At 44.6% G+C, this 50,928-nt stretch overlaps 4 protein-coding genes across 18 annotated transcripts; all 4 read left to right on the top strand.

Moving 5' to 3' along the window:
* The first annotated feature begins 1,208 nt into the window (after positions 1–1,208).
* LOC134395905 (cholinesterase-like) lies at positions 1,209–7,757 on the top strand. 4 transcript variants are annotated; one of them, XM_063122140.1, is made up of 4 exons: positions 1,209–1,265; positions 4,485–5,952; positions 7,030–7,193; positions 7,507–7,757. In XM_063122140.1, exons 2-4 carry the CDS (start codon positions 4,496–4,498, stop codon positions 7,530–7,532), a joined length of 1,647 nt encoding a protein of 548 aa, XP_062978210.1. In that variant the 5' UTR covers positions 1,209–1,265; positions 4,485–4,495; the 3' UTR covers positions 7,533–7,757. The 4 variants fall into 4 exon arrangements, with proteins under 4 accessions (XP_062978210.1, XP_062978211.1, XP_062978207.1 ...); XM_063122141.1 differs by lacking the exon at positions 1,209–1,265 and adding an exon at positions 1,283–1,415; XM_063122137.1 differs by lacking the exon at positions 1,209–1,265 and adding an exon at positions 1,283–1,394 and having other exon boundaries at positions 7,507–7,756.
* Positions 7,758–9,568: 1,811 nt separating this feature from the next.
* On the top strand, positions 9,569–20,953 carry LOC134395922 (cholinesterase-like). Of its 4 annotated transcripts, XM_063122183.1 has the most exons (5): positions 9,569–9,617; positions 9,947–11,153; positions 15,029–16,496; positions 18,653–18,816; positions 20,570–20,953. In XM_063122183.1, the coding sequence occupies exons 3-5, from the start codon at positions 15,040–15,042 to the stop codon at positions 20,605–20,607; spliced, it is 1,659 nt and encodes a 552-aa protein (XP_062978253.1). In that variant the 5' UTR covers positions 9,569–9,617; positions 9,947–11,153; positions 15,029–15,039; the 3' UTR covers positions 20,608–20,953. The 4 variants fall into 4 exon arrangements, with proteins under 4 accessions (XP_062978253.1, XP_062978252.1, XP_062978254.1 ...); XM_063122182.1 differs by lacking the exons at positions 9,569–9,617; positions 9,947–11,153 and adding an exon at positions 11,164–12,047; XM_063122184.1 differs by lacking the exons at positions 9,569–9,617; positions 9,947–11,153 and adding an exon at positions 11,164–12,057.
* Positions 20,954–22,309: 1,356 nt separating this feature from the next.
* Positions 22,310–34,726, top strand: LOC134395926 (cholinesterase-like). 2 transcript variants are annotated; one of them, XM_063122199.1, is made up of 4 exons: positions 22,310–22,435; positions 27,489–28,294; positions 30,166–30,329; positions 33,316–34,726. In XM_063122199.1, exons 2-3 carry the CDS (start codon positions 27,500–27,502, stop codon positions 30,289–30,291), a joined length of 921 nt encoding a protein of 306 aa, XP_062978269.1. In that variant the 5' UTR covers positions 22,310–22,435; positions 27,489–27,499; the 3' UTR covers positions 30,292–30,329; positions 33,316–34,726. The 2 variants fall into 2 exon arrangements, with proteins under 2 accessions (XP_062978269.1, XP_062978268.1); XM_063122198.1 differs by having other exon boundaries at positions 22,311–22,435; positions 27,489–28,956.
* Positions 34,727–38,893: 4,167 nt separating this feature from the next.
* LOC134395925 (cholinesterase-like) lies at positions 38,894–47,824 on the top strand. Of its 8 annotated transcripts, none has more exons than XM_063122195.1 (6): positions 38,906–38,972; positions 39,337–39,473; positions 41,749–41,818; positions 43,045–44,518; positions 45,006–45,169; positions 47,419–47,824. In XM_063122195.1, the coding sequence occupies exons 4-6, from the start codon at positions 43,056–43,058 to the stop codon at positions 47,484–47,486; spliced, it is 1,695 nt and encodes a 564-aa protein (XP_062978265.1). In that variant the 5' UTR covers positions 38,906–38,972; positions 39,337–39,473; positions 41,749–41,818; positions 43,045–43,055; the 3' UTR covers positions 47,487–47,824. The 8 variants fall into 8 exon arrangements, with proteins under 8 accessions (XP_062978261.1, XP_062978266.1, XP_062978265.1 ...); XM_063122193.1 differs by having other exon boundaries at positions 41,749–41,965; XM_063122190.1 differs by having other exon boundaries at positions 41,749–41,980.
* The last annotated feature ends 3,104 nt before the right edge of the window (positions 47,825–50,928 follow it).

Raw genomic sequence — 50,928 nt, 5'->3', positions numbered from 1 at the left:
GATTTCCCATTGGTCAAATATTTGCCTTGTCTACAGCAGATCCCATGTTCAACAATCTGTTCTTGCAAGGTAGGGACAGAAACCTTGCCTGGGACCTTGTAGTGCTGCAGGAGTCAGTCAGGCAGAGTGTAAAAATGCCACTAATAGTCATATTATTCAATACGTCAAAGAAATCTTGAATGTTTTTGCTGATCAATTTGCTGTTACTAACACAGAGCATGAAACTGAGACGGATTTTGAACTATGCATTAAAGAAAAATGTACAAACACAGACAAAATGGTTCAAAAGCCTGCATACCACTTTGTATTATTGGTTGCTTGCTAAGATCACCCATCAAAATAAAGAGGGAAAAACACTATGTAAAACCAATGAAAAAGAGAGAACTACTCTAGTGTTGAAAAGTAGAAAAGTTTTTAATCTCTTTGTCCAAATGTCTCTAATGTTAAAAAAAAAATGTTTTTAAAAAAACTGTTTGAAAAGAGGGTCGATGTTTCGGATCTTGCTTTCCTTCCTCAGGAGCTGATTAAACAGAATAACATGAAAAATCAAAGAGTCAGAATGGAGCAGTAAAAAGACTTCTTTACATTTGCTGCAGAGACAACAGGCTAAAAGAACATAAAGAAATCTTTTTACTGCTCCATTTTGGTGAAATTTCCTCTACATCACTGTGCTGGTCTTGGACCATAATAAAGTGATTTGATTTGATTTGATTTCCTCTTCATCACAACATTTAAAGCTGCAGGAGCTATACTAGAGTGACCAGATTTAAACGAGGGCAGAGCACCTGCAGCTTTAACTGTGGTGATGAAGAGGGAATTTCACCAGGTTCTCCATATATACAAATGAGACCTGCTGAAATTCCCTCTTCAATACAACTGTTAAAGATACAGGAGCCCTGTCCTCCTTTTCATATGGTCAGCCTAGGTAAATTCTCCTTGGCTGGGTTCATACATAATGCTAACCCACTGTGCGTCATGTCTGGGAGCATCTCATGACAGGTTGGCATGTGATGTGGGGAGCTTTTCCCTATCCATGATCAGGAAGTTACCTACTCCAGGTACTTCCTTGTCTGTGCCAACCAAAGCAAGGTCTCTGGCCCCTCGCATATCTTCCTACCCTGCCAAGATGTCCCCACCTCTAGCAGAGTGGAAGGACAAGTGGTCATTGACCTTCATACCAGTGTGCATACAGTGGTGTAATGTTCTTTTACGATAAAGCGTGTCCCAGGACAACTGAATAGTATTTAAGTAATCAAGGTTTGGTGGTAAGTTATTCCTTATATGGAGAGTGTGCTGCAGCTTGCTTCGATGCCGTTCGAAGATGGAGAAATAAAGCCATTTTATTTGCTGTATCAGAGCCTCGGGTGTTTTGGATTCTTCTCCACAAGTCCCTTGTAAGATCCTGACATTACATGGTGACAGCAGTGGGATGGGTAGTATTGTTTTTTTTCTCTGCAGTTGGGAGTTTGTTTGTTTTAGTTGAATATATAGATTTGTTCTGGCGTCCGCCTCCACTTGCTTTGCAAGTAATTTGGCTGAGAACTGGAAGCGCTGGAAACAAGCCTTTCACTTATACTCTACTGCAGCTGGAATAGACGAGGTTTCCAAGAAACAGCAAGTAGCTATTTTGCTCCACTGTGTGGGAGAAGAAGCTTTAGCAGTAGATAATACTTTTGTTTTTCCTGAAGGACCAAGAGATATAGCAGAAGCTCTTGAAAAATTCAAAAAATACTGCACTCCTCGCAAGAAAGTGGTGTTTTAACGATATTCTTTTTGCAGCTATTTACAGAGACAAGGAGGCACCATGGAATAATTTGTTACTAATAGCTTTATCAACCATCGTTATACTGTGCAATCACTGTGAATTGCATGCAAAGGACTCTGAAGTTTTCCAGCTTATTATTATTATTATTATTATTATTATTATTATTTATTTATTTATTTATTTATATAGCACCATCAATGTACATGGTGCTGTACAGAGTAAAACAATAAAATAGCAAAACCGTGCCGCATTGGCTTACATTCTAATAAAATCATAATAAAACAATTAGAAGGGGAAGAGAATGCACCAAACAGGCACAGGGTGGAGTAAAACTTAACAGTATAAAAGTCAGATTAAAATCAAGTTTTAAAAGCTTTAGAAAAAAGAAAAGTTTTTAGCTGAGCTTTAAAATCTGCTTTGACTATGAAGTACTCCCATGCATCCTGCTTTAATTGTTCTATAAAGGCAAAAGACCTGACCTATTTTGCTACTAGTTTTGGAGCAAATCATTTGTTGTTTTCCGAGGGGCCACTGGGGGCTCAGGAGCAGGATTTGATACTTTTAGGCATTCAAATTAAACAAATTCTCGTCCATGACCGAAATAAACAAACTGAACTACTTACATCTGCGTAAGTTTTAAAGGTAAAGACATCAAAATTGGCACAGTAATAGATATTAAGGAGAGCTTTAAGCATACCAAATTTGAATTGGATTGGATCATCTGTTGATGTTTTATGATTTTTTTTACATTTCCCTCCTTAAAGCCTTTTCCTGGTGTGCAAAGGATCTTAGGAGCACTGCCACCCGGGGTGTGATTTAGCTAGCAACAAACAATGACAGCTTAGCTCTGTCGGGGATAATTCGAGGGAAACAGATACGTGGGATGAAGCTTTAAAACTGAAAGCTAGCAGCTGTTTATTTGGTAGTGCAGCTAATGACATGGTTAGAGATACAACTGCATTTAGTGTGAAAGAGGAGGGATTAAAAGAAAGACTTTTGAAAGAATTTAAACTTACTCTTGAGAAAGCAGTTGAAATATGCTGTGTGGCTGAGGTAACAAGAGCTCAGTTGCAGACTATATTAATACCCTCCAAAGAGCTGCATGATGTATGTGACTGATATAAATCATGAAGAGATTCCAGTTCAAGTTCTTGGAGCTTAAAAGCCACAATTTGAAAGAAGATCTGCCCAAGTGCTTCTATTGTGGTTTAGCACACAAACCTCGAAAATGTCCAGCATTTGGAAAGACCTGCAATAAACATGGCATGAAAAATCAATATGCCAGTTTATGTAACGCAACATTAAGGCTTGATAAAGGACAACAAAAACATCAGATTGATGAGTTTGATGTAAGACTAATGGTTTCAGTGCAAACCAAAGTACTGGATGGTATGTTGATATATCAGTAAAGGACTTTCAGTAAAGTTCAAATTAGATGCAGGAGCTGAGGCAAATGTCTTGCCATTCAATATATTTAGTGGGTTACCAGGTAAAAATGTACTAAATAAAGGGATGCAACTCTTGTGGCTTATGGTGGGAGACGGATACAGCCTTTGGGAACCACTATTCTTGAAGGCAATGCTCCAAAGGGAGTAGCTAGGTTATTGTTTTACGTAACAGATTGTTCGGCAATTCCATGATTGGGTAGGCCAACCTGTGAGGCTTTGGATTTGATTTGTTGAGTTGAAATTGTACATGTAGCTGGACTTTTGACAAAGGAACGGCTGCTTGATACGTCCTGCGATGTTTTCGAAGGTCTGGGTGAGTTTGAAGGTTCTCACCATATACACACTGACTCAACAGTCGTTCCTGTTATTCATGGATGTCGGAAAATGCCTTTTGTAATATTAGATAGATTGAAGGATACATTGGGCCAGATGTAGGAGTGATATCTACAGTTACAGGTCCCATGGATTGCGTGAGCAGCCCTGTCATTGCTGGGGGGAAGTTGCATATGTATGTCTTAAGCTTCGTGATTTTTCTCCTTCCAGTATAAAAATGACTCTCTGGCAATTGTAGCTACATTTCTCCTGGGCCATAGGTTGTCCACTCTTGCGCAAAAGGAATGAGGACTGTTTTGTGATTCATACACATGGGGGAGGATGGGAAATAAAGGACTGTTGGGTGAGGAGCTATCAGGGTCCTTTGTACACCAACCGGCTTCCTGCGAGATCCTCCCCCTGGATCCATACCCACATGTGACATCCCAGGAGGAAAGAGGGATGTCGTGCCCACTATTTCCTTTTTTTAAAATAAATAAATAGGGGAGAAGAGCACAATTGTGCTCAGAACAAAAAGCCTCATTTATCATTTTCCTGGAGATTCCCCAGGATCATCCCCGGTTGACCCCGGGATCCCCTGTGCGGCATTTGGATGCACAAGGATGACCCCAGGGCAAACCCAGGGGAAAACTATGGTGTATAATGGGCCTAAGAAATAACAAAAGAGATGCTGAAAGCAGAAATACAAGATATGGAAATGAATCTCTCGCCATTAGCAAGATGCAGAAAGAAGTCTCAATCAACAGTGTAGAGTGGTGGGTATGTTCAAACAGAGCCAACATTTGCAGGCTTCTATCATTAGTACTTAAACCCTAGCCACAAAAGTAACACTGTTTTACCTGTAACACTGTGAAATCCCTCACCTTCTTGAGTCTTCCTTTAAGGTACTTCATTTGGAAATAAACTGTACCTTCTGTAAAAATTCTTGTTTCTTTCAGCGACAGCTACTATGCCCGGCATCTTCTCTTCATTCATGGGTCCCTTCCTCTTCCTCCTCCTCTGCCTATTGGCTTCAAGGTCTGCCTCTGAAGATGACACTGTGGTGGTGACTAGCAGTGGCCCTGTTAAAGGCAAGCAAGTCCCGGCTGGCTCTGGCTCTGTGACGGCCTATCTGGGCATCCCCTATGCTGAGCCCCCTGTGGGGAAACTGCGTTTCCAGAAGCCCCGCCCACATAAGCCATGGAGCTATGTCTTGGAAGCCACCACCTATGGCAACTCTTGTCTCCAGGAATATAATTATAGCTTCCCTGATACTGCCATATGGGCTAGCAACATACCACATTCAGAGGACTGCCTCTTTCTCAACGTCTGGGTGCCCCATCCACGGCCCTCGATGCCAGTTCCCATTCTCGTTTGGATCCATGGTGGGGGGTTTATCTTTGGCTCAGCCTCATTAGATGTCTACAATGGAGCATTCTTAGCTGCTACAGAGAATGTCATCGTGGCCTCCATGAACTACCGCTTGGGGGTTCTGGGTTTTCTGTACTTTCCACCAGATGCTCCAGGAAATGCTGGCTTGTGGGACCAATGGCTGGCTCTGAAGTGGGTCAAGGAGAACGCAGCGGTCTTTGGCGGTGATCCAGCTTTGTTGACTCTCTTTGGCAACAGTGCTGGAGGAGCCTCGGTGGGTTACCATCTGCTGTCACCAGCAAGCCAACCCCTTTTTGCCCATGCTGTGCTCCAGAGTGGAGCTCCCAATGCCCACTGGGCTTGGAAGAATCCTGAAGATGCCAAGTCAATTGCCCTAAATATAGGCACCAAGTTGGGGTGTACTGAACAAAATCAGAGTTCCTTGGTGAGCTTCCTACAGGGGAACAATATTGAGGACAAGGAGTTGTACAGGCTGAATGCCCTCTTCTCAGTGACAACGGATGGAGAGTTCCTCCTCGATGAACCCTTGAAGCTTCTGCAGAGTGGAGCTGTTCAATCTAAGCCTGTTCTCACTGGTGTCACCCATGATGAAGGAACTGTCTTTGTGTTAGCGTCATTTCCTAAAACCAAATCAGATGATGTCATACTAACCTTGGATGATATTATTGTTGGGTTAAATTTAACACTTTGTGAAGACACTGTCAAGGCTATAGCTGTTAGGTATAGTGAGGGTGCACCTGCGCCGAAATCATACCGTCACATCGTGGCTCAATATTTTAAAGACATCTCATTTGTTTGTCCATGTACTCAATTTGCTTCCAAGATGGCCGAAGCTGGGAGTCCTGTGTATGTTTATTCCTTCAAGCTCTACACGCCTCGCGCTGAGTGGCCTAAGTGGATGGGGACAACCCATGGAGATGAGCTGCCTTACCTGTTTGGAACCCTGGCAACCGTGCTGGGAACAAACCAAACAGACGTTGATGTTGCACTGAGCCACAAAGTGATGAGATACTGGGCAGAGTTTGCCAGGAGTGGGTAAGGCATGAACTGTTCTTCGCATAACTGTTCTGTTCCCTGTTGTGGCGTTTCTGGTATTTGTGAGCTTTTAGATATGTTTTGTCCATTGGAGTAGGTCAATGCCATTTTCTTTTAAATGGCCACCATCCACTTTTATCTACTGGGTGGTAATTGGTGCCTTGAGTCTCCATACTTTGCATTTTATTGAAGATCTTACTAAGGACTTTGCTAGACCTTCCACATATTTCAGGATGGAGGAGCAGGGGTGATCTTGCATTGTGAATAACATGAGACCCCGCCCTTGTTTACACATCAGGCGAGGTGACCTCAACAGGAGAGCCGTCGTGCCCGCCTTTTTTTTTTAGTTTTAAAGGGCTGGCTGTGCAGGAGCGCACGAGCGATGACCTTGAGTTTTTTGGTTTTTTTAAAATTGATTTCCCCGCTCCCCCCACCATGCCCCGATCTCAATTTTTCACGACTACTTGATTTGCTCCAAGGTCACCATGGGGGCATATCTACACCATGTGTATATCCCAGGATTGTCCCTGGATCATGCATGTGCATCCAAATGACACCCAGGGGATCCTGGGAACAGTCAGGCACGGTCCCTCCATTTGCCTGGGATAACCCTTAGGTGTAGAAAGGGACCATGTCTTTTCTGTGCTTGGTGGCTTTGGTTTGGGTTATCCAAATCTGGGCATAGCTCAGGGTAATCATGAAAATTCAGGGCAGGGGATAGACTTGACGAACGGAATGGCCACTGGCACTGCAGGTTTTCTCAGCCTGATAGCCCACACTCCCTCCTGCTGTCTAGCTTTTTAGTCTTTATTATTTATTTATTGCATTTTTATACCTCACAATAGCTGAAGCTTCCTCAGCAGTTCACTGTCTTTACCTGGCAGCAGCGATGCTGCGGCGTATTGAGTGAATCACCTTCCAATGCGGTGGTGTATCGACACCCCCACTGACTGTAGGAACTCTTTGCTAAGCGTGGTGTCAATCATTCTACTTCCTATGCAGCATGCCCACCCCGCCCCATAAGGGTGTAGACTTTGGCAGTAATACAATAATGATTTCCCCCCATTTCCCCCACAGGAATCCCACTGGATCCCAACAGAAAGAGGAACAATGGCCACTCTACAATTCTACTGAGCAGAAACTCTTCCACATCAGTGCGGAGGCACCCCAGGTCAAACGGTTGTCATCCGACCCACCGTGTGATTTCTTGAGGACAATTAAATTCAATGCAAACTGCACAAGTGAGTTTAGGTCCTTTGAGTAAGAGAGAATGTGGAGATATTTGCTGCTAATGGGATCTTGATCAGAACCTGTACCACCAAGTGTGTAAAGAACCACACAGTCATCAGATCTGAATTAGAAATAGCCACGAGAGAGAATGTCATCAACACAAAGCATCTGCCCTCTCAAGGTCGAGGATGTTTTGCCACATTAATGCAATCCTCAGCGGATGTATTTCAATGAAAAACAGAAGTTAGGAAACCAATGTGATCTGCTGTTTGACGGGTTGATCTTTCCTAATCAGTTCTTTCCCCTTCCTTTCTTCCTTTGCAGAGGAATCCCAAAGATCTGAAGAATGAGAAGGATTTTAAGAAGTGGAATGCAATATATCTTACATAAAATGTGAAGTCATAATTACAATTATAGATATTTTTTTCGTCGTCTTTTTTTCCTTTGATTAGCTACCATCTCCTAGAAGTTGTATTAATCAACTTTTCTTCTTATCTTTTTATATTATACATATTTAGATAACTAATGGTTTGATAATAATTGTTAGGGGATTGTTTGTATTCATTATTTTTTGTTTATTTTCTTTTTTGTAACACTTTAAATTAAATAAAAAATAATAAATATAGTAAAGTCATAATCACATTTATTCAATTGTAAGATTCATCCTCCTCCTCCTCCTCCTCCTCCTCATCACACCAATAATAAAAATCATTATTGATCATGGGCTTTTTTCAGCCCCCTCCTCCTCCTCCTTCCTGTTTTTCTATCTTGTAGCTGATTTGAGTTTTTTGTAGCTTCTTTCCATCAGTACTTTACATACTTTAAATTTTTCATTGGGGGGGTCTACACTACTGCTTTAAAGCACTTTAGAACAGTTTTGACAATTGTTGGGGCCCAGGACACACTGGATATACAGTTTTCAAAACGTTTTCAAAATTCTTTAAAGCGCTTTAAAAGCAATAGTGTAGATCCCCCCATTGCCCCACTCATGGAGAGTTAATGTCTTTGTGCAAGTGGACAACTGATTTCTTATTGGATGTTTTCCCATTGGTCAAATATTTGCCTTGTTTACAGCAGATCCCATGTTCAACAATCTGTCCACTTCGTATTATTGGTTGCTTGCTAAGATCACCCGTCAAAATAATGAGGGAGAAACACTATGTAAAACCGATGAAAAAGAGAAATAGCCTCTAGTGCTGAAAAGTAGAAAAGTTTGCTGCAGAGACAACAGGTTAAAAGAACGTAAAGAAGTCTATTTACTGCTCCATTTAGACTTTGATTTTTCATGTTATTCTGTTTAATCAGCTCCTGAGGAAGGATCGCAAGATCCGAAACGTCGAGCCTCTTTTCAAACAGTTTTTTTAAAAACATATTTTTTAACATTAGAGACATTTGGACAAAGAGATTAAAAACTTTTCTACTTTTCAGCACCAGAGTCTATCTCTCTTTTTCATCTGCTAAGATCACCCCCAACTACAACCACGCCAGTGGGAAAAGATATAAATTAACGCATTTTGAATTACAAAATGTTTAAAAGTGTGTTGATTTTAGTCAGTTCTAGTTATACATTCAAGAACTGCAACATGCTGGATTTGTCTTGCGAGTCAATGTTGAATTTTGGCAGCATCATTACGCATATTTGGCCCGGGATGAGAATTTCTGCCCCCCTATTTCCACCACAACCACTTTGCCAGCGTGGCTTCATATCTTCGGTGCTGTTTGACATAAGAGGCATCTTCTTCATTGCAAACATGTCAGTGCTGCTACATCTTAAGAGAGCCAGTGTAGCGTAGTGGCTAGAGTGTTGGACTGGGAGTCTGGAGATCCGGGTTCTAGTCCCCACTCAGCCATGGAAACCCACTGGGTGACTATGGGCCAGTCACAGACTCTCAGCCCAACCCACCTCACAGGGTTGTTGTTGTGAGGATAAAGTGGAGAGGAGGATTATGTATGCTGCCTTGGAGGAAAAAAGGTGGGGTATAAAATAATAATAATAATAATAATAATAATAATAATAATAATAATAATAATAATTCTCTCTGCTTCTGAAGTGCCCCTTGTGGCTTCTCCATCTCCATCAATCATCACCACCAATGCCAAATATTACTAAAAGGGCTGAAAATATAAGAGTACCGTTACAGTTAGTTAGTTGGTGCTTGGGAATTTTGGGGCACAGCTAGCCTTAGGATCTCTAGAGCCTACAGTGTGGTTCTTTCTTCCTGTTCCTCCCCTGGACCTGCCTGCATTACTGGGACCACATGGCTCGCTCACTCTTGCTTGAGCAAAGGAACACAACATGGACAGAACAAAGACCTTTTGACTCCCTACACGGCACATGAATTTATTTGTAAGACTACTTCTGAGTAAGGTTGTTTTCTTTCTTCACTAAAGAAAGATGTGGACTTTTTTTTTAGGATTGTGAGCATGTGGGACTGGTAAATGTAGGGTGACCATATTAAAAGGAGGACAGGGCTCCTGTATCTTTAACAGTTCCATTAGAAAAGGGAATTTCAGCAGGTGTCATTTGTATATATGGAGAACCTGGTGAAATTCCCTCTTCATCACAACAGTTAAAGCTGCAGGAGCTATACTAGAGTGACCAGATTTAAACGAGGGCAGAGCACCTGCAGCTTTAACTGTGGTGATGAAGAGGGAATTTCACCAGGTTCTCCATATATACAAATGAGACCTGCTGAAATTCCCTCTTCAATACAACTGTTAAAGATACAGGAGCCCTGTCCTCCTTTTCATATGGTCAGCCTAGGTAAATTCTCATTGGCTGGGTTCATACGTAATGCTAACCCACTGTGCGTCATGTCCGGGAGCATCCCATGAGGGGTTGGCATGTCATGTGGGGAGCTTTTCCCTATCCGTGATCAGGAAGTTACCTACCCCAGGTACCTATGCTCTGTAGTGGGGGTAAGGGCCCCCACAGTGGCGTACTGTGGAGTGTGGCAGGAGCTCCGTGGGTAAATCCGGCCATTCTGCAGAGAAATACTGACGACCATCTAGAGCAGCCAGAACCTCTGGTGACAACCTAGCCAGCGTGGGCAATCTCTATGATAGAGATCACTTAGCGATGGCTGGAGTGGCCAGTGCAACCCGTTCCCACTGTGGTGGCTGCTGGAATATGTGGCTGCAGTGGCAGGAGGATGACGAGGGATCCATGCAGCAGGGATGAGTAAGAGAACCATGCTGTCCTGTGTAGTTCCACAGTCTTGAGGGGGGCACACACATTGTGATTCTCTTACCTCTCCCTGCAGCATAGATCTGCTACTCTGTGATCATGTGAATAGGGCCATACTGTTCTGCCTTTTCTCTATCTCTGCTAACTGCCCTTCTAGCCTGAGGCAGCAATCCCATACAATCCCATCAGGTCTGACTGCCAAGCTGTCAGGTGCACTTCTCTAGAGAGGGCCCCATAAAATAGATGCCCTGTAAAACAGTGAATGAAGAAGGAGTAGCCGTTTCAGAATAAATGCCTAGTGTGGACCCTTCCTTGTCTTCTCCAGTATGGTTTTGTTGTGGGTTTCTATAATGTATTCCTGATTCATTCCACCAAGGCTGACCTTTCTTCATCATTTCCCTTCTCTGTAATATATCTTAAGGGATCAGTGCTACAAAGTTGTGATAACCCTGGCACCACTTCCTTGTCTGTGCCAACCAAAGCAAGGTCCCTCGCATATCTTCCTACCCTGCCAAGATGTCCCCACCTCTAACAGAGTGGAAGAACAAGTGGTGATTGACCTTCATGCCTGTGTGCATACAGTGGTGTAATGTTCTTTTATGATAAAGTGTGTCCCAGGACAACTGAATAGTATTTAAGTAATCAAGGTTTGGTGGTGAGTTATTCCTTGTATGGAGAGTGTGCTGCAGCTTGCTTCGATGCCATTCTAAGATGGCGAAATAAAGCCATTTTGTTTCCTGTATCAGAGCCTCGGGTGTTTTGGATTCTTCTCCACAAGTCCCTTGTAAGATCCTGACATTACATGGGGTCAGAAGTGGGATGGGTTGTGTTGCTTTTTCTCTTTGCAGTTGGGAGTTTGTTTTAGTTGAAGATATAGATTTGTTCTGGTCTACGCCTCCACTTGCCTTGCAAAGTAATTTGGCTGAGAAGTGTAAGTACTGGAAACAAGCCTTTCAGTTATATTCTACTGCAGCTGGAATAGACGAGGTTTCCAAGTAACAGCAAGTAGCTATTTTGCTCTACTGTGTGGGAGAGGCTTTAGCAGTAGATAATACTTTTGTTTTTCCTGAAAGACCAAGAGATATAGCAGAAGCTCTTGAAAAATTCAAAAAATACTGCACTCCTCGCAAGAAAGTGGTGTTAGAATGATATACTTTTTGGAGCTATTCACAGAAACAAGGAGACACCATAGAACAATTTGTTACGAAAACTGAAAGCTAGCAGCTGTGAATTTTGTAGTGCAGCTAATGACATGGTGAGAGATACAACTGCATTTAATGTGAAGGAGTAAGGATTAAAAGAAAGACTTTTGAAAGAATCTAAACTTACTCTTGAGAAAGCAGTTGAAATATGCTGTGTGACGGAGGTAACAAGAGCTCAGTTGCAGACTATGTTAATTCCCTCCAAGGAGCTGCATGATGTATGTTACTGATATAAATCATGAAGAGATTCCAGTTCATGTTCTTGGAGCTTAAAAGCCACAATTTGAAAGCAGATCTGCCCAAGTGCTTCTATTGTGGTTTAGCACACAAACCTCGAAAATGTCCAGCATTTGGAAAGACCTGCAATAAACATGGCATGAAAAATCAATATGCCAGTTTATGTAACGCAACATCAAGGCTTGATAAAGGACGACAACGAACTGGAAGATTCAAGGGGAATATTGTATCGAAGAATGGTATAAAGAAGTATGGGATTTAGCTATTAATGATAAACTGACTTGTAATATTAAATTGAGAAGAGGTATGGCTAAAACAAATGATTTTGAAGGAATTTGGAAACAGTTCCTAATATCTGTGTGTTTTTTAAGGGAAGTGGGAAGCCACCAGCAGAAGAAAGTATGAGATTTTGGAATCAGGAATGAGATCCCGAGGTGTGGGGGGGTGCACTTATATATTATGTTTGATTATGTTATATAGATATTATATCATGGTTATTTAACATTTATTCAACATTTATGTAGTATGTTGTTTCTTTAACTGTATTGGTGTATGTTTAAGTATTGTAGAAAAATAAAAAATTCAAATGAGAAAAAAAAGATAAAGGATGACAACAACATCAGATTGATGAGTTTGATGTAAGCAGTTTGTTGATAGGGAAATTATTTCAAGAGACTAATGGTTTAAGTGCAAACCAAAGTACTGGATGGTATGTTGATATATCAGTAAAGGACTTTCAGTAAAGTTCAAATTAGATACAGGAGTTGAGGCAAATGTCTTGCCATTCAATATATTTAGTGGGTTACCAGTTAAAAAATGTACTAAATAAAGGGATGGTGGGACACGGATACAGCCTTTTGCAACTACTATTCTTGAAGGCTCCAAAGGGAGTAGCTAGATTATTGTTTTATGTAACAGTTTGTTTGGCAATTCCATAATTGAGTAGGCCAACCTGTGAGGCTTTGGATTTGATTCGTTGAGTTGAAATTGTACATGTAGCTGGAGTTTTGACAAAGGAACGGCTGCTTGATACGTCCTGTGATGTTTTCGAAGGTCTGGGTGAGTTTGAAGGTTCTCAGTCACCATATACACATTGACTCAACAGTCGTTCCTGTTATTCATGGATGTTGGAAAATGCCTTTTGTAATACTAGATAGATTGAAGGATACATTGGGCCAGATGTAGGAGTGATATCTCAAGTTACAGATCTCATGGATTGCGTGAGCAGCCTTGTCATTGCTGGGGGGGAAAGGGAAGTTGCATATGTATGTATAGAGCTTCGTGATTTTCCTCCTTCCAGTTGAGCTGCAAAAGACAGGTGAGAGACGAAACTTCACTGGGAGGAAGGGAGGTGAGTTTGTAACCTTTCAACAACAACAACAAAAAATGTGTGTGTGGGGGAAAGAGTTGCTTGGGAAAGGGTTGAAAATGGGTTGAAGATGGCAAAAGAAGAAAAGTCAGGAACTGTGATTCTATGTTTTCTTATCCAGGTTCTAAAAATTGCTTGGAGATACAGAGGTTAAGTCCCATTGCCCAGAGTACATGAGATCCCACATCTGGTGAATCTACAAGGATACAAGCCAGTGTGAGCAAACAGGATACCTCAGTGGTACTGATGAGCCTTCCCAGTTTGTGGGAGTGATAGAAATGGATTGTGGCATCCATTGTATCAGGGTTGGGGGCCATAAATGAAGAAAAAACAAAACAAGGAAATGTCTAAGGCCAGAGTCTGTGCAAGTGAGCCATCACGGTATGTTTGTGGAAGGAATCCAAGGTTGGTAGCAGAGCCATCCACTTTGAGCTGTTGAGTGGAGCAGAGTTTTATTTTGGCATGCTGTAATCAGGGGCAGGAAGGGAGCCCCATTCTCCAGATCTGTGGCTAAGCAGAAAGGGTGAAGCTCAAAGGTAAATGCATGCTTTGTGTGCAGAAGCAACTGGGTTCAATCCCCGGCTTCTCCAGATAGGGCTGGAACAACTCCTAGCTGAAACCGCTGGGCTAGACGGACCCACAATCTGACTGAATATAAGGCAGTTTCCTATGTCCCTCTTTGGGAAAAACAATGAAGGGCTAAACTAGGTATAATATTAAATGTTTGAGTACATTTAATGTGTGATATTTAAAACTTCCAAAATTACAATGGTGTGGTAAGTGAGGATTAGGTCCACTGTGTGCAGGGTTGTGGTCTCATGTACAACTCATTCTAGTAGTCAATCCCATATATTACCCGAGTGTGGATTACTGCATCCAGACAAGAGACCTCAGCTGGTGCATCAGGGCTAGTTGACAAAAAAATACTGGTTTTATTAGGATAGATGTCTTATTGGGCATCCATGTCTTTTCTCCTGCAATGACCCTGTAAAGAATGGCTAACATTCTTAACATGTCCGAACTTGCGTTTTCTCTCTGATTCAAATAGCTGTTAGGTACAGAGGAAAAAAGTGAGGGAAATAAAAATACTTTTTTTAATAAAATAACTCTCTGGCAATTGTAGCCACATTTCTCCTGGCCCCAAGAAAGTTATGTAGATGAAAAAGACAACAATTGGGTCATAGGCTGTCCAGTCTTGCGCTAAAGAAATCAAGACTATTTTGTGATTCATACACATGGGGGAGGATGGGAAATAAAGGACTATTGGGTGAGGATCTATCAGGGTCCTTTATACACCTCCCAGCCTCCTGCGAGATCCTCCCCCTGGATCCATACTCACACGTGACATCCCGGGAGGAAAGAGGGATGTTGTGCCCACTATTTCCTTTTTTTTAAAAAAAATAAATAAATAGGGGAGACGAGCACAATTGTGCTCCTAACAAAAAGCCTCATTTTCCATTTTCCTGGAGATTCCCCAGGATCATCCCCGGTTGACCCCGGGATTTCCTGTGCGGCATTTGGATGCACAACAATGACCCCAGGGCAAACCCAGGGGAAAACTATGGTGTATAATGAGCATAAGAGATAGCAAAAGAGATGCTGAAAGCAGAAAGACAAGATATGGAAATCAATCTCTCGCCATTAGCAAGATGCAGAAAGAAGTCTCAATCAACAGTGTAGAGTGGTGGGTATGTTCACACAGAGCCAACATTTGCAGGCCTCTATCATTAGTACTTAAACCCTAGCCACAAAAGTAACACTGTTTTACCTGTAACACTGTGACATTCCTCACCTTCTTGAGTCTTCCTTTAAGGTACTTCATCTTCTGTGAAAAATTCTTGTTTCTTTCAGCGACAGCTACTATGCCTGGCATGCTCTCTTCATTCATGGGTCCCTTCTTCTTCCTCCTCCTCTGCCTATTGGCTTCAAGGTCTGCCTCTGAAGATGACACTGTGGTGGTGACTAGCAGTGGCCCTGTTAAAGGCAAGCAAGTCCCGGCTGGCTCTGGCTCTGTGACGGCCTATCTGGGCATCCCCTATGCTGAGCCCCCTGTGGGGAAACTGCGTCTCCAGAAGCCCCGTCCACATCAGCCATGGAACCATGTCTTGGAGGCCACCTCCTATGGCAACTCTTGTCTCCAGGAATATAATTTTAGCTACCCTGATACTGCCATATGGGCTAGCAACATACCACATTCAGAGGACTGCCTCTTTCTCAACGTCTGGGTGCCCCATCCACGACCCTCGATGCCTGTTCCTGTCATGGTTTGGATCCATGGTGGGGGGTTTATCTCTGGTTCAGCCTCATTAGATGTCTACAATGGAGCATTCTTAGCTGCTACAGAGAATGTCATCGTGGCCTCCATGAACTACCGCTTGGGGATTCTGGGTTTTCTGTACTTTCCACCAGATGCTCCAGGAAACGTTGGCTTGTGGGACCAATGGCTGGCTCTGAAGTGGGTCAAGGAGAACGCAGCGGTCTTTGGCGGTGATCCAGCTTTGTTGACTCTCTTTGGCAACAGTGCTGGAGGAGCCTCGGTGGGTTACCATCTGCTGTCACCAGCAAGCCAACCCCTTTTTGCCCATGCTGTGCTCCAGAGTGGAGCTCCCAATGCCCACTATGCTTGGAAGAATCCTGAAGATGCCAAGTCGGATGCCCTAATTATAGGCACCAAGTTGGGGTGTACTGAACAAAATCAGAGTTCTTTGGTGAGCTGCCTACAGGGGAACAATATTGGGGACAAGGCGTTGTACAGGCTGAGTACCCTCTTCTCAGTGACAACGGATGGAGAGTTCCTCCTCGATGAACCCTTGAAGCTTCTGCAGAGTGGAGCTGTTCAATCTAAGCCTGTTCTCACTGGTGTCACCCATGATGAAGGAACTGTCTTTGTGTTAGCGTCATTTCCTAAAACCAAATCAGATGATGTCATACTAACCTTGCATGATATTATCGTTGGGTTAAATTCAACAGTTTGTGAAGACACTGTCAAGGCTATAGCTGTTAGGTATAGTGAGGGTGGACCTGCGCCGAAATCATACCGTCACATCTTGGCTGAATATTTTAAAGATGTTACATTTGCTTGTCCATGTACTCAATTTGCTTCCAAGATGGCCGAAGCTGGGAGTCCTGTGTATGTTTATTCCTTCAAGCTCTACACGCCTCGTGCTGAGTGGCCTAAGTGGATGGGGACAACCCATGGAGATGAGCTGCCTTACCTGTTTGGAACCCTGGCAACCGTGCTGGGAACAAACCAAACAGACGTTGATGTTGCACTGAGCCACAAAGTGATGAGATACTGGGCAGAGTTTGCCAGGAGTGGGTAAGTTCTTCGCATAACTGTTCTGTTCCCTGTTGTAGTGTTTCTGGTATTTCTGAGCCATTTGAGTAGGTCAATGCCATTTTCTTTTAAATGGCCGCCATCCACTTTTATCTACTGGGTGGTAATTGGTGCCTTGAGTCTCCATACTTTGCATTTTATTGAAGCTCTAACGAAGGCCTTTGCTAGACCTACCACATATTCCAGGATGGAGGAGGGGTGATCTCGCATTGTGATTAACACAAGATCCCACCCTTGTTTACAAGTCAGGCGAGGTGACCTCAACAGGAGAGGCGTCATGCCCGCCATTTTTTTAGTTTTAAGGGGCCGGCTGTGCAGGAGCGCACGAGCGATGAACGGTGAGTTCTGTTTTTTTAAAAAAAGGATTTCCCCGCTCCCCCCACCATACCCCCGATGTGTGCAGTGCTCCTGGGGAGTGCTGCACCCCATGCGCGGCTCTCTGCTCTGCACGAGTAATTGTGTGGAGCTTGGAAAGCTGCGGAAATGGGCCACACTCTCGTGGTCTCGGGCTCAGCCCAAGACTGCGGGAAAAAGCAGGTCCAAAGGATAGGCCTATATCCTGGGGCCAGGGAGGGTTGATCACTGCCTGAGCCTGGGATCCTCTGTGCGTCATCTGGATACACTGGGATGATACTGGGTATCACCCCAGGATATAGGCTGGTCTAGCAAAGGCCTAAGTTGGTGAGTAAGTTTTATATTTGGTGTTGTGCATGCTTTCCTTTCCTTCGTGTTTTTTTAACAGTACTTTGATAATAAACTTCCATCCTTAATTAAGAGATTGATTAGTGATTTCAGACCAAGCTGAAGGGAGGGAGTTGTCTTTTTTTCTTCCCACATGGGCTGTGCATATCTGGGTTATGCACTACTGAATGAGGTAAGGAGGGAGAGAAGGCCAAGGGTTGGCTAGAGGAGATGAGGGGTAGGCTTGGCTGATTGTCCATCTCCCCCCATAACCCCCAAATAATCACAGACACACCTTCCCAACCCAGGGTGCATAATCACAAAAGCCAGTCTCGTTGTTTTGGTACCTTAGACACAACATTCCAACGTTCCTTCCTTCACAGTCAAAATAGTATAATAATAAATTAAAGAAGTATTGTTTTACTGCCTTTTCCTGACACCCCAAACGAGCTTCCTGGGCCAGTTGGTCCACTCTGGCTAATGGTAGGGCTGGCCCTGACTCTCTGAGGGTCTTGTTAGCAGCTGTGAGTGTGTTTAGAGTAGAACATTCTGTGACAGCCATTTTGACCAAGGACAATTTGATGTCCAGAAATGGTTGCCATTCAGGGATATATTGGCTTCTCATCCACTGGGAAAAAATAGAGAGAGAGCATACTCAATAATATGCAAACATTATTCAATATATGCACATCTAGATGTTTCCATTGAAAATTTGATGAGACCTCCAAAAAACAAAAACTCTTCCTCTTTGAAAATGGTCTGGTAGGAACCTGATGGGAGGTGTCTATATGCTCTGTTAACCCTCGGGTGGTTGCACAATGGTGCTGCATTGTTTATACAAGGCAGCTGCGAACTCGCAGCCATATTGGGCCTTCCCCTCCCAAAACGGTATGATTTCCAAGTCTCAATTTTTCACGACTTTTCGATTCACTCCAAGGTCACCATGGGCATGTCTACACCATGTGTATATCCTGGGATTGTCCCTGGATCATCCTTGTGCATCCAAATGACACCCAGGGGATCCCGGGAGCAGGCAGGATTATCCATTTGCCTGGGATAATCCTTAGGTGTAGAAAGGGCCCATGTCGTTTCTGTGCTTGGTGGCTTTGGTTTGGGTTATCCAAAACTGAGCACAGCTCTGGGTAATCATGAAAATTCAGGGCAGGGGATAGACTTGACGAACGGAATGGCCACTGGCACTGCAGGTCTTCCTGGCCGGATAGCTGTCTAGCTTTTTAGTCTTTATTATTTATTTATTGCTCAATAGCCGAAGCTTCCTTTGCAGTTTACTGTCTTTACCTGCGGTGGTGTATCGACACCTTCACTGACTGTAGGAACTTTATGCTAAGCATGGTGTCAATCATTCTACTTCCTATACAGCATTCCCACCCTGCCCCATAAGGGTATAGACTTTGGCAGTAATACAATAATGATTTTTTCTCCATTTTCCCCCACAGGAATCCCACTGGATCCCAACAGAAAGAGGAACAATGGCCACTCTACAATTCAACCAAGCAGAAATTCTTCCACATCAGTGCGGAGGCACCCCAGGTCAAACGGTTATCACCCGCCCCAAAGTGTGATTTCTTGAGGACAATTACATATAATACAAACTGCACAAGTGAGTTTAGGTCCTTTGAGTAAGAGAGAATGTGGAGATATTTGCGGCTAATGGGATCTTGATCAGAACCTGTACCACCAAGTGTGTAAAGAATCACAGTCATCGGATCGGAATTATTATTATTGTTATTATTATTATTATTATTATTATTATTATTATTATTATTATTATTTATCATACTGATACCCCGCTCCTCAGCCAAAAAAAAAAAAAAAAAAAGGCTCTCGGAGCGGCTTACAATTAGTTAGCAAAAAAGACAGTCCCTGCCCTCAGGCAGTCTAATAAAGACATGACAGACAAGGAAAAGGAGTTCAGGAGGGAAAATGGGAAAGAGAGAGAGAGATTAAGTGGACCCACAACAGGGCTGATGGGATGCTCCCGAAGGAGGGGAGTCCAACAGGAGCAGGCCCCGATGTTTCCTCGGCCTGCTCCTTGTCCCCTTGCTCTTTCTTCTCCCCCACAGGGCCAAGATGACAGTTCGCCCTGTGGGGGTGGGGGAAGAGTCCAATAGACATGAGAGAGAATGTCATCAACACAAAGCATCTGCCCTCTGAAGGTCGAGGAGCTTTCCCCATTTGGTGACCTCCAGGTGTTTGGGGACTATATGTTTCCTGACTATTATCCATTCTGACTGGGGTAGATAGGAGTTAAAGTCCAAACCCCAGATGGGGGAATGCTGACCTAGAAGATTTTTGATTTGTTTGTGTGCTCAGGATTTCAGGTGCCCATGTGAAAAAAGAGACATTGATTTGAAAGAAGGCTGCACAACTTCTTTGAGCTCAAGGTCCCAACTTCTTCCATTTCCAAGAAGCTCCCAGGAGCTACATTCTGCCTTGGAAGAGACATCTCACCTTTTAGAATGGAGAGAAAAAACTGCACAAAGGCCAGGAATCCATTGAATAATTGGTGGTTGGTGTCAGGTTTCCCAATCCCTCAAGACATGCACGCATTCTGGCAAACTGACAAGGGACACCCAAATCCATGAGATTTCTTTATTTCAGGAAATCTCACGGCATGGTGACACATTTCAGAAATCATATAGCTGATGGTCAGTAGCTATAGGCTCCAAGAAATTCCAGTCCAAACCATTCAAGACAGCTATCAAGACTGATCCCTTCCGGGAAGCCTATCCAGTTGAATTTTAGAATACTTTTAGGATGCTTTTAGGATGGTTTTAGGAAGTTTTTAACAGTGTATACTATGTTTTTGTCAGTATTTTATGTATTTTATGCTTGCTTTTGTTCCCTGCCTCGATCCAATCGGAGAGGCGAGTAAGAAATATTATTATTATTATTATTATTATTATTATTATTATTATTATTATTATTACTAAGATCTCCATCAATGTGGTTTTCTTGTTGCCATCTCCACGGTTCCAAACACAAAGAAAGGGTGAATCCATACATGGGCTCCAAACCCAGACAAGGGTGGGGAATGACTCCTGACATGATCCCTCAGGCAATCTAGGGGGCAGATTCTTGAAAGGCCTAACAAGCCACCCAAAGAGAGCTGGTCCAATCGCAGATCATACCAGGCAACATGGTCAAGGCCTAAACAAGCACAGCTAGTCCTGCCTGTTTGATGAGTGCCCTGTGTGGCCCATGTAGGTGCAAAAACTTGTTTTGCCGCTTTAATGCAATCCTCTGTGGGTGTATTTCAATGAAAAACAGAAGTTAGGAAACCAATGTGATCTGCTGTTTGAAAGGTTGATCTTTCCTAATCAGTTCTTTCCCCTTTCTTCCTTCCTTTGCAGAGGAATCCCAAGAAGTGTCTAAAAGATCGGAAGAATGAGAGAAGGATTTTAAGAAGTGGAATGCAATATATCTTACATAAAACGTGAAGTCATAATTACAATTATAGATATTTTCTTCTTTTTTTCTTTTCTTTTTATTAGCTACCTTCCCCTAGTAGTTGTATTAATCAACTTTTCTTCTTATCTTTTTATATTATACATATTTACATAACTAATGGTTTGATAATAATTGTTAGGGGATTGTTTGTATTCATTATTTTTTGTTTATTTACTTTTTTTGTAACATTTTAAATAAAAATAATAATACAGTAAAGTCATAATCACATTTATAGAATTGTAATATTCATAATAATAATAGTAGTAATAATAAAAATCATTACTGATCATGGCCTCTTTTTACTCCTCCTCCTCCTCCTCCTCCTCCTTCCTGTTTTTCTATCTCGCAACTGATTGGAATTTTTTGTAGCTTCTTTCCATAAGCACTTTTCATACCTTGAATTTTCCATTGTTCCATTCATGGAGAGGTAATGTCTTTGTGCACTGATTTCTTATTGGATGATTTCCCAGTTGTCAAATATTTGCCTTGTCTACAGCACAGCAGATCCAATTTTGGCCCAGGATGAGAATTTCTGCCCCCCCCCCCCAGTTCTGCCATAACCACTTTGCCAGTGTCGCTTCAAGAACTTTATCACATCAGCGTTATACTGTGCATTCACTGTGAATTGCATGAAAAGGAGTCAGAAGTTTTCCACCTTATAATCTGCTTTTATTGTGAAGTACTCCCAGGCATCCTGCCTTTATTGTGCAATAAAGCCAAAAGACTCGCCATATTTAGCCACTACTTTTTGAGCGTATCTTCCGAGCCGCCACTGGAGTGCAGGAATAGGATTTTAAAGAAATGCTTACATCTGCGTAAGTTTTAAAGATAAAGACACCAAAATTGGCACAGTAATAGATGTTAGGGAGAGCTTTAAGCATACCAAATTTGAATTGAATTGGGCCGTCCGTTGATTTTTTAATTTTTTTTTTACCTTTCCCCCCTTAAACTTACTTCCTGGTATGCAAAGGATCGCTTCTTCCCGGTAGCAAAAACAACAACAACAACCGCAAAAGCTTAGTGCTGCGAGGATAATCCGAGGGAAGCAGGTGCATGGGGTGACGGTCTAAGTGATGTCCATTAGCAAAGTACAGGGGATGGCAAAAGGCTCAGTCTAAAAGATCAAGGGATATTAGTTAATGGAGCTTGGGTAAACAAATGGCCCGACCAGCCCTTTGAGCTTCCAGTGTTGTTTGGCTGGCTGGGATTGGAAACTGAATGCTTAGATGGACCTTGGAGTGATTCAGCTAGTAAACAACAGAGCACAGAAACACAGTTAGGATGTAGGGAGAGGATGCCTGGAGAAATATATTCATCAGAATTCAGGTGACAAAAATCTCTTGAACAGTTATGCAGCAGAATGCTTGCAAATGGATGGGACTATCCAGAACAGTACAGACAGGGAGAGAAAGCTGGGATTTTGAACTGCTGCTATTATTCTATTAAACCCTGCAATTCCTTGTGTGCTTGAAAGCCATGTTGCTATTGACTATTTTCAGGCACACTTGTATGTTTCCTGTGCTGTAGGTTAGGAGAATTGGAATTCTTGTGTTCCCTTTTTTTCTTCAGTAGTTGCCAATATAATCAAAAGCAAAGTGCAGGCATAGCCCATGTGGTCATTGACCTTCACATACGTGGAGATGGGCTGGTGCCGTCTCCCTCGGGGTTAGTTGTCAGAGTGTCCATCCTCAGTATACCCAAATTCCCACTTTAGAGTGAGCTGCAAGCTGACCCTGAGAAGCAGCAAAATCCCATCAGGGAGAAAAGAGGTGAGTCCACCATGGATAGAAGGGTTAGGCGGGTTGGCTGTGAAAGTGAACTCTGAACATGCCAGACAACCAAAATGATGAGATCAGAAGACACAGTGTCTCTAAACATGTGTGAGAACGGGTGTGGGTCTGGGTGTTTTCTGGGAATAGGCAAGAGCGTTATCACAAAAACAGCAATCAGGAACTCTGAATTTTAGCACAGTGCAGTGGATGTGTTTCTTTAAATACGAGCAACAAAGACCTGAGACTCTACAGTCGTCTTCTTACATGTTAGGGCAAATGTGTTTGACTTATTGAAGTGGGATTAAACACACACTCTTGTGTGTGTTTATTAAGGCTCATTGGTTAAAAACAACAACACGTTCTACCATTCTAACATCTGTAAAATCAAAAATATTTCACCAATCTCCTTGAAATTTACATGTTTCAGAAAGAAGTGTTAGTTGTATGTGACGAGAAAATTTCATGAAGATTGGTGAAAGATTGAGGGAAGGATGTCAGTATGTCCCATTCCTGACCATGGTACTTACTGACTTGCAATGATGGGAGTTGTAGTCCAACACCTTTGGAGAGCACCAGGTTGGGGAAGGGCTGCTCTAAACAAAAAAAGAAGTAGGTGGGCCTAAATTGTCCGTCATCAGTTTTCCACAACCCCACAGTCACCTCTGCATCTTGTCCTCATGGTTTATCTGCTTTGGGAGAATGAGAATTTCACTGGCACTTTCTGCCTCCTTAGGGAGGCTGTAGCATTAAGGCTTGTAAGCCTTAACTCCCAATTTCCCTGCTTTTTGGTGCTTGGTTGAAAACTGTAGAACCTTAATGTAGTTTTGTAAACTGTACGTTTTTTCTTTAATGAATATAGAATATAAGATGCAATCCTATATTGACTTACCCTGGAGTAAGCCCCATGGAATTCTGTGACTTACTTCTATGTAGACTTGTAAACAATTGTGTGGATAGTACACGAGAGGAATTTCAAGCTAGGACCCAGGTTCTCTTCAATAAGAAGAGCCAAAGAGTGGGATCAATTCCCATTGCTCTAAGATACGTTGGTTGCTGGGGAACAGGAGTGTGTGGCTGCTGTTGCACTCATGTCCTACTTGTGGGCTTCCCAGAGGCAGCTGTTGGTTGGCCACTGTGTGAACAATATGGTGGACTACATGGACCCTTGGTTTGAGCCAGCAGGGCTCTTCTTATGTTCTGAACAGCAACAATTAGATAAGGAATAAAATCAAAGATGTTAAAAAAAAGCAGGTAAAATGAAGTACAAAGTAGCTTTATTAAAACAACTTAAAAAAGAAGAGAGATTTCTGAAAGAGTCAATAAAACATACTAACCTTCCTGCTGACTTGAACACCACTATTGATTCGGTGTCTGCTGAGATGTCCTGTGTGTCGTCTTCTCCTGTTTTGTGGGATCAATCTCAGCTTTTGGAGCCTGAGGATGTGGACAGGATGCTTGCCTCTGTTGGACCCACCACATGCTCTCTCGACCATTTGCCTGTCATGTCTTATTCGAGCTAGCCACCGGGGTGGGGGTGGGCTGACCAGAGGGATCAGGGGAGTGGTGAATGCATCTCTGCGGAACAGTGCTGTCCCCACTGCCTTGAAAAGAGGCAGTGGTATGACCACTCCTGAAAAAACTCTGCCTTGACCCAGAGATTTATGGCAACTATTGTCCAGTCGCCAGTATCCCATTTTTGAGTAAGGTGCTTGAGAGTCTGGCATCTCAGCGCTTGGATGAAACTGACTATCTGGATCCATTCCAGTCTGGCTTCAGGCCTGGATTTGGAATGGAATCGACCTTGGTCACCCTGATGGATGACCTTCTTCGACAGAGGGACAAAGCGAGCATGACCTTGTTATCACTTGATCTCTCAGTGGCTTTTGATACTGTTGCAATACAACAGGAGGCAGTGGTTGACAATGACCCGAAACAATAAGGGTGCTAAGGCACTCAACTGCGTGACCAACGCGGAAATTATAATGCATAAACAGTTGGTTTATAAAAGATTTTTCTATATTGTCATGAGTACATGTGCATTACATAAGATTCTGTATTTATAAAATGAAACAATATGCAATATATAGCAGAAAATGGAACAAAGGCACATGACAGAATTACATATGCGTTAAACCAAAAGGCTGAGCAGATGTGACCATATAGGTATTTAAACAAATAAAGACAGCACAGTAATTTACAATCCAGACTGGAGGCTATAACAATTAAAGCCCCCAAAACTGTCTAAACATACTTCAGCGCGTAGATCAGAGCTTTCTAAACTGTTAGTGTGTTAGTGTGTCAGCTGCAGTGTGTAGGTGTGTCACATGAACGTAATGAGAAACCTCTGAGTCTCTGTGAAATAAGCAATACCAAGGTGCATGCATTTTTACACAGCAAAGGTGCCGATTAGTATGGTGCACTAGTATATTCCCCTTCCATTGTATCTGTGTATGCACACCACGGTCGAGGAATCATACAGGTACTGCGCATGTGCAGTATGCATAATCGGGTCAAAACAGCTGATTCCATGTCACTTCCGGTGATGCGGCTGCACCTGGAATGACGCATTCGAGAAATTCCATGGGTTCAGTTTTTCTGATAGAACACCGTCTCAACTGCCGCTCGATTGCAGCTTGACAAAATTGGTTCAATGTGAAAAGTCTTGGAAATGTATGTTATTAACTTGCAAATCATATATTTTTAAAAACATAAATGAAAGTTTTTCATATGTTGTGTCCCCATACATTTCGTTATTACAATTTATGTATGTGTCCCTATCTCTTATAAGGGGTTAGTTTAACCTCTGGTTTGCTAGTTAAACTGAATTACTGTGTCGCGAAATGATGCATGTCTAAAAAGTGTGCCACCAACATGAAAAGTTTGGAAAGCTCTGGTGTAGATCATGAACATATTCGAGAACTTAAAGCTGTATGCAAACCCATAAATTTCTGCCTGGTTGTGATTGAAACCTGATACGGATCCACAGCTGCAGCATAAACAGAGCCGGCAGCTTCTACTTCTGTGATGGTGCACAAAGCAGCTTTAATAAACCAACTTTAAAAAGAAGAGAGATTTCTGCAAGAGTCAATAAAACATACTAACAAGGAACAATCAGCTACACTTTAAATGTGAGGAAAGCCAGACAATATACAAGAGGTTTAGATAATATACTCCTCATATTAAAAACTTCATATGAGAGCTTGTGTTCTCTTGTTTTGTGTGATCAATTTCAGCTTTTGGAGCCTGAGGATGTGGACGCTTGGTCTGACTGCCAAGCTGGCTTAAGTGAATTGCTTCACCGTTCACACCTGGCGCGTGGACATTTACATTCTCCAAGTGCATTGTTGTGCACTTGCTTAATTTGTCTAGATTCAATTCGTTCGGTCATTGGCCTTCATACCTGTGCAAACACAGTTGCCTGCAAATATGAACTTCTTGTGTGCAAGATTTGCAAGCAGTGCAGATTCTCTAGCTGGGCTTTCCCCCTTCTGACTGAGCTCCAAAAAGACAGCCGAGAAACCAGACTGCAACGGCAAGAAGAGTTTGTAACCGTTCAAGCGAGAGTTGCTTTTGTGAAAGGCCCACATGCTGGCACAAGAATGAAAGTTAGCATCCAGTTGCTGGCACCATTTTAAAAAAAATGCTTGGTAAGGCAGCGCTTAAGCACCAAGGCCATGCAATATCGTATCTAGTGGATTCTCTTTTAAAAAGAAAAGGAGTGGCACAGATGAGACACCCTTGCAATATAATATGAAAGAATCATTCCTAAAACCTGGAGAGCCATTGCTGCCACTCAGTGTTGACAAAATTGGGCCTCATGGACCAAGAGTCTAGCTCAGTATAAGACAGCACCCTCTGTTCCTAACCCATTTGTTGAGCTTACATGAAGAGAGGGTATCACTCTGATGTTGGCAGGGACAGAAGGCTGTGTCAGGGTGGGAGCTCCAAACCAAGAAAGATGGAACAAGGAAATGTTGAAAACCAATGTTGGATTTTTATCCTTCACAGGGAGTGCAACTCTAATTAGAACCGGAGGAACTATGCAAAGAACCACTACTGTATCTGGATAGTTGTCTGTTGGGCAACCATCTTTTTTTCTCACAGAATGACCCAAAGGAGGTTGGTGGCTCTGATTTTGGTGGGGCTCTGAATCCATTCTGGGTTTTAGTCAGAACCCTAAGAGTGCTATCCAAAGTGCTGCATCTATTTTAGGGACAGGCATCAGCACCCTGGATAGCTCCCATAGATTTCTGCCTGGTTCTGATTGAAACCTGGAATGGATCCACAGCCACAGAAATATTGGAACCAGCAGCCTTCGCCACTATGACTGCGTCGTGGACCCAGTTGTGTTTCGAGCTGTGCGCACCAGTTGCTGGGGAACATGGGTGGGAGGGTGCTGATGCACCATGCCCTGCCTTGTTGGTCCCTGGCCAATGGCTGGTTGGCCACTGTATGAACAGAGTGCTTGGTCTGATCCAGCAGGGCTCTTCTAATCTTCTTATTACTTGTAGTAAAACAAAGAGAAAGGGGGGGGAAAACGTTTTTAAAACTCCATCCCTCAAACAATTGTGTAAAATTGCAGCTACGTTTTCCCCAAGCCTCGTCCACCAAAGGATTTTTTGTGGATGAAAAAAACAATACTGAACCACCAATTTTCCATCCTTGTATGAAAAGAATAAGAAATATTTTGTGATATGCGTACCTGGAGGGGGATGGGAACGTAGCGATCGTTAGGTGAGAAGAGATTGAGAGATAACAAAACGGATTCCCAAAGTAGTGGCGCCATATGCAGATCATTCTCTTGGCATTCACAAGATGCAGTCAAAAGTTTCAATGGGCAGTGAAGAGCGGAGGGTAAGTTAAGACAATGCCATGTTTGCAAGCTCTTCCGGTAGTCTTTGAACTAGTGCCACAAAACTCGTGGACGTTTTTCCTGCAACACTCTGACATGCCTTTCCTTCTTCAGTCTTGTTTTTAGATAGTTGGATTGGAGCCGGCATCATTCAAGAAAATACACTGTATCTTCTGTAACAACTCTTGTTTCTTTCAGCCACAACTACAATGCCTGGTATCCTCCCTTCATTCATGTGTCCTTTCTTCTTCCTCCTCCTCTGCCTATTGGCCTCAAGTTCTGCCTCTGAAGATGACACTGTGGTGGTGACTAGCAGTGGCCCTGTTAAAGGCAAGCAAGTCCCGGCTGGCTCTGGCTCTGTGACGGCCTATCTGGGCATCCCCTATGCTGAGCCCCCTGTGGGGAAACTGCGTTTCCAGAAGCCCCGCCCACATCAGCCATGGAGCCATGTCTTGGAGGCCACCACCTATGGCAACTCTTGTCCCCAGGAAGATGATTCCAGCCGCCCTGACGCAGCCATATGGACTGCCAACACCCCACTTTCTGAGGACTGTCTCTTTCTCAACATCTGGGTGCCCCATCCACAGCCCTCGATGCCAGTTCCTGTCCTGGTTTGGATCTATGGTGGTGGGTTTATCACTGGCACAGCCTCACTAGATATCTACAATGGAGCATTCTTAGCTGCTACAGAGAATGTCATTGTGGCCTCCATGAACTACCGCTTGGGGGTTCTGGGTTTTCTGTACTTTCCACCAGATGCTCCAGGAAACGTTGGCTTGTGGGACCAATGGCTGGCTCTGAAGTGGGTCAAGGAGAACGCAGCGGTCTTTGGCGGTGATCCAGCTCTGTTGACTCTCTTCGGCAACAGTGCTGGAGGAGCCTCGGTGGGTTTCCATCTGCTGTCACCAGCAAGCCAACCCCTTTTTGCCCATGCTGTGCTCCAGAGTGGAGCTCCCAATGCTTTCTGGGCTTGGAAGGATCCTGAAGATGCCAAGTCAAATGCTGTAAGTGTAGGCACCCAGTTGGGTTGTACTGAACAAAATCATACTGCTTTGGTGAGCTGCTTACAAGGGAACAATATTGGGCACAAGGAGTTGTCCGGTCTGAATGCTCCTATCTTGGTGACAACAGATGGGGAGTTCCTCCTTGATGAACCCCGGAAGCTTCTGGAGAGTGGAGTTATTCAGGCTAAACCAGTTCTCACTGGTGTCACCCTTGATGAAGGGACTGAAATTGTGATGATTTTGTTTCCTAGTGGTGTTATGCTAACCTGGGAACAGTTTGTTCAAGGGTTAAGTGGAGATATACCAATTCTAATTGAGGAAGATGTTGCCAATGCTATTGCACTGAGGTACAATGCTAGTGACTATGGGCCAGAACGGTACCATTTAGTCTTGGCTCAGTATTTTACAGATATCTATTTTTTGTGTCCAATGACTGAACTTGCTTCCAAGATGGCAGAAGCTGGGAATCCTGTGTATGTTTATTCCTTCAAGCTCCACACACCTGGCGCTGGGTGGCCTGAGTGGTCAGGGACACCCCATGGAGCAGAGGTGCCTTACCTGTTTGGAACTTTGGCAACCGTGCTGGGAACAAACCAAACAGAGGTTGACATTGCACTGAGTCACAAAGTGATGAGATACTGGGCAGAGTTTGCCAGAACTGGGTAAGGCATGAACTGTTTTTCTTTTAATTGTTATTTCCCCACCTAATAGCTGTATTTAGCAACAATTAAAACCACAAAACATAACATACAGTGGCATCTAAATTTTAAAGTTTTAGAATTACAAAGTAAAAGTAAAGCCAAAATAAATCCTAGCAGCAATGAAGAGATTTAAAATACAAGAACAGATTTAAAACAACAGAATTTAAAGACTAATATGTCTGGAATATAAGGTCTTTATAGACCTGGCACCAAAAAGAGGCAACATAGATGCCAAGCAAGCCTCTCTGGGAAGTTCATTCCGCAACTGGGGTGCCACAGCAGAAAAGGCCTTCTTCTTGGTAGCAATCCACCTTGCTTCCTTTGGCAGGGTGTACCAGAGAAAGACCATTGAGGACGATCTTAGCATGTGAGCATGTATGGATGGGAGGAGCCGGTCCTTCAGATAATCTGGCCCCAAACTGTTTCAGGGGGTTGAATATTAATGTCAGCACTTTGAATTGGGCCAAGACATGGACTGGCTGCCAGTGAAGACAGAAAAGTAGTGGCGTAATATGATCCCGTTGGCCAGTCCCTATGAATAATCTTGCTGCCTTGTTTTGGAGCAGTTGTAGTTTACAGACAGTTTTCAAAGGCAGCCCCCTGTTTAACACATTGCAGTAATCTAAAAGAGAGGTTTTCAAAGCATGGAAAAGGCTACCTCTGTCCAGATAAGGATGTCCTTGGTATACATATCATCCCAAACTGATGAATCATGCTCTATGCTGTCAAATCCACCTGTGCCTTGAGTGACAGTTCTGGATCGAAAAACACCCCAAACCATGAAGTGACCTCTTCAGTGTGTGTGTGTGTGTGTGCAATCCCCTCCAGAACAGGTTAAACATCACGTAGCTGGTCAGATGAACCACCCACTAACAGTACCTCTCTCTTGTCTGGATTGAGTCTCTTTCTGGATGAAGTTCAGGAATAAATTGGTCTGTTTTTCACAGGGAAAAAACAGCAAACCATAATTAATCATATCCAAACATATGTAGATCTAAATGTAACCCATTGGTAAATCGATGAGTGGTCCAGAAAACCATAATATCTCAGCTTTGAAAATGGTTTCGTTGCACTTGTCGCTGAATGTGGTGTCAATAATTCTAGTTCCTGTGCGGCATGCCTCCCCAGGGAGTATAGTCTTTGACCAGGATTTCTTCATTTCATCCACAGGAATCCCACTGGTTCCAAACCCAAAGAGGAACAGTGGCCACTCTACAATTCTACCGAGCAGAAACTCTTCCACATCAGTGCGGAGGCACCCCAGGTCAAACGGTTATCACCCGACCCACCGTGTGATTTCTTGGCAACACATGTTTTCCATGCAAACCGCTCACGTGAGTTCAGGTCTTCTGAGTAAGAGAGTATGAGTAGATATTTGCAGCTAATGGGATCTTGATTGGAAACTGAACTCAGAGAGTGAAAAGATCCACATCACTGTCAGATCAAAAAGGGAGATGAGAAAGGATCTCATCAACATGAAGCTGTGAGAACCTAGAGTAGCTTTTCCTGATCTGCTGCCCTCCAGATATTTGGGGTTCTAACTCCTAGGATTCCTGACAATTCTCCACTCCGACTGGGGCTGATAGGAGTTGAAGTCCAAAAGCTGCACTTAGACTTCTTCCAGCTGTATCTTTCTGCTTCTTCCTCATGGTCTGGTCATTCCCTGGCTTTTTTCTGACTGGTTTTCTCACTCTTATATACTCTCTTTCCCTAAACCCAAAAGTACTCTTCCCATTTCTCCAGTTAAGCAATTAAAACTTAAGTAGAGAAATGAAAATTAACCAGGGAATGAATCTTAACTGGAGAAATCATAGAATCATAGAATAGCAGAGTTGGAAGGGGCCTACAAGGCCATCGCGTCCAACCCCCTGCTCAATGCAGGAATCCATCCTAAAGCATCCCTGACAGATGGTTGTCCAGCTGCCTCTTGAAGGCCTCTAGTGTGGGAGAGCCCACAACCTCCCTAGGTAACTGGTTCCATTGTCGTACTGCTCTAACAGTCAGGAAGTTTTTCCTGATGTCCTGGTGGAATCTGGTTTCCTTTAACTTGAGCCCGTTGTTCCGTGTCCTGCACTCTGGGAGGATCGAGAAGAGATCCTGGCCCTCCTCTGTGTGACAACCTTTTAAGTATTTGAAGAGTGCTTGTCTTCCCTCAATCTTCTCTTCTCCAGGCTCAACATGCCCAATTCTTTCAGTCTCGCTTCATAGGGCTTTGTTTCCAGACCTCTGATCATCCTGGTTGCCCTCCTCTGAACACTCTCCTGGGGGGGATCTACACTATTGCCTTTAAAGCGCTTTAAAGCCCTTTGAAAACGTTTTGAAAACTGTATATGCAGTGTGTCCTGGGCTCCAATAGTTGTCAAAACTGTTATAAAGCACTTTAAAGTGCTTTAAAGCTGTAGTGTAGATCCCCCCACCCCAGCTTGTCTGTGTCCTTCTTGAATTGTGGAGCCCAGAACTGGATGCAATACTCTAGATGAGGCCAAACCAGGGTCGAATAGAGAGGAACCAGTACTTCATGTGATTTTCAAATGACAGTACTCCTTTCCATAGGCGTGCGCAGCACGTTTCATTAGGGTGTGCAGCCAAGAAATTTTCTTTTAAAGGTGAACATTTATTGAATACTCAATAATAAAGGATATTATTTTTATTCATTTCTTTATTAAACACTGTGGACACAGATGAGCTTGCCTGATCACAGGGCAGCCATTGCAGGTGAGTGGGGAGAGTGAGGAGATGATCCTCAAGCCCCAGCACAAGGCACAGCTATTTACCGACCATTTGGTTACACAGAGATGTTTCCACACACACTTGTGTGCAACTTGTTTTTCTGCCTTGTTTTACAGGCAGACTTCCTGTGCCTACTGCGGTGAAGCTAGTTTCTTGCAATTCTGCCCTGCAAGAGGAAGCAGCCCAACTATCCACATAGACAGTGCAACAGTTTCCTCACATCCTGATTACAGAGAAGAGAGTTATTGGGCACAAAACTTAGGGTGACCCTATGGAAAGGAGGACAGGGCTCCTGTATCTTTAACAGATGCATAGAAAAGGGAATTTCAGCAGGCGTCATTTGCAAGCATGCAGCACCTGGTGAAATTCCCTCTCCATCACAACAGTTAAAGCTGAAAGAGCTATACTAGAGGGACCAGATACAAAAGAGGACAGGGCTCCTGAAAATTTAACTGTTGTGATGAGGAGGGAATTTCTCCAGGTGCTGCATATATACAAATGACACCTGCTGAAAATCCCTTTTCTATATAACTGTTAAAGATACAGGAGCCCTGTCCTCCTTTTCATAGGGTCACCCTAAGAAACCTTTCACATGTATAGTTCAACTCACAGTCAATTTTGGCTTCCACAACCCTCAAGCCACTAAGGCCTGACTTTAATACCTTGTCTCAGTAGGCCTCAACTCTTCATATGGGACAAGAATTTAAAGTGAAATGCAAAAGACCCTGCATGAACTGTCAAGTGCAAATGGTAGTCATCATTGATATGGTAAAAAAACACAAAAAAACACCTGCAACTGGAAAGAGTTTAGATAGACCAAGGTGGGATGTGTGAGAACACAGTGCAGCTAGTGTGAGACAATTCTGAAATATGGAACAAATTAACAAACATGGAGGTTCTAGATGTTTGCTTTTTTTAAAAAGAGGAACTTCCAGAAATTCTTGGGATATAATAAATTCCGGTGGATGTAAAGCTTAGCCTTGGATGCCTGAGGTCCATTTCATGGATTACAAGGTAGCCAATTTAGATCTGGACCCATTGTACAATCAACCAGCAGCCAAAGCTAGCCCTGCCTCCTCGGTGAGCACCCCTGTGTGAGACGTGTAGGTGCACAAAGGTTTTGGTCACATTAGTACAGTTAGGGTGACCCTATGAAAAGGAGGGCAGGGCTCCTGTATCTTTAACAGTTGTATTGAAAAGGGAATTTCAGCAGGTGTCATTTGTATATATGGAGAACCTGGAGAAATTCTCTCTTCATCACAGCAGTTAAAGCTGCAGGAGCTTTACTAGAGTGACCAGATTTAAAAGAGGGCAGGGCACCTGCAGCTTTAACTGTTGTGATGTAGAGGAAATTTCACCAGGTGTTGCATGCATACCAATAACATCTGCTGAAATTCCCTTTTCAATACAACTGTTAAAGATACAGGAGCCCTGTCCTCCTTTTCATATGGTCACCCTAGTACCGTCCTCTGTGGATGTATTTCAATGAGAAACTAAAGTTAGGAAACCAATGCTATCTGCTGCCTGAAGTTTAGCCATTGCTAGATCAATTCTCCAGCTTCCCCACCCTTTTTTGTTTTTCTTTTGCAGAGAAAGCTCAAGTAGAGTCTTCCCCACCCATTTTGGAGAAAGATCTGAAGAATGAGACAAGAACTTAAAAGAGTGGAATGCAAAAGATCTTGTGTCAATTGCAAATGATTATGGTTATGATTACACTTATATCCCACCTTTTTTCCTTTTGCAAGGAACTGAAAGCAGCTTACATAGTCCTCGTCCTCCTCCTCCTCCTCCTCCTCCTCCTCTCCATTTTATCCTTTCAACAACCCCGTGAGGCAGATTAGACTGAGAGTGAGTGGCTGCCTTTGGACAACACATTAGTCAATGGTGGCTTGAATAGTCAACTCACAGTTGAGTATTCTGCAGGAACTCCCCACACAACATGTTCTTACGCTACTGCTGGTGGTTAGGGCTGGTGTTGAGTGGAATAATAGTCAACCTGGCATTTGACAGACACAGCCCCTGCCCTTCTCCCCACCCTCCACCCTCTCTCAGTCCTCCCAGTGCTATCCCAGAAGCCTCTGCAAATTGTGCTGGCTGTAGTAGAGCGGCCAGCTCGGCTTTGGCCACGCTTGTCCGGGAACTTTGTAGCAAAGCGAAAAAGTCAATTCAATGGCCGAAAACTCCACTGGCTCAGTTTGGACAACACAATAACCACCGGTTGTGTGACTAGTCAACTCTGCAGCTGGTTGTGTTTCTCCAGTGGTTTTTTGTCGAAAAAGTCAACTGTGGGGTGGTTTTTACCTGACAGACAACACAAATCCGAGCCATTGACTGCTCAATTCAAGGTTGACAATGAAAACCACCAGTGGTTATTGTGTTGTCCAAACTGAGCCAGTGACTGACCCAAAGTCTCCCACTGAGCTTCATGGCCAAGTGGGACTAGAATTGAGATCTCCCAAGTCCTAGACCAACGCTCTAACCTCTAGCTACACTGGCTTCCAAGTGCAAATAGAAGTCATAATTGATATTGTAAAAAAAACAAATCACCCCTGGAAACAGTTTTGATAGGCCCACACATTGTGGGATGTGTAGCTGTGCCCGGTATAAATACAGACTTGTTCTATTAGAGGTCAGCTGGACCCACAATTTAGGAACTGCAGCCCCATTTCCTGCATTACATTTATAGACTTTTAATGTTAATAATAATAATGACAGTAGTAGCAGCAGCAGCAGTAGTAGTAGTAGTAATAATAATAATAATAATACAATGACAGCATCTATGTATTCTGCATCAGCAATCATTACTGATCTTTGCCTTTTTGTCATTTCCCTTTATTTTTGTTTTTCTATCTTGAAAGAACTGGAGCTTTTTATACCCTCTTTCCATGAGGACTTTTCATACCTTGCATTTTGCATAGTCCCATCCATGGAGATAAAGTATTTGGTGAACTATGCATTAAAGAAAAATGAAAAAATAAAGCATCAATGGTTAAAAAAACAACCCCAAGCCAACTCCCATTATTGTATGCTTGCTAAGAATATGCCCAACTGCAACCGTGCAGGTCAGAAAAAGGTAAATTAATTCAATTTGAATGTTTTAAAATTGGTTGATCTTTATCAATCTTCATTATACATCCCAGAATTACAAACACGCAAGATTTATCTTACTAATGAATGCATTTGGAGTTTCGGCAGCATCACTATTAGGGGTGTGCACGGACCCCCCACTCCGCTTCACTTTCAGATCCGCCATTTTCGGATCGGGCCGCTCCGCCCCGCCCCCACTCCGCCTGTGCCCACTCCGCTCCGCTCGGAGCTCCGGATCCGGATCGGAGCTCCGTTCCCCCCTCATAGGGGGGGGGTTACCGGGCCCGGCCGCCATCGCCGCCCATGCGGCGACGGCGGCAGAGCCCGGTAAGGGACCAAGGGAGAGGGGGACCTTACCTGCCTCCGTCCGCGGTCCGTCGCCATCTTCAGTTGAGCCTGCGGTTCCACCAGGAAGTCTGGGCCGCAAGCGGCCCAGACTTCCTGCTGGAACCACGGGCTCAATTGAAGACGCTGACGGACCGCGGACGGAGGCAGGTAAGGGAGAGGAGGGCGGGGGGGATTACTGGGCCCTGCTGCCGTCGCCGCATGGGCGCCAGCGCCAGGGCCCGGTAAACCCCACTTACCTTTCCGGCGGAGCTCCGGATCAAAGCGAAGGATCCGCCTTCACCTCAATCCTCTTTGCCACGCTCCGCCGGCCCCCCAATCCTCTTCGCCTCCGCCTTAAGGGCAGGCGAAGCCCCCCGCTCCGCTCCTGCTTCTACGGTCCGATTAGAAGCGGAGCACATCCCTAATCACTATGCATTTGTGACCCCGGAGGAGAATTTCTGCCTCTTTCTTCCTGACACGACCACTTTGCCAGCGAGCCTTCACATTTTCTGAGCTGCTTCGACACAAGAGGTATCTTCTACATTGCAAACACATCAATGCTGTCACACCTTCTCTCTGCTTCTGAGGTGCCCCTCGTGGCTTCTCCATCATCATCATCATCATCATCATCATCATCATCATCAAATTATTACTAAATGGGATATATATATATATATATATATATATATATATATATATATCAAATTGTTGAAATGAACTCAGACTTGCCTGTAGGTACATAATCCAGTAAACAGGCTTGAGACAGGAGGACATGGGTAGGGGAAATAGGAATGTTTCTCAGATAGGAGGATGAAGGGAAATGAAAAAGACGTGTGACTGTGTGGAAAACCAAGAGAATAAATGATGAATCGATATTAGATAGATAGAAAGTCCTTCCCAAGTTAGGTTTATAGGGTAGAATTCCCACAGTTTCTCCACTCCCTGTGATATCAACATGGAAACAGTGGCGGTGTCATTATTCCATTGAGCCTTGCAATTCCTTGTTTTCTTGAGAGCCGGGCTGCTATTGACTATTTTCAGGGACACTAGGTTAAGTAATGTGCTCTGGTTACATCCCCTTCCAACTCTGCTATTCTATGATTGTATGGCCTTGCTAGACCAGGGGTTAGTGTGGTGCGAGGCCCGTGCTCGTCAAATGATGCGTCCAAATGATGCGTCCAAATGCGCGTGTGGACCGGTCCGCTGCTTTCCCCGGCTACTGCACTTACATGTGAGTAGCTGGGGAAAGCGGCGGATGGGCCGCAGCGCTGCCGCCGAGTCCCTGGCCTCCGTTTCCCACTACCCCCCATGTCCCTGGCCTCTTTTTCCTGCCCCCCCATGTCCCTGGCCTGTGTTGGCTTCCACGGCTGAGTCCCCGTCCTGTGATGCCCGGGGCTGCCATGTCCCCCAGCCGAGCATCACAGGCTGAGGACTCGGCAGCGGAGGCCATCACAGGCCGGGGACACGGGGGGGGGGGGGGCGGCCATCACAGCCTGGGGATATGGGGGGGCGGGAAATGGAGGCCGGGGACATCGGGGGGGGGAAATTGTGGGCGGGGGATCAGACATCGCAGGTGGGGCGGGCGGGCAGGGGAAGACCCTACTTACCTTTCCTGGTTCCTTCGCTGCTGCTGCCTCTTTAAAAATAAAAAATGGCAGCCGCGATAGTTCTCCTCCAGAGCTTGTTGTGGCTGACGTGTAAATAAGGACGAGATCTCGCGTTATTCTTAACGCGAGTTCTCCCTTCCTCTTACCCAGATTTTCGACCAGGTCTAGCAAGGAACTATGATGTACAAAGTCACACTTGTTTTAACGAGGCCCACACACCCGCTTATCAGTAATCTTTACACATTAGCAATGGAGCTTCTATGGCTACAAATGCAATTCCCACCCAATGAGCATCATCACACAGGGGGAAATCGCTTTTGCTTACCGTTGCTTCTCCGCCTGCATGTTTATCCCTCATTACTTCCTCTTTTGAAGTGGATCAAAGACATCCACAGTCAGACACAATTGAAGAAAATGGTGCTATTTAGAAGACACCTTAAACCATTTAGAAAATAAATTGAAAAAAAACAGGGGGGAGGGTGAAAAGAGAACAAGCCCCACACCTCGTTAAAAATTAAAAATAACAAAATGGGGAGGAGGAGGAGGGTTCCTTTCTCCCCTTTTAATTTGTTATTATCTGTATCTGCGCAATTAAAAAGGGGGGACAGAAAGGGCAGACAGATGGTCAGAGGGAGGAGAGGTGATTCGGGTGCCCGGCGTCGCTCTCCTAGTCCTCCTGGCTGCCTCATTCCTGTTCCCTTGTTCTTCCCCCCCTCAGCACCACGGGAAAGTTCCCACTTGCGTTCCTTCCCATACAGATGCTCGGAAGGAGTGCAAGTGTTGGAGCCAGGCACCTCGTGGCGCTAAAGCACTGCCGTCAAGACAGGTTAGGGGAGGCATCTTGCTCGGGCCAGCAAGGAGCTTTGAGATTTCCATCGGAAGGAGTCTAGTCCTTCAGTGATTTCAGCATGGAGGCTTTTCTCTGGGAGGGGAGATGCAGTGATTTCAGCAGCATGGCCCATGCCTCTGGGAAGAGTGGGATGAGGGGGGACTGGGACCACTGGCTGGCCAAACCTAAGGTTTCTTCCACAGCTCAGAGAAAGGCAAGGACATCCCGACTTTGATGAATTAGACAGTGCTCAGAGGCACTGGAAACGGTGCTCCTTGCTATGGCAGAAAGAGTGAGCTGGCTTTTTATCCTGTATAACAAAAGTAGGTGCTTGGTAGCGCTGTGCACTACTTTGGATCCGGATCTGATTCCAAGTTGAAGCAGCGTGATTGGGACCGAATCGGTCTGGATCCGAAGCTGGTCAGTATTGGTCCGAAGTGGATCACTCTGAATTGCTTCAGATCTCTTTGGAATAAGCTGGATGGAAGGTCTTGTACCCGGCCTTCCTGGGCGCCTGCTGAGCAGTCCCCCCCACTCATGCCCCCCACCCCCGTTGGATGCACCCAAGCCATGCAAGTCGCCTGCACCTTACCTGGAGCTGCTGTGAGCACCTGCAGCCATCCACCTCTTCAAGGGAGTTGGCTTATCAAAAATAAAATAAAATGGTGGCTTGTCTATTTCTGTAAAACAAATTCTGTGCAAATGGTGGCTGTAAAGCAGCCATTTATGCAAGATTACAAGTGTAAGTGGCTGATTTGGCCTCCAAAGCGAGTTGCACAGTTCAACGATAGGAACACAGTGCAGGTAGTTGGCCACTAACTTACCAGATATCACTCTTGCTATCTGGCACATTCGTGATTTGCTCAGTTTTACACCCCCCCACACACACCTTTGCCTTTGGAGAATGCACACACACCTTTGCCTTTGGAGCAAGTCTATTAAAAAGTGAATTGCTTGATCTAGTCTTATGCGGTGTCTCTCAACCCCATTCCTGTGCTTTTCTCCCACCTTTGCTGAAGCTGAGGATGAAGGTGCCTGGTTCTTTGGCTGTGGCTCAAAATGGAGTCAGTACTGTTCACTGAAAGAGAGCTACTTTAGAACAACTTGTACTTTTCCTTTGCTGTAAGTCAGGAGAATTGGAATTATTGTGTTCCCTTTTTGTCTCCAGCATTTGCCAATATATGCAGAAGCAAAGTCCTTTTGACCCCTAGCATATATTTTGAATCACGTTGAGATTTAGCCCCCACCCGTGTGGTCATTGACCTTCATATACATGGAGATGGGCTGGTGCCATCTCCCTCGGGGTTAATTGTCAGAGTGTCAATCCAAATCCCCACTTTAGAGTGAGCTGCAAGCTGACCCTGAGGAGCAGCAAAATCCCATCAGGGAGAAAAGAGGTGAGTCCACCATGGAAGAAGGGTTAGGTGAGTTGGATGTAAAAGTGAACTCAGAACACGTCAGACAAAAATAAAATAAAATGATGAGATCAGAAGACACAGTGTCTCTAAACATTTTTTTTAGGAATAGGAAAGAGAGTTATCACAAAAATGGTAATCAGGAACTCTAAATTCTAGCACTCTGCAGTGGATGTGTTTCTTTAAAAACTAGTAGCAAAGAGCTGGGATTCCGCAGTCTTCTTCTTACATGTTAGGGCAAATGTGTTTGACTTATTGAAGTGGGATATAGAATATAAGCTGCAATCCTATATTGACTTACCCTGGAACAACCCCATGGAATTCTGTGGGACTTACACCTATGTAGACATGAAAACAATTGTGTGGATAGTACACTAGAGGAACTTGAAGCTAGGACCCAGGTTCTCTTCAATAAGAAGAGCTGATCAAAGCCGCAGCCCGGATTACTGATTGAGGACAGCATATTTACTGAAAGGGTCCAAGGTGAGTAACCTGAGTTGCCCTATGCGAGTTGTTGATTATAGTAGGATTTGATGTAGGCTGGTTGAAAATGCCAAAGAGTGGGATCAATTCCCATTGCTCTATTGGTTGCTGGGGAACATGAGTGGGTGTCCTACTTCTGGGCTTCCCAGAGGCAGCTGTTGGTTGGCCACTTAGTGAACAGTATGGTGGACTACATGGACCCTTGGTTTGACCCAGCACGGCTCTTCTTATGTTCTGAAGAGCAACTACAATATCAAAAATAAAATCAAAGAGGTTAAAAATAACAGGTAACATGAAGCACAAAGCAGTTTTACTAAAACAACTTTAAAAAGAAGAGAGATTTCTGAAAGAGTCAATAAAACATACTAACAAAGAACAATCATCTACACCTTGAATATGAAGAAGGCCAGACAGTATACAAGAGGTTTAGACAATATACTTCTCATATTAAAAACTTCATATGAGAGCTCAACTGAACTTCCATGAAACAGTTATGTTGTGGGAGGGATGGTGCCCTATAATCTACTCTTCTCTCTTCCTCTCCCAGTACCTTTAGGGCCCGAATTTGTTTAGCTCCAACACCTGCAGCTCCCTTAGAGTCATAGTGCAGTGCAGTTTGTGTTGATATTGTGTAAATAATCAAATGTATATTTTACAAAGAATGGGTGTAGTTAAAGATTGAAAGTAGAGAAATGCAGCAGCAAATTAGGCAGGTGTATGTAATGAAGGCAAGAAACACCTGAGTTAATTGATGTCAGTTTGCTAGCAGTTTAAAAAGGGAGTATCTTAAACAGTTGGAAGGAGGGGTTGGAAGAAGGAAAAGAATTGTTGAAAGGAATATTGCGGCAGAAAAGAATTGGAAGTAAGGTTGCTGATACCACATTGTTTGGCTGGCATGGAAGGAAAGCTTCAAAGCAGAAGGTCTGAAAAATGAAACTCCCAGAGACTAATTGCTGGTAGGAAAGATTGTTTAAAAGTTTTCAGAAGAAAGGAAGAAGAATGCAATCTGAATATACAATGTATGAATTGTATGTTGTTCTATTGCCAATGCTGAAAAGTAAAGCTATACTCCTATTAACCTACTTGGTGTAAGAACTTATCTTTACAGCAGCGTGAGGGAGTAAGCTTGAATCTGCTGACTCCTTCCTCTTGGGTGAGGAAAGAGTATAAACACAACCCAACAGTTTGGACAACCCACACATGCCCATGGCCTAGGGGGGTGTCTGTATCACTCACCTTCCTGCTGACTTGAACACTGCTATTGATTCAGTGTTTGTTGAGATGTCCTGTGCATCGTCTTCTCCTGTTTCGTGGGATTAATGTCAGATTTTGGAGCCTGAGGATGTGGACAAGACACTTGCCTCTTTTTGACCCACCACATGCTCTCTTGACCATTGCCTGTCATGTCTTATTTGAGCTAGCCACAGGGGGCTGACCAGATGGATCTGGGGAATGATGAATGCATCTCTGTGGAACAGTGCAGTCCCCACCGCCTTGAAAGGAGGCAATGGTATGACCACTCCTGAAAATGGTCTCCCTTGACCCAGAGATTTATGGCAACTCTCGTCCAGTCGCCAATACCTCATTTTTAAGTAAGGGGCTTGAGAGTGTGGTGGCATCTCAGCACTTGGATGAAACTGATTATCTGGATCCATTCCAGTCTGGCTTCAGGCCTGGTTTTGGGATGGAATTGCCCTTGGTCACCTTGATGGATGACCTTCTTTGACAGAGGGACGGGGGAGCATGACCCTGTTATTACTTGATCTCTTAGTGGCTTTTGATAAGGTTGACCATGGTTCCTCCTGGAATGCCTCTGTGAGTTAGATTTTGGAGGCATGTTCTACAGTGGTTCAGCTCATACTTGCGGAGTCGGTTCCAGAGAATAGCACTGGGAGAATGTACTTCTGCTCCATGGCAGCTGAACTGTGGGATGCCACAGGGCACCATCCTTTCCCTAATGTTATTTAATATCTATATGAAACTGTTGGGAGTGTTGATCTAGTTTTATAATTGAATGGAAACCTTTCATAGACTTTTTGCAGGTACTAGAAAAAAATGATTTGTTTATCTGTGGATTCAATGATTGAGAAGAAAATGTTAAAATGAAAGAACGAGGGAAACTCTTTTTCTAATTATAGAGTGAGAGAAAATAATGTTACAATTTTTTGCTGTGGAGGGAATTGGAAGTCCATCTTAATTGTTTATGCTTTTTAATGTTTTTTATGTTGCTGTTTTGTTTTTTGAAATGTTTTTCTTTGTTTTCTTTGTGTTTTAGAAAATAATAAAACATTTAAACCAAAGCTGTTGGGAGTGGTCATCAGCCGATTTGGGGCAAGATTTCACCAGTATGCCAATGACATCCAGTTCTTTTTCTTTGCAACATCTGATTGGGTAGTGGCCATGCACTTTCTGAACCAGTGCCTGGATGCAGTTACAGCTTGAATGAGGGCCAACAGACTGAAACTGAATCCCGATAAGATAGAGACTTTGTGGTTGGTGGTTCTCAGGTCCGACAATTGGGGTGTTTGGCTGTTCTGGATGGGGTTGGGCTCCCTCTGAAGGAGCATGTCCATAGCTTGGGGGTGCTCCTGGATCCATCTTTGTCACTGCAGTCCCAGGTAGCCTCAGTGGCCAGGAGCGCCTGCTGTCAACTTCGGTTGGAACGCCAGCTATGCCCATTCCTGGATGGGGATAGCCTAGCCATGGTCATTCATGCATTGTTAACCTCATGGTTAGACTACTGTAACAGGCTCTATGTGAGGGTTCCCATGTGTGTGGTTCAGAAGCTACAGCTAGTTCAGAATGCAGCAGTTAGGGTGCTCAGCTTTGCTCATATAAAACCTGTGTTAAAAGAACTGCACTGGCTGCCTGTTAGCTACTGGTCCCCGGCCAATGGCTGGTTGGCTACTGTGTGAAAAGAGTGCTGGACTAGATGGACCCTTGGTCTGATCTAGCAGGGCCCTTCGTATGTTATTACTTGCAGAAAACAAAGAGAAAGGGGGAGGGGAGAAAACATTTTTAAAACACAATCCTTCAAACGATCATGTAAAATTGCAGCTATGTTCACCCCATCCCAGGTGGATTAAAAAATACTGAACCACCGATTTTCCATCCTTGTATGAAAAGACTAAGAAATATTTTGTGATATGCACACATGGAGGGGGATGGGAACATAGCGATCGTTAGGTGAGAAGAGACTGGGAGATAACAAAACGGATTCCGAAAGGAGTGGTGCCATATGCAGATCATTCTCTTGGCATTCACAAGATGCAGACAAAAGTTTCAATGGGCAGTAAAGAGCGGAGGGTAAGTTCAGTCAAAGCCGTGTTTGCAAGCTCTACCAAAGAATCATAGAATCATAGAATAGCAGAGTTGGAAGGGGCCTACAAGGCTATCGAGTCCAACCCCCTGCTCAATGTCTTCGAACTAGTGCTGCAAAACTCGTGGATGTTTTTCTTGTAACATGCTGACACGCCTTCCCTGCTCCAGTCTTGTTTTATAGTTGGATTGGAGCAGGCATCACTGAAGAAAAAAAAACCTGTATCTTTTTAACAACTCTTTTCTTTCTCAGCCACAGATACTATGCCAAGTATCCTCTCTTCATTCATGTGTCCCCTCGTCCTCCTCTGCCTATTGGCCTCAAGTTCTGCCTCTGAAGATGACACTGTGGTGGTGACCAGCAGTGGCTCTGTTAAAGGCAAGCAAGTCCCGGCTGGCTCTGGCTCTGTGACGGCCTATCTGGGCATCCCCTATGCTGAGCCCCCTGTGGGGAAACTGCGTTTCCAGAAGCCCCGCCCACATCAGCCATGGAGCCATATCTTGGAGGCCACCACCTATGGCAACTCTTGTCCCCAGGAACATAAATATAGCTTCCCTGATGAACCTGTATGGGCACCCAACACCCCACTTTCCGAGGACTGCCTCTTTCTCAACATCTGGGTGCCCCATCCACGGCCCTCGATGCCAGTTCCTGTCCTGGTTTGGATCTATGGTGGTGGGTTTATCACTGGCACAGCCTCACTAGATATCTACAATGGAGCATTCTTAGCTGCTACAGAGAATGTCATTGTGGCCTCCATGAACTACCGCTTGGGGGTTCTGGGTTTTCTGTACTTTCCACCAGATGCTCCAGGAAATGCTGGCTTGTGGGACCAATGGTTGGCTCTGAAGTGGGTCAAGGAGAACGCAGCGGTCTTTGGCGGTGATCCAGCTTTGTTGACTCTCTTTGGCCACAGTGCTGGAGGAGTTTCAGTGGGTTACCATCTGCTGTCACCAGCAAGCCAACCCCTTTTTGCCAATGCTGTGATTCAGAGTGGAGCTGTCACTGCTTACTGGGATTGGAAGAATCCTGAAGAAGCCAAGTCGAATGCCCTAATTATAGGCACCAAGTTGGGGTGTTCTGAGCAAAATCATAGTGCTTTGGTGAGCTGTCTACAGGGGAACAATATTGGGCACACAGAGTTTTACAGGCTGAATGGCCTCTTCTCAGTGACAACGGATGGGGACTTCCTCCTCAATGATCCCTGGGAGCTTCTGGAGAGTGGAGATGTTCAGGCTAAGCCAGTTCTCACTGGTGTCACCCTTGATGAAGGTTCTCCTTTTCTGTTACTTTTGTTTCCTAGTGTTATATCAAATGACGTTAAGCTAACCTGGGAACAGTTGGTTCAAGGCTTAAAGGCAGAAATAAATATTCCAATTGAGGAAGATGTTGTCAATGCTATTGCACTGAGGTACAACGCCAGTGACTATGGGCCAGAACGGTACCATTTGGTCTTGTCTCAGTATTTTACAGATGCCCTTTTTGTGTGTGCAATGACTGAATTTGCTTCCAAGTTGGCAGAAGCTGGGAATCCTGTGTATGTTTATTCCTTCAAGCTCCACACACCTGGCGCTGGGTGGCCTGAGTGGTCAGGGACACCCCATGGAGCAGAGGTGCCTTACCTGTTTGGAACTTTGGCAACCGTGCTGGGAACAAACCAATCAGAGGTTGACGTTGCACTGAGTCACAAAGTGATGAGATACTGGGCAGAGTTTGCCAGAACTGGGTAAGGCATGAACTGTTTTTCTTTTAATTGTTATTTCCATACCCAATAGCTGTATTTAGCAACAATTAAAACCACAAAACATAACATACAATGGCATCTAAAATTTAAAGTTTTAGAATTACAAAGAAAAAGTAAAGCCAAAATAAATCCTAGCAGCAATGAAGAGATTTAAAATACAAGAACAGATTTAAAACAATGGAATTTAAAGACTATATGTCTGGAAAATAAGGTCTTTACAGACCTGGCAACCAAAAAGAGGACAACGTAGATGCCAGGTATAGCTCTCTGGTAAGTTCATTCCGTAACTCGGGTGCCACAGCAGAAAAGGCCTTCTTCTTGGTAGCAATCCACCTTGTTTCCTTTGGCAGAGTGTACCAGAGAAAGACTATTGAAGATGATCTTAGCATCTGGGCATGTGTGGCATGCCTCCCCTGGTAGTATAGTCCCTGCCTGTTATATGACTAGGATTTCTTCATTTCATCCACAGGAATCCCACTGGTTCCAAACCCAAAGAGGAACAGTGGCCACTCTACAGTTCTACTGAGCAGAAACTCTTCCACATCAGTGCGGAGGCACCCCAGGTCAAACGGTTATCACCTGACCCACCGTGTGATTTCTTGGCAACACATGTTTTCCATGCAAACCACTCACGTGAGTTCAGGTCTTCTGAGTAAGAGAGTATGAGTAGATATTTGCAGCTAATGGGATCTTGATTGGAAACTGAATTCAGAGAGTGAAAAGATCCATATCATTGTCAGATCAAAAAGGGAGATGAGAAAGGATCTCATCAACATGAAGCTGTGAGAACCTATAGTAGCTTTTCCTGATCTGCTGCCCTCCAGATGTTTGGGATTCTAACTCCTAGGATTCCTGACTATTATCCACTCTGGCTGGGGCTGATAGGAGTTGAAGTCGAAAAGCTGCACCTAGGGCCTTGATAGTCCTACCTTAGAATCCGTGTGGGAGGAGGGGCCAAGCCGTGCTAGAAGTAGCGCGGCCCGTAAGCCCCATCCACACGTGAGATGCGACGGGGCCGAGGGAAGCCCCGTCGCATCCGCCATTTACCCCTGCCTTAAAGCGGCCGCGTGCGCAGGAGCGCACCAACGGCCAAGGTAAGGTTTTTTTTTTTTTTAAAAAAAAAATAGGGACCCCTGCCCCCGATTCCCCCCCACGACTTCCCCTGGCCTCTGATCCCCCCCGTCCCCAACTGCTGTGTCCTGTTGCTGCCAATGTCCCCAGCTGCCCTGTCCCACTGCCGCCGCCGATGCCGCCACTGCCGCCGCTGTCCCCAGCAGGCTTTTCCTGTTGTCACCATGTCCGGCCTGTGATGCCTGCTCAGCAGGCATCACAGGCTGGACATGGTGACAGGGATCGCCATGTCCTGCAGGCCGGACATGGCGACAACAGGAAAAGCCGGCTGAGGACAGTGGCAGCAGCGGAACAGGGCGGCTGGGGACAGCGGCGGGTTAGCGTGGTGTGAGGCCCGTGCTCGTCCCGGTGCTTCCAGATGACGCAAAAGGGATCCCGGCCTCAGCCAGGACTCGAGTCGCCCTGGCACCACGCTAACAGGAACCACTTGTAGCGCGGTTCTTCCCATGGTCCAAGCCTCAGGTCGGGCTGAGGCCAGGACCGCGGGCGTGTGGACCGTTCTGCCGCTTTTTCGGGCTACTGCACTTACGTGCGAGTAGCCAGGAAAAGCGGCGGACAGGCTGCAGCGCCCCCAACCCCTGCCCCCAATTCCCCCCACGACTTCCCCTGCCCCCGATTCCCTCCCCATGACTTCCCCTGGCCTCCGATCCCCCTCGTCCCCACCTGCTGTGTCCTGCTGCCGCCGAAGTCCCCAGCCGCCCTGTTCCGCTGCCGCCGCTGTCCCTAGCCGGCTTTTCCTGTTGTCGCCATGTCCGGCCTGCAGGACATGGCGATCCCTGTCACCATGTCCAGCCTTTGATGCCTGCTGAGCAGGCATCACAGGCTGGACATGGTGATAACAGGAAAAGCTGGCTGGGGACAGCGGCGGCAGCGGCGGCAGTGGGACAGGGCAGCTGGGGACATTGGCAGCAGCAGGACACAGCAGTTGGGGACGGGGGGGGGGATCGGAGGCCAGGGGAAGTCGTGGGAGGGAATCGGGGGCAGGGGAAGTCGTGGGGGGAATTGGGGGCGGGGGGTGGGGTGCTGCAGCCCATCCTCCGCTTTTCCTGGCTACTGGCACGTAAGTGCAGTAGCCCGAAAAAGCGGCGGAACGGTCCACACGCCCGCGGTCCCGGCCTCAGCCCGACGTGAGGCTTGGACCGTGGGAAGAACCGCGCTACAAGTGGTTCCTGTTAGCGTGGTGCCAGGGCGACTCGAGTCCTGGCTGAGGCCGGGATCCCTTTTGCGTCATCTGGAAGCACCGGGACGAGCACGGGCCTCACACCACGCTAACCCGTGCTCTAGCAACGGCCCTAGACTTCTTCCAGCTGCATCTTTCTGCTTCTTCCTTATGGTCTGGCATTTTCCTGGCTGGTTCTCTCACTCTTTTATACCCTCTTTCCCCAAATTACTGTTCCCACTTCTCCAGTTAAGTGGATATATTCTAGGGATAAAACAAATTCCAGTGGATGTAAAGCATAGCCTTGGATGCCTGAGGACCATTTCATGGATTACAAGGCAACCAATTTAGATCTGGACCCATTGTACACTCAACCGGCAGCCAAAGCTAGCCCTGCCTCCTTGGTGAGCACCCCTGTGTGAGACGTGTGGGTGCACAAAGGTTTTGGTCACTTTAGCACAGTCCTCTGTGGAGGTATTTCAATGAGAAACAGAAGTTAGGAAACCAACGCTATCTGCTGCCTTAAGGATTGTTTAGCCATTGCTAGACCAATTCTCCAGCTTCCTCACCCCTTTTTCTTTTTCTTTTGCAGAGAAATCCAAAGTAGAGTCTTCTCCACCCATTTTGGAGAAAGATCTGAAGAATGAGACAAGAACTTAAAAGAGTGGAATGCAAAAGATCTTGTGTCAATTGCAAATGATTATGGTTCTCTGTACAGGTCAGAGCAGGACCTTGACAAAATGGAAGGGACTCCGGTATAAATACAGACTTGGGGGGGGGGATCTACACTACTGCTTTAAGGTGCTTTATAACAGTTTTGACAACTTTTGGGGCCCAGGACACACTGCAAATTCAGGTTTCAAAATGTTTTCAAAGTGCTTTAAAGCGTTTTAAAAGCAGTAGTGTAGATCCCCCCTTGTTCTAGTAGAGGTCACCTGGACCCACAATTTTAGAACTGCACCCCATTTCCTGCATTACATTTATAGATGTATAATAATAATAATTAATTCAATGACAACATCCATGTATTCAGCATCAGCAATCATTACTGATTATTGCCTTTTTCATTTCCCTTTATTTTTATTTTTATATCTTGAAAGAACTGGAACTTTTTATACCTTCTTTCCATGAAGACTTTTCATACCTTGCAATTTGCATAGTCCCATCCTTGGAGATACAGTGTTTGGTGCGAGTGGGGAACTGATTTCTCCCTGGAAGGTTTCTAATTGGTCAAATACTTGCCTTGCATAGAGCAGGTCCCACGTCCAACCCTTGGCATCTAATGTTAAAAAGATCTCATCTTGCCAGGCTGGGAAAGAGTCTTTGCCTGCAATTTTGGAAAGCTGCAGGCAGTGATACATCACCAGTCAGACAATGTATAAAGATGCTAATTTATATTCAGATTATTTGTAACTTCAATTAAATCAGGAACATTTTTGTCAGATCAATCATCTATTACTAAAATAGAGCATGAAAGCTTTGAACTATGCATTAAAGAAAAATGTAAAAATAAAGCTTCAGTGGTTACAAAGCTCGCAAACTACTTTGTTATATTGTATGCTTGCTAAGAATTAGGCATGTGCTCCGCTCCAATTAGGAGCGGAGAAGCAGTAGTGGATTGGCCTGCTCCGCCTTACCCAGAGGTGGAGTAGAAGCGGACCGCGGACCCCTAGAAGCAAGGCGAAGAGAAGCGGCCATTTTTCGGAGCTCCTATTTCAGGCGGAGCGCTCCGATCGCCATCTTGAAAACATTTCGCCATAGGATTGCATTGCGGGAAATAATCGCGGATAACTGGGTTGTTTTTTAAGCTATCGTTCTGAAAATTCTTGTGCACAGAGAGTCGTGGATGGGGGTCATTTTGAGACTACTCTCACCTCTCTGCGTTGTGTGGGTCGCGTGCTATATTTTTTTAAAAATCGGGTCAACAAACAGGGACAGCGCGGCTCAAACGGCGGTTTTCGGCTTTTCGCCCATAGGATTGCATTGCGGGAAATAATCGCGGATAACTGGGTTGTTTTTTAAGCTATCGTTCTGAAAATTCTTGTGCACAGAGAGTCGTGGATGGGGGTCATTTTGAGACTACTCTCACCTCTCTATGTCGTGCGGGCGCCTCCTAGAATTTTTTAAATATCGGGTCAACAAACGGGTTTTTTTTTTTTGAAGCGATGACAGGCACATTCAACTCCCAATCCTGATGAGAATTGATCTCCTCATGAAGCATCCTCCAATCCCAGCGTTCGAGGGGGGGGGCAGAGTCATCCTGAGATCTTTGAGCTCTCAGCGTCTTGTGGGTTTAGCGTTCATTGGGAGAGGGTCTACTTAGCTAGCTGCTGCTGTGAACTTTGCAGATAGATTAGGATTTTAGCTTGGCGCGTGTGTTTGTTTGCTTCTTTCTGACTTTTTGCTTAGTTTGCTCTGTGTTTTTCCCTTACTTTGATTTAATATAAACTTTATTTTTAAATTTTGGAGTGTGTGTTTGTTTGTTTGGTTCATTTCCCCCCTCCCCTCTCTTAAAGCCTGATTGCGTGCACTGCTTTTGTGAAGTGCAACAGCCACAGATTGAGCATTTTGGGGAAAGCATACACACACTTCTTGTCCCATTTCCCTACATTTACTAATATTCTTAAACATATTATTATATTCTTATACATGGACACATGGATAAGCTATCATGGTGCCAAGTTTGAGGTTTCTAACGTGCAAATTGACGGAGCTATCAAAAGGGGTGTGAATTAGGGTTATGGGTGGTGCGTTAGAGGTTAGAGCCGCGCCAAAAATCAGGGGATGATGGGACTGCCTTGAGTCTGGGCGTCCATGTGGACACATGGATAAGCTGTCCTGGTGCCGAATTTGAGGTTTCTAACGTGCAAATTGACGGAGCTATCCCAAGGGGTCTGAATGGGGTGCCCAATTTTCAAAAATTCGCCAAAAATCAGGGGATGATGGGATTTGCTTGAAACTTGGCATGCATGTGGACACGTGGATAAGCTTTCATGGTGCTGAGTTTGAGGTTTCTAACTTGAACAGAAAAAACGCTGTATAATTTTTTAGCTTTCAATGCAACCCTATGGGGGAAAAAACGGAGCTCCGATCTGGATCCGGAGCTCCGAGCGGAGCGGAGCGGAAGTGGGCGGAGCGGGGGCGGGGCGAAGCGACCCGCTCCGAAAATGGCGGATCTGCAAGTGAAGCAGAGCGGGGGGTCCGTGCACACCCCTACTAAGAATATGCCCAATCGCAACCGTGCAGGTCAGAAAATATAAATTAATTCAATTTGAATGTTTTAAAATGGGTTGATCTTTGTCAGTTCTCATTATACAGTCCAGAATTACAAACATGCAAGATTTATCTTACTAATGAATGCATTTGGAGTTTCGGCAGCATCACTATGCATTTGTGAGCCTGGAGGAGAATTTCTGCCCCCTTCTTCCTGCCACGACCACTTTGGCAGTGTGGCTTCACATTTTCTGTGCTGCTTCGACACAAGAGGCATCTTCTACATTGCAAACACATCAATACTGGCACACCTTCTCTTTGCTTCTGAGGTGCCCCTCATGGCATCATCATCATCATCATGAGAAATCAGTAAAAGGAATGGATATATATATATATATATATATATATATATATATATATCAAACAAATTGTTGAAATTTACTCAGACCTGCCTGTAGGTACATAATCCAGTAAACAGGCATGAGACAGAAGGAGACGGGTAGAGGGGAAAGTAATGTTTCTCAGATAGGAGGATGAAGGGAAATAAAAAAGGGTGACTGTGTGGAAAACCAAGAGAATAAATGATGAATCAGTATTAGACAGATAGAAAGAAAGCCCTACCCAAGATAGGTTTATAGGGTAGAATTCCCACAATTTCTCCACTCCCTGTTATATCAACGTAGGATCAGCGGAGATTAGCTATATGGAACTTGGGATAAACAGGAGGGGCTGATCATCATCCCTTTGATGCAGTAGAGGTTGTTGTCACTGATTTCAGTGGATCTGTGAATCCATTCTCAGTTTCCATCAGCACCAGCCAGAATTCTAAAGGAGCTCTCCAAGGTGCTGAGCCTGTTTGGGGGATGGAGTTCTGAAACTTGAAACTGAG

Source organism: Elgaria multicarinata, chromosome 3 (assembly GCF_023053635.1).
Source record: "Elgaria multicarinata webbii isolate HBS135686 ecotype San Diego chromosome 3, rElgMul1.1.pri, whole genome shotgun sequence".
In the NCBI taxonomy this organism is placed as follows: domain Eukaryota; kingdom Metazoa; phylum Chordata; class Lepidosauria; order Squamata; family Anguidae; genus Elgaria; species Elgaria multicarinata.
The sequence above is the reverse complement of the archived record's forward strand: the minus strand, read 5'-3'. Positions and strand labels throughout refer to the sequence as shown.

What these genes read in the sequence shown, in the direction of transcription:
- LOC134395925 (XM_063122191.1), top strand. Translation starts at nt 43,056, where the DNA reads ATGCCAAGTATCCTCTCTTCATTCATGTGTCCCCTCGTCCTCCTCTGC. An exon ending in GCAGAGTTTGCCAGAACTGG is followed by an intron (nt 44,519 to 45,005) that starts GTAAGGCATGAA and finishes TTTCATCCACAG; the next exon opens with GAATCCCACTGGTTCCAAAC. An exon ending in TTTCCATGCAAACCACTCAC is followed by an intron (nt 45,170 to 47,418) that starts GTGAGTTCAGGT and finishes TTTCTTTTGCAG; the next exon opens with AGAAATCCAAAGTAGAGTCT.
- LOC134395922 (XM_063122182.1), top strand. Translation starts at nt 11,810, where the DNA reads ATGAAGAGATTCCAGTTCATGTTCTTGGAGCTTAAAAGCCACAATTTG. An exon ending in GCAGAGTTTGCCAGGAGTGG is followed by an intron (nt 16,497 to 18,652) that starts GTAAGTTCTTCG and finishes TTTCCCCCACAG; the next exon opens with GAATCCCACTGGATCCCAAC. An exon ending in ATATAATACAAACTGCACAA is followed by an intron (nt 18,817 to 20,569) that starts GTGAGTTTAGGT and finishes CTTCCTTTGCAG; the next exon opens with AGGAATCCCAAGAAGTGTCT.
- LOC134395905 (XM_063122140.1), top strand. Translation starts at nt 4,496, where the DNA reads ATGCCCGGCATCTTCTCTTCATTCATGGGTCCCTTCCTCTTCCTCCTC. An exon ending in GCAGAGTTTGCCAGGAGTGG is followed by an intron (nt 5,953 to 7,029) that starts GTAAGGCATGAA and finishes TTTCCCCCACAG; the next exon opens with GAATCCCACTGGATCCCAAC. An exon ending in ATTCAATGCAAACTGCACAA is followed by an intron (nt 7,194 to 7,506) that starts GTGAGTTTAGGT and finishes CTTCCTTTGCAG; the next exon opens with AGGAATCCCAAAGATCTGAA.
- LOC134395926 (XM_063122198.1), top strand. Translation starts at nt 27,500, where the DNA reads ATGCCTGGTATCCTCCCTTCATTCATGTGTCCTTTCTTCTTCCTCCTC. An exon ending in GCAGAGTTTGCCAGAACTGG is followed by an intron (nt 28,957 to 30,165) that starts GTAAGGCATGAA and finishes TTTCATCCACAG; the next exon opens with GAATCCCACTGGTTCCAAAC. An exon ending in TTTCCATGCAAACCGCTCAC is followed by an intron (nt 30,330 to 33,315) that starts GTGAGTTCAGGT and finishes TTTCTTTTGCAG; the next exon opens with AGAAAGCTCAAGTAGAGTCT.